The 72,089-nt window shown below is 34.4% G+C and overlaps 2 protein-coding genes and 1 pseudogene across 2 annotated transcripts; 2 read left to right on the top strand and 1 right to left on the bottom strand.

The window, feature by feature from the left end:
• Nucleotides 1–38,980: 38,980 nt before the first annotated feature.
• Nucleotides 38,981–47,382, top strand: LOC113283956 (serine carboxypeptidase 1-like). The gene is made up of 14 exons (XM_026533334.1): nt 38,981–39,134; nt 43,372–43,517; nt 44,254–44,330; nt 44,440–44,562; nt 44,741–44,843; nt 44,926–44,963; nt 45,054–45,155; nt 45,309–45,389; nt 45,561–45,800; nt 46,043–46,105; nt 46,209–46,324; nt 46,473–46,586; nt 46,759–46,804; nt 47,011–47,382. The coding sequence occupies exons 1-14, from the start codon at nt 39,007–39,009 to the stop codon at nt 47,092–47,094; spliced, it is 1,461 nt and encodes a 486-aa protein (XP_026389119.1). The 5' UTR covers nt 38,981–39,006; the 3' UTR covers nt 47,095–47,382.
• Nucleotides 47,383–60,013: 12,631 nt separating this feature from the next.
• Nucleotides 60,014–65,440, top strand: LOC113280326 (annotated as a pseudogene).
• Nucleotides 65,441–68,970: 3,530 nt separating this feature from the next.
• On the bottom strand, nt 68,971–71,730 carry LOC113283954 (tropinone reductase-like 3). Its single transcript, XM_026533331.1, has 6 exons — nt 71,456–71,730; nt 71,233–71,349; nt 70,211–70,345; nt 69,796–69,921; nt 69,441–69,542; nt 68,971–69,294 (listed from the first exon to the last, which is right to left on the bottom strand). Exons 1-6 carry the CDS (start codon nt 71,585–71,587, stop codon nt 69,145–69,147), a joined length of 762 nt encoding a protein of 253 aa, XP_026389116.1. The 5' UTR covers nt 71,588–71,730; the 3' UTR covers nt 68,971–69,144.
• Nucleotides 71,731–72,089: the final 359 nt, after the last annotated feature.

Below are 72,089 nucleotides of genomic sequence, written 5' to 3'. Positions count from 1 at the left end.
GCGCTTCACGGCTTTCTCGCGGGAACTTTGTGTTGTCTCTCTTCCGATTGTCGCTAGCCGCCATTCCTATGCTCGTTTGGATTTTCAATTCATCCAAGCTTTATGTAGTACCTAAAAACACAAAATTAATTAGTACAAGTATTTATTCTTGAAAAAAGAGAAAACACAGAATTTGGGATAATATATGTTTTTAAAGCGCAAAAGATGAGTTAATTGCCAATAAAAAGGTATAGAAATATGCAATATTTGGCACTCATCAATCTGTAAATACCTTGCAATGCTAACACTCATTCTCTTCTTGGTGTTCAAACCAATCATTCATTATTTCTTAATCTATTGCTTTCATGGATCAATTTCATTGTTGACACTTAATAAAAAAAATAAAAATACAATCTTTCATGGATCAACTTTCATTGTTGACACTTAATAAATAAAAACAAAAATAACTTTCATTATTTGTTAATCCATTGCTTTCATGGATCAACTTTCATTCTCTGTTCTAACTGAGTTAAAATAGTACCTGTAGCCACATGATCCAATCTTTCTGGGAGTATAATGGCAAGTGGAGGAGTTGAATAACTAACTTCATCTCCCACGATCTCCGCTTCCTGTAAATACCTTGCAATGCTAACACTCATTCTCTTCTTGGTATTCAAACCAATCATTCGTTATTTGTTAATCTATTGCTTTCATGGATCAATTTTCATTGTTGACACTTAATAAAAAAAATAAAAATGAAATCTTTCATGGATCAACTTTCATTGTTGACACTTAATAAATACAAAAAAAAATAACTTTCATTATTTGTTAATCCATTGCTTTCATGGATCAACTTTCATTGTCTGTTCTAACTGAGTTAAAATAGTACCTGTAGCCACATGATCCGATCTTTCTGGGAGTATAATGGCAAGTGGAGGAGTTGAATAACTAACTTCATCTCCCACGATCTCCGCTTCCTGCATGTTTGTACTTCTTTCTCCTGTTTTCCCTTCATTCTTCTCTTCTAACTGTTCAACTGAGTTACGAATATCTGCAACCATATTAGCATTTTGAAGATTCGCTTCCTCAACTGAGTTACCAGTATCTGCAACCACATTAGAAATATGAAGATTCGCTTCCTCTTTTATTCTTATTTCTTCTTTTCCTACATCGAATCCCATCCTCCAGCTTGCTAATACATTTGGGTCTATGTTTACCTTGAGCTTCAATCCACTTTGATAACCCTTCTTAAAGCTTTTTTCCAAATCACTTTGACCTGCATCTGAAAGTGATAATTTTAATTTACTTGATTTTGTTCTTCTTTTAAATTTAAGTCAACTTCATTCTCCTTTTGAAATGGTTCTTCATTTGTAACATCTTTTAACTCAGCTTCAGTCTCCTTTCTAGATGGTTCTTCACCTGTATTCTCCACTGGAGTTAATTCAGTCTCAAAAAAATCCTTGACTGCTCTATTGAATTCCTGTTGAGTACTCTCTGATATTGCTCTATGGAGATGTTTCTCCTTTTCCTCCCATTCTTTCACTTCTTCAGCAATATCTTTAAGTCTCGCTTCATCTTCAGGCTTCAACTGAATCTTGTCCTTGTTGCTGTCAATAAGTTTCTTCATGAATATTATGTTGCTTATCGATGTCTTTGCTTGACCCCTCCTTTTATATGTTATCTCCTGCTTGTCAAGTTCAAGATAAATGTTTTGCTCTGTCAGATCCTCATTCCTCTGCCTCTCTACTTCCAACTGTCGTGTTGGTGTTGACAGGTCAATCAAATACATCTCTTCATCTGTAGCCGGATCAACAAAATCTTCATGAACCTGCAAATATCAGTGAGCAATACAGTGAGAAAAGTATTTTTTTTTTACAATAATCTTTTTTTTCTCACATTCTACCCATAATATATCTTTCACGAGGGGGCGTAGCCCCTGAGTGAGGTACGACGTATATGAAATTGCAGCAATATATAATTGGAGTACATTTCAGATATGATGTCAACTTTGGTTGTTGATTCCATTCATTGGGCATCAACTTCCATTGTTGATACACAAAATGTGTAATACATTTCATATTTTTGTGCCAACTTTGGTTGTTGATTCCATTCATTGGGGATCAGCTTTCATTGTTGATACACAAAATGTGTAATACATTTCAAATGGCAACTCGGCATCATTTATTTAACTCTATCATCTATAATCACACTTGATTTCCTAATCCTAATATGAACCATCTCTGATTTAAATACACAAATACAAAAAAAGATTTTATAATCATACCTAGCTGCAGTAGATTTCAGTTATTTTTCTGTCAACTTTGGTAGTTGATCCCATTTTGCTGGGATCAACTACCATTGTTGATACACAACAATCAGTATTCTGAACTAGTAAATTTAAATATAGTAAGAAAAAAATACCTTATGATCAAACCAAGTCATGTCTATTTTCGCTCCACCTTTTTTGTCAAATTCGTCGCGCAGTTTTTTGAACAACGTGTGCTGGTTCCATCATAGGTATCTTGGAGTTCTGGTTTCAAAAACCTCCCTGTTGTCGGTGTAGTCCCTAGTTTGCTCACAGAACCAATACTGGATATAAAGAAATGAAAGATGTTTTTATTTATTTACTGTATGGAACATTTTACTATATACAAATATAAACATTTTTTCTTTGAAATAAATGACTTTCACTTACCGGTAGCATTGAAGTGCATCCAATAATGATCTTTTTTTTCCCTTTTTGTTTTGATATGTGCGAAAGAAAATACTCTATAATGTGTCTGGCCATGACGCTGCATCCATTTGTTGAACATAAGGTAACCATTTCTATGCAAAGCTTGTTGTTCCTGAATCTGGGAAGAAAACCACCACACGTAACCACATGACAAAAAGTATGACAAAATACTCTGGGTCTGACTCATCTCTAGCTGCAATCTATAATTTTTTTTTCTACCTCAGTCTTAGTTATTTTATCCTGACAATCTTGCTTTTTCTCTGGTGTGAACTTCTTATTCAAGAATTCCCAGTATTCATCTTGGTGCTTTGACTTAAGTTTCCTCCTGAACTTTTAACTCTCTGAAATTCTTTTTATTTTGAAGATCAGCACAAATTACCTTGCATCGAGAGAGCACTCTGTATAATTCTCTTCATTTTTGGGATCTCCAAATGTCAACTTCTTCCTTTCTTTATCAAATCCAATAAGCAGCAGCCGTATTGCTAGATTGATTCTCTCTAACCATATAGGAGTCACTATATTGTTGTTTTCTGGTGTGTATAATGGGCTGAAGAAGTCCCAGAAAGGATTTGTCTTCAGTGCGTTTGCAAGGATTGGTTTCTTCGGATTCCCTTCTTATTCTTCTTCAAACATCTTTTGTAGAAAAGTCCCCATTTCAACCAATGGAATGAGACCTCCTTTAAATGCAACTTCATTTGCCCTTGGCCTGCCTGCATAAATGCAACTCAACCATTGACATATTTATTTTAATAGTTAAACAACTTATTTCATTAATATTGCAGCATAAAAACAAATCAATATTGTTACCTTTGAGTTCCTTTTTCGGCTTCACATCTGATTCTTCATTTACTTTTTCTTCCTCTGATTCTTCTCCCTCCTCCTCTGATTCGTTCTCTTCTTCGTATGAATCTTCTTCTTCATCTTCTTCTGATTCTTCAATTACCCCATTTTTCTTTCCTTTTCTTACTTGTTCTTCTTCGATCTTCTTCTTCAACAAGAAGAAGAAGAAGTTGATGCGATAACTACTGAATTCTAGCCCCCATAAGTACTGAATTCATCTATTTCAAACAGCATTAATATAATCAGCCTTCTTATTCATTCAATAATCACAACAATAACAGTTGCACAATTAGTAAAAAGGGATCAACAACTGTTTTTGATACCATCAAATGGGATCAACTCCTGTTGTTGATTCCATTTTATGTGATCTCATTTTACTTGTATAAGTATAGATGGTTTTCAGTTTTATGGCATCAACTCCTCTTGTTGATCCCATTAATTGGATCAACTTCTCTTATGGTTTAACATGCAAATATGGTATAATATGGAATGATTTATATATGGCATCAACTAATATTGTTGATCCCTAGAATTTAGTACTTATGGCATCAACTTTTGTTGTTGAACCATGTTGTTAGAGCACTGCTCGGTCGAACCCACTAGCATTGGTATCTCAAGTTAGTTGTCAATTTTAGTTTCCAAAATGAATTCTTGATTTAGCATACTAAAGATATTTTCGGACTAGATTAGGTCTAAGAAGTTGAATCGAAGTTATTCTTAAAGGATGAAGATTGAAGATTGAAGACTACAAGAAGACATCAACAAGTACTTCATCAACAAAGGTATGTGATTGATTTTATTTGGATTCTTGTTCAATTCTACCTTTCTAATCTAGGTTTTTATGACTGACTTCATAGTCGAAATAAAGACTTGAAAGACCAACTTGATTCTAGTGGTACAAGATATTATCTCAACGAAATACGAAAGCTTAAAGAAGAAATCGCTAATGGTCGTGATCGGGAAATTATTCTTCAAGCAAAGCTAGATAACTTGGAAAACATGGAGATGAACTTGTTATTTGATTCAGAACGAGAAGATCTCAAGGTTCAATGTGAATCATCCAAGAATGATATAGTTACTGCGCTTGAGAAGGTCAAAAGTTTGGAAGAAGAAAACTCGAGCTTAAAAGAGAGGTTGTCTAGAAATAGCAACTCAGATAAATTAACCTCGATATTGGGAGCATGTAGAATTCATCATGATACACGAGGATTGGGATGAAGGAATAGACGCTCCTAGTATTTGTAAAGAGGTAAAATTTATCAAAGATTCTTCTCAACCAAAACCTTCTACGGTTGACAACAATAAAGTATCTCTATCAACTATTGATAACGAAAAGAGGAAATCCTGGCAAGCTCCAAAGAAAGCACATAAACATTCAGGTAACACTAAACATAACTTTTTTTATTCTACTAAACATTGTTTTTATTGTGGAAAACCAGGTCACGTGCAAAAGAATTGCAGATTTCTTAAACGAGATAAAACCAGATCTTATTATGTTAAGATGACAAGATCTGATGTTCCAAACTGGAGAAAAACTGAATCTCATAATATTTTTTTTCCAGTATTCCCCCAAGAATTTCCATAATTATATTAGGGAGCAAAAGAAATACGTTGCTCCAAAAGCTGCTCAGAAATGGGTAGCAAATAAGACCAATAAAGCAATGAGTACTATTAAGAAGGATCTCTCATACAAGAGTTCGACAAGGGGATAACATCTTAAAAAGGTATGGAACAATTATTGAAAGTTTCAAGGAAGTTGTTAAATTCCTAGATTACATGTTTGATTTTGTTTCGAATACCTGTTGTGAGCAAGATTTTGCTCACCTCAACACAACCTGATTGTTTTGAAAGTGCATCCTCACCATGAAGCCCTATTAAATGCGGTGAGGATTACAAAATAATTGGGGCGCACATATTGTGTTGGCTAATTTCTGAATATGTGGAACAATTTAACATTTCAAGCTGAGTCTAACTCGCTTACATATTTCTCAAAATATGTGTTGGTAAGCCTTCGCTTCAACCAAATTCATCTTTACCTAGTGACGAAAGTCATGATATGTTTCAATCACTTTGAAAATTGCTTTGACGAGAAATGTTGTAACAACTACATAACGTCCTCTAAAAATGTTTCAATGATTGGAATGAGAGTTTAGATTACATAACCAATGATGGACATAAGCATTATTGTGGAAACACATTTATGTATAAGTCCTATTCCTTGAACCAAAGTTTGCGAACTTTGTTGATTAAGAGAAACGGAAGAATGGTGTTAGCCAAGTCCGCGAACTGCCGAAGTTCTCAAACCCGAGAATTTCTGCTGGAGTTGGCAAACTATTTGCGTGAAGCTAAGTCCGCGAACCCATCCCGTGAACCGGAGAAGTTCTCATACCCGAGAATTTCTGCTGGAGTTTGTAAACTCTACCCGGTAACTTAAGTCCACGAACTAAGTCTGCGAACTTGAGTTGGTTATATCTAAAGATGATTTTTCGTGAACTTATATTTATATAAACCAAGGAGTGAAAGTTTGAAAACCGTGGCTATAAAGTTCATGAATCGATTCGAGTGAATCAAAATCATTTTTGCTTCAATTGTGTCTTGTGTAGTTACATAAAATTTCCTTGCAATTGAACAACTCTCTAACTAGTTCATTTGAGTCATTTGAACTAGTTATGGTTAAGATGAATATGGTTAGATGCCACGTGTATGAGTCTTAATTACCTAACATGATTTGTCATTGGAATTCTTAAATATAATAGGTTAGAAGCAATTATCAAAGACATGGATGTTGGTTTTTATTGTCAAAGAATCTTTTTCATACTCTTATGGTAACCATTCTTGGTGTAAATCCTTATGGAAAAGATTATTCTTCCTTCTAAGCATATCAATTCTTGTTCATACAAGCTTGTATCTTAGAAAACATGATCACAATATTTGATCTTCATGATTACATAGTGTGTATTATTACTATGAGATAGTTCTATTGTTCAGTAACTTGATATCATGAGAGACTTTCAGTGATTGGTTCTTAGTTCGTATGTCCTTGTGGGTTTTCTAAAATCCAATATATAAATCCTTATCTCTGAAGTAAGGTCACTCTCGTTGTTCTTTCAGGAATGACAGCTAATGGGGGAGAGCATTCTTAAATGAACTTGTGCTTAATTTTCATATCGCTGTGGGGAGAAGCGGGTTTGGAACATGTAGGAGTTAACTTGTATCTTAATAAACTCCTTGATGAAGTCACTAAGTTTCGACTCTGTGATATCGTCTAAACAAAGTTGATATGTTTTTTTTCTTTTGGTCATGAAGTGTCTCCGTGAAAATTTCATGAGGATCCCACTAGTCTTCGTGCCTTTGCCAATTTGTATTGACAAAAAAAGGGGTGAATTAATGTGTAGTTCACACTACAAATACATATGGTTTACAAATCATTATGTAAGGGGGAGTGGTTTTCATGTTGAGATGGAATATTGACTAAGGGGGAGTGATACATATCACCGTAGTATTATTGTCAAAGTTGTGATACAATGAAACTTTGATGCTTTGTAATAATACTATAATGGATCTTCAACAAGTACAGGATGAGCACATGAAGATTTGAAGAACCAATGAAATCAAGCTTGTCGATTTTGCTTTTAACAAGTACAAGTCATATGTAAAATGGTTTTGTCACTAAAATTGACAAAGGGGGAGATTGTTAGAGCACTGCTCGGTTGAACCCACTAGCGTTGGTATGTCAAGTTAGTTTTCAATTTTAGTTACCAAAATTCATTCTTGATTATCATTCTAAAGATAGTTTCGGACTAGATTAGGTCTAAGAAGTTGAATCGAAGCTATTCTTAAAGGAGGAAGATTGAAGATTGAAGACTACAAGAAGACATCAACAAGTATTTCATCAACAAAGGTATGTGATTGATTTCATTTGGATTCTTGTTCAATTCTACCTTTTTAATCTATCAAGATAAATGCTCACTCTATGGAACAATTCCAATGACGGTGAATGTACATTTATGTATATATACTTGAGGTTATTTGATTCATGACCTTGGAAACAATAACCTTTATCCTTATAAATAATATCATGTTATAGTGAATGAGCTAATGAATCCAACGAGCCAAGAATCACTCAATTCCGAGTTATAACGATGAAGTTATGAGTGATTTATTAAAGTTCGTTAGTAGGAAACAATTCATGGGCTGTTTGTAATAGTTCATGGACTTGGGCCCAATTACGTGACTAAAAGCTATTTTTGGTCAAGTTGGTGATGTTTCCTTGTCTAAGCAAGATGGCTATTAATCCAAACATATTTGATTACCATATTAAAATGTTTGTGATAACTTTTAATTTCTGCCTAAGTTAGAATGTGATTTATTCACATAAATAAATATTTGCTAATTAATTATTTATGCATAACATTTGTAACTTAGGAAAGACTCCCATATTTAGGAGAGTATTGAAAACTGAAAATATCTTTGCTTAGCTTCCAAGCTATTGTTCATTATAAATAAAGGGTTCGTGAGTTTACACGTTTTTCATCCCTTTTGGAAAATAGGCGTAAGCTTTGCAGGTTGTTTCCATGTCTTATGTTCTTCGTGAACAAGAGTGAGATAAAGTTTTTGTACTGGGGATCACAAATCCAAGTTGAATTAAATCTTCGTGATTGATTATACAACTTGTAATCTAGGTTTTTCACCTCTTGTCTATTCTAAGGTTTTCTCTTCTGGTATAAAACCATTCAAGAGTTGTTGATCATAAACCCTAGGTTTTGATAGATTTCATTTTCCGATCGTATACCAACACTTGTTAGTCGAAATTGGAGACTAGAAAGAAAAACTTCTATTGAGGCATCTCGTAAAAATCCTTGAGAAGTTTTAAACAAGATATCTCTAGATTTATTCTAGTTGTTCTTGTTGTAGAGTTATTAGGTTTCTCTTCCTTTTATTAAAGAGTATAATAATCCCTAATCTACAAGTTTGTTTTGATATTACTTTTACCTAGTAATTGTTTTTATCAAAACAAACACAAGATTTCCAAAACCTTGATTCATATCTAAAGGGAAATCAAACCGGTGTTTTGTGCAAACTAAATATCGAATCGTATGAATCGTGTTGTGGTATCTTCTAAAGAGAGCCTCGGGTTCTGCTAGAAGATTTATGTGAAGAATTTCTAAAGAGAATCAGTATTCTGCGAGGAGTTCTACAAGTTCTGAAGAAGGTATTACATCTAGTCCGAATAGGTAGTAGGAAATTGGTGTAACAGCTTATAATCAGTGTGTGTTTATTCTGGACTAGGTTCCGGGGTTTTTCTGCATTTGCGGTTTCCTCGTTAACAAAATTCTGGTGTCTGTGTTATTTCTTTTCCACATTATATTTTATTTATATAATAGAAATATCACAGGTTGTACGTTAAGATCCATCAGTTCTTGTATCCAGACTTAGGGTTATTGAGTGAATTGATTGACACTTGAACATTGGTCTTTGGTACCATTCAAGTTAATCCTCTTATATTCAATCGGGCTCGCAAATCCCTATTTGCTGATTGCGGATTGAATCAAGAGATAGAGATATAAAACTCTTTGATATACTTTTTATAGATTGAGTCTAACTGTCTAGTTGATTCTCTTGAAAGTATATTGGAGTTTGTCTATTCAGATTTCCAAACGAAATATTGGGTGTGGTTGTTAGACCCCCGCTTTTTCACATGTTATATGGCATCAACTACTGTCTACCAAGCATCAACAACAAGCACTGAGACATCAACTCCTATTCTTATTCCTTTGAAGTTTATGGAACCATTATCAATATTCAACATTCAACAAATAACTGTAACATTATTCAACATTCTATTAGTAGAATGAACATGCTATTAGTTTAGAACTCACACAACACAAATAAAAATAATAACATTAGCATGAAGAACTAAGATAAAAATAATATTAATGGATCAACTTCTGTTTGTTGAACCAGTTTACTGCCATAACATGGCATCAACTTGTGTTGTTGATTTCATAAATTCCATCAATAACTATTGTTAAACCATGTTATTGGTATAATATGGAATCAAATCCCATTGTTGACCCTAATCTATTGTTTAACATCAACATCAATATCAAATGTAACTTCTCTTGTTTTACAGAATCGTCAATTGTAAACAAAAAATGTATAATTATCATGCAAATACTGATGATCACACACACAAAGAGTAGAATAATTTGAAATCAGTTCATTACCTCTATCAACTGTATCTGCAACTTTGAAATCAGGTTAACCTAAAATCAAAATCAAAATCAAACAAAAACAATTAATACAAAACTAATTACATCCCAAACAAAATCATAGTATCTAGTAGCAGTAATCAGCATCAAATCTTACGTGTAATTTTTTTTTCTTCAGAAACTAAAAATCAAAATCAAAAATTTAAAATATTACCATCAAAACTAAAATCTTGAGCAATAACAGTAACTAGAAGATGAAAATCGTGTTTACCTGTATGATTCTTGTGTTTAAATCTTCAAACTCAGAAAACCCTAGTTTTCTATCATTTCTTCTCAGATTTTTTGATTGTTGAAATTAAAAATGATTCTAATGAGATCGGTTACTGAGATTTATATAGATTGATGGTTTATTTTTTCAGTTTTGATTGATGGTTTCGCTTTTGATTTTTCATTCAATTTTTTTTTCTTCTGCAGTTACAAAAAGACAGAAGAGAAGAGGAAGGAGAGAGAGATCCTGCGTGTAATGGCTACTGCACTAAATGAGCTGTAACGTTATAATCTTTAATTATATTGAGGGGCAGAATCGTAATCCAACAATCCGTGTTTTTCAGGGAAGAGTATAATTATTTTGGGGGAGGGTATTTGTGTTGGGCCTCTATTATAGGGGCATTTAATTAATGTGCCCGATGGAATAAGGCACAACCTCAAGGTAGGTATTATAAATCCTCTGCTCTTCTTTTTGTCTTCCCAAAAGCCTAGGTGTATTAGGATTTTAAAACCTATATATTTTCAATCTAGCAATGTTAATAAAATTATCTTGGAGAATTGTGACTGAACCTCAAGTTCAATGGGCTCAAGTATTAAAAGTTAGATACTTCTCAGACATGGATTTACTGACGGATTTTCTTCCGCTGGTACTTGGATCTGGAGAAGCATTCTTAAAGGTTTAAAATTTGTCAAGCAAAATTACATATGGAATGTTGGGGATGGAACTCCTATTTATCCATGGAGACATCATTGGTTATTTATCGAAAACATAAATCCTTCCTCTCATGTAGATTCATCCTAGCAGCTCACTTTATCTTATCATATCTATCAGAATGCTTAAATGGGACATTACAAACTTCAGAAATGTTTCTTTGCTGATCAAATACAACAAATCAATATTATTATATTGTTTCCTAATACTTCTGATTCATTACATTGGTTTTTAAGAAGGTCAGGGCCGGGACTTCATGTAAAGATCCTCAAGCTCGTCAACGCTTTTAGACTAGTCAAGAGACGATTTAGTCGATAATAATTCGATTAGTTTAACACGAGCGTTAATTAAGAAATTAATCTAACAACGATCTAGATATAAAACTAGTATTGTTGAATAGATCTCGAAAAATTCGGCGAAATGGACTACTCGAACGTGTCATTCGGACACCGGGCGAAAAAGATACCACTTGAGATGCATAAAAGGTAAAATAGTAATCTTGGATACTAATCTTTTGGCTGCCATTTATCCAGGTGTTGGGCTCGTTAGTAATTTGGTTGGTCTTACCCCAATCGAGTAGATAAACTCGATTCCTTTTATTTCTTCCCTATTCTTCTTTCGTCTTCTCTGAGTTTTCCTTCTGCTGGCGTTTTGAGATACGAGAGAATGATTTCGAGATCGAGATAAGAAGATATTGATCATGAGTAAAGTGATGGTTGTGCTATTGTTGCAGTTTGAACTTTGGAGGAAGTTGATTTGAGAAATGAAGGTTAGGGTTTCGGTAATTCGTTGGAGATATAATTTCAGATAATTAAGAAGGAACTAAGAGATGGGTGTTGAAGATCATGAGGTGAAGAAGAATTTTTTTGCTGTTAATTTGGAGGTTCGGTTACTTATGAGAAATTTAATTGATGAAATTAGGGTTGTAAGAAGAACTCTGAAAATAATTAGAAGTCGAAATTGAAGTTCTAAGTGGTTGATTCGAGTTGGATAATGGGTGATTAGAATAGAATTAAAGGTGAGTTAAGTTTATGATGATGATTTTGTGAATCAGTGAATTAGGGTTATGTTATGTTCTTCCCAAAAATAGAAGTTAGGGCTTTTGGTAGAAGCTGAGCCGAACTGATGAGTGGTTGCTGTTTTAAGAAGAATTGGTGAATCAAGTCAAGTAAATAAGAAACTGAATCCAATTTCCTGAGTAGCTCAGACTTAAGGTAATTGTTCTTCTCAAATTGAATTTGTGGAATTTGTTCTCTTTTGCTGGTTTTATGATTGTTGATGAAGTTAAGAAATGGCCATGACATAAATATATGGTGGAGATTATGGCATAAGTCAGAATGATGCAGGGAATGGTTGAAGTTCTTTGGATGGATGTTTTTAAGTTGTAGCAAAGAAGTTAGATTGAGGTATGTTGTGCAATAATAATGAATGAGATGTTGCAGGGAGTGTGAATGTCATCTGAGTTAAGATTTAGCTGAGCTGTTGTGGTTGGGTTATGGAAATCACAGGGCTGAGTAAAATGGATAAGTTGTATGTGATTTGCAACTAATGAGTTTGGTGGTGATGGATATATGTATGAGCTGTGTAGGTGAAATGGATGTGTTGAATGTTGAGAATGATGGTGTTGCTTATGAAGATTAAATGAAAGGGTGTATGGTTATGGTGATAGAGATGAAAGTGCAGACAGTGTATGAGCTGATGTTAGAAGTGCCTGAGTTGAAGTTAATGAATTCAGTTAGTGCTAGTGGTTGAATGTTCTGTTTCAGTGAGTTGGTATGTGACAGAAGTGTTGGAATGATGATTAGGTGAAGGTACAGATCTTGTAGTATGGATAGAGTAACGGAACTGAGATGATGTTGGATGTAGCTACTGCTATTGATGTTCCAATTGTAAAAATTTCCAAAGAAGAATCTACTGCAATTGCAGGTAGGCATAGTTTGTAATTGTAATTGTGATTTGAAGTTTATTTGAATGATTGAATTAATGCATTTTTAGAATGAAGTTGAACTTGAGATAGAGTTGTAGAGTTAGAATTACAGCTGTGTGAGAAGAACCTTTAGCCTGTTTGACTGAGCTTATTTAGTCTGACTCAGTTATGCTATTATCTGTGTTAGATCATCTGACTGAATTAACTCAGTCTAAACCAGACTCAACTCACTGTGTTGACTCGTGTGACCAGACCAGTAGAACATTGACTTTGACCTTGACCTGGACTTAGACGTTGACTGTTAAAGACCTGTTGACGGTTAGATTGACCGTTATTGACCTTTAGTTGATCCAGTTGTACGGGACCTTAGTTAATGGGCTTGTTTAGTGGATTTGGATTTAGGTTTAGTTTCCCTATTTTAACGTATTGCACCTTTATGGTCCGAATTAGCCTTTGGTTTTTTCTACAAAGTTGTAGATATTCATAAGACTTAGCTAATAGACTATAAAAACAACCCAATTGAAATATTAACTCTTAGATATGCAAGAGATGGATAATGAAGATGTGTAGATCCATAAATGGGCTTATAACCATTAGATAGTTCACTTAGCTTATAACTCGAACTTGTATGAAATTATGTTATGAGCCTTGTGTGAGTCTTTTGGCTAAACTCTTAGAGTTATTGTGTGATTAACAGTTAGTCTGTATTAACAACGATCGATTCAAAGGATGAATCAGTGGATCGTGGATCTCGAGGTAGGCGTGGCTTGTCATCAAAAGAGGTGGGAATACTTTTAACTCTTTTGAAACCATTGTTGTTTCTTTTACAAAAGTTTATGTTTAACAAACTCATGCATTGTGCATTTCATGCATTGTTTAGTTTGTGTTATGATTGTTCTGTTGATTATTTGAATATTTCCATGAATTGGAAAGGACCTGTAATGTTTTGTTGTCGATATGATTTTTTATGGGAAATGAGAATTTCCACGTGTGGTGTATAGGATACGCTCCTTCATTTATATCTACATGAATTCAGCTTTTATGCTTATTAGGTATGGAACAACCCGTCATCAATATAGCTATGTAGGTGTGGAAAAACCCGGCATCACTAATATAAATTGTTTGAAGAAGGAATTTGTCCATATACATTGTTTGTGCATTTCCAGTGAATTAGTCACTTTGATGCTTGGGAAAGCATGTATTGTTTTCCAAATCTTGCTCATGATTTCTTTAAAGTTAAATGTTATTCCTGTTGGGCACCCCTTTTAGGGATGATGTGCTCACCCATTCCCACTTTAAGTTTCAGAGACAGATCAGAGTTGCGTAGCGAAAGCTCCGAAAAGTTGACTCCGTTAGTTGGTTATATTCTGATATGTTTATTATGTTGTATATTATATTTGTAAACCAAATGACTATTGTATATGTATCTTTTGAGAGGAGTTCTTGTATATATATTTCTGACCGGGTTAGTTTTGGGTTAAGTTTTTGTAGCAGATTTCTTAATCGAAAGTTTAAGTATTTGATTTAGATTCGTAGTGCCTCTTTATTTAGTTAATCTCTTGGATTAGTCAGCTGCTAGCTTAGGGGGCGCTAGTATCAGAGCTCATTATTAGATCTTATATGGTAAACAATAGATATAAACAGTGCCAGTTAGTGAAATAGTTTAGTTTAGAACTGGGTTGGGCTTGTGAGATAAATCTTAATCACTAAAATCTATCAATAATTAAAAAATTGATTGATTTGTTTGTTTGGTTATTTGTATGTGTAATTAAGTAAAAAATTTAGGGTACACCAACAATTCTAGCTAATAAATATTAGAGAATAATTAGTCTAAAAAAATGTGAACACGTAGGCAATTCAACACTGAAAATAGTGAGATTAATATTATTGATAAATCTTGAAAGTCACATAAAAACTTATTGAGTGCGTTGACTTATACGTAGAATCAACAATTTATAATCATATAAATGTTAATAATATTTGTAAGAGTAGTTAGAATGATAGTTCGACCATCAAGGTTAATAATAAAATATTATATTAATAATTATAGATGAAAATAATAGTAAGAATAATTTTAAGAAAGTAATGTTAGCATTTACTTAACAACTTGATATTCGAGACAACACGACAACTTGGCATTCACTTGACAATAGTTACAGTAATAAAACCATTTGACTATAGGATCAAGTCAAGTGATTATGATTAACGCACAATAGTATTATTTACTTAATTATTGTTAGAGCACTGCTCGGTCGAACTCGTAAGTGTTGCTATCTCAAGCTTGTTTGTCAAGGTTAGTTGATCAAAACTACATAATTGATTTCTAGTCTACTTATAGTTATGTCTCAGGTTAGGATATAATGTGTTGTTGAGATTTAGACTTCACGGCAGAAGAAGAAGATCTACTGAGGAGTTTGGAAGAACTTCATCAACAAAAGGTATGTAGAGACTGAAATTTATCTATCACTCAGAAGTCTATTCTATTTTATCTTCTAATGAGACTAAGTCGTATATCTATATAGACTTTTACATTATACACATTTGATATTTCGAGTCGAGTTTATCTCGCTTATCTATTTCTCAAAATACATGTTGGAAGCTTTTTGCTTTAGCTATGTTCATCATATTCTTGACAAGTTTAGTTGGAAACAATTTATTTGATGGAAACTAAATATTAATTCAAAAGATGATCATGTGAAAATTACCTTGAATATTATCTTATATGATTTGTGTGAGACAGTCATTTAATTTTAGCTTGGGAAGTTTCGTATTGATTATTCGATCACTTCAAAATTACTTGAAGCTAATGGTATGTGTAAGATTACCATTGTCCTCTTCTAAGGAGGTTTCAAAGATTGAAATGAGAGTTTGAACAATCACCCATGTATGGATACAACATGGTATGCATACCCAGTATGCGAACTGTATTGTGATGATTCAGGTCCGAACTCTTGTTTGAGTGCCTAGTATGCGAGCGGATTTACCTGAGAAGGTCTAAAACTCTTGTTTCCGTATCTAGTATTCGAATGGGTTTGCCTAAGTTTGGGTACGGAACGGTTTTTCGCGAACTGGTTTTGCGAACAGCTTGACTAGGTCAAGGTCTAGGAGCTGTTGTTCGATCGCGTACCAAGTTTGCGAACACAGTGGTGAAGTTCTAAAATAGGTAATGTATGATTATCATACTCATGAAGTAAAACATTTATAATTTAAGGAATGCAATATTTGCAAACCGTGTCTTAATGTTCATGAATTGATTCTTGTATAAGCACTTTGTATGATTACGAATTAAACCAATTTTATTTCAATTTGTTCATGAATATTTCTATGAGATAGTGAACAATTGAACAACTCTGTCTGAAACACAATTAGATTCATTTGATTATCTTTCATGATTGATTGATCATCATATTTGATCTAGAAGTGTTAGATGAATACGTCTAAGACAAAAGTGTTCATATGGCTAACTTCGGTTAGCTGTTATTGAGCAAACCCAATATAGACGTTTAGGTACGGTTACTCATGTTTAAATATAAGTATATTTCATTTGTGTGTAACAAGCTAAGACCATCTGACGGTGGAGATTAATTGCTTAATTTCTAAGAAAACTTAGCTTGAATCTTAAATCGGGAGTTCATCTAACGGTGAATAATGAATGTTTTTTCACTAAGATATCTTAGCTTTGATTATAACCAACCCTGGTTTGAAAGACTAGATAAGGGAGAATTCTAGCAATTGGAAAACCTAATCTTGACACTTTCCTGTGTCCTAGTTGTAAACTAGAGTCGATTCTCCTTTAACCTAGGTTTTTCAAAAACCATTATTAGGTCAACGACTTGAAGACTTCATTTGGGATTCGTGAAGCCAGATACAACTATTTTCTCTGTAGTTGCATATTCTGATCTTACTTGTTCTATCGTATTGAGCTTTATCCTCTCTAAGATTTACTCGAGAGGTATCTCCGATAGGTAAGATATAAAAAGTAATCACAAAAGTTCTTCGTCTCAGACTCTTATGATTCCGCAATAACTTTCATGATAATCAGTTGGGTTATTGTGAGGTGACTAATATTTCTAGGCTACTCTTCGGGAGTATAAGAGCAGATTATTAGTTGGCTCATGTGATCACCTTAATTTTCGTATCAAAAGACTGAACAAAAACAGAATAAAGAATGGACATATCTGTGGGAGACATATTTTTTTATAAGTCTTCAACTTTGGGTCGTAGAAACTCTTAGTTGTGGGTGAGATTAGCTAAGAGAATCAAGTGCGCAGAATCCGATATGGTTCTAGAGGCGTAAGGAACGCGATTGTACCTTAATCGGTGTGATACTTGGTTAGGGATCAACTACATTCTAGTCCAAAGTTAACTTGTAGTAGGCTAGAGTCTGTAGCAGCTTAATACAGTGTGGTGTTCAAATTTGGACTAGGTTCCGAGGTTTTTCTGCATTTTCGGTTTCCTTGTTAACGAAATTTTTGGTGTCTTTGTTCTTTTCTGCATTATATTTGTTTATATAACTGAAATATCACAGGTTGTGCGTAGTTCAATCAGTTGATAAATCCTACATTGATTGTTGGATAGAACTTGATTGACACTTGAGCATTGTTCTTTGGTACCATCTAAGTTATTTCTCATATCAATCAGGATGCGGATTTCTATCTGTTTGATTTGCTTATTGTATTGAGAAAGAGATAAAAACTCTTTGATATAATTCTTGATTGATTCTCGCTTTTAAGTTGGTTCTATCGGAATTAAATTGGAGTTTAGTCTATACAACAAATTATTGGGTGTGGTTGTTATACCCCCGCCTTTTCAATTATTATAACAATTCTAATGCGGAAGTAAAGTAAATAACACACACAAGATTTTATTAATAAGGAAACCGCAAATTCAGAAAACCCCCGGGACCTAGTCCAGTTTTGTATACTCTCAGAATTAAGCCGATATACATATAAAAAATCCAACTTCGTATAGTTGAGACCAAGTAAACTACCCCTAGTTACTTAGTTCCCTCAGTATCCATGTGTCTTCGACCTTTTGGTCTCGCACGTGAATCTAAAGATTGAAATCACTATCTCAAGTTGTTTTACTCCTTTTGATTGTATTCCAAAAATTAAATAAACTAAATATGTTTGGTAACCACTATATCCAATCTTTGGTAAAATATATGTTGAGTCGTTGACAAAGGCTTTTATGTTTAATATAATAATTACTTTTTTGTCTGGTTAGATCAATCCAATTCTTAATTACCTAAATAATTAATTTCCGGATTTTGCAATCAAACAATATAGAAATCGAAGAGTAATTATAAAATGATGCTGATCTTACAGAACTAGATAATCACAAGTTTATCAAAGATAAACAAGATCTAGTTGGATCCCATCCGATCAAGATGTATGCACAAAATTCACAAGATATGAATACTAATTAGATAAATCTTCTTCATTTGATTATTCTTAAGATCCTTATTTTCTGATATAAGGGTCACTCAAACTAGTTCAAAGTATTGATGGGATCTTTAAAACTATTGTTAGATCTAAAGACATCTTATGATAATCCCATTGTTAGCAGACTCCGTTCCGTGTGTGATTGATCGCAAGAGGATTCAAGTTTGTGTTTTGTAGGTTATTAAGAAGGAAATTGAAGATTTGAAGACGAAAAAGATTTTTATTAGTTTTCATATCTCGTGATTCATGCAAACATCTTGATCGGCTGGGATCCAACTAGATCTTGTTGATCTTTGATAGACTTATGATTATGTAGTTGTGTAAGATCGGCATCACTTTATAGTTACTCTTTGAGTCTATGATGTTTGATTGCAAATACAGAAATTGATTATTTCGGTAATTAAATTTTGGATTGATCTAACCCGAAAAAGGCGTTTATTAGATTAAACAGAAGAACTTTTGTCAAACAACTCAAACATATATTTTTTCCGAAGATTGGTTAGAGTGGTTACCAAACAGTTTCATTTCTTTGCTGTTTGAATACGATCAAAAGGAGTAAAGCAACATGATATAGTGATTTCTATCTTGAGATTCACGTGCGTGACCAAAAGGTTGAAGACACAGGGATACTGAGGGAACTAAGTAACTATGGGTAGTTTACTTGGTATCAACTATATGAAATTGGTTTTTGTTCTATGTATAGCGGCTTAATTCCGAGAGTACTCAAAACTAGACTAGGTCCGAGATTTTTCTGCATTTGCGGTTTCCTCGTTAAAAAAATCTTGTGTGTGTTATTTAATTTACTTCCGCATTATAATAGCTATTATAATTAAGTAAATAATACTATTGTGCATTGAACCTAATCAGTTTACTTGATCTTATAGTCAATCGGTTTTATTGCCGTAAATATTGTCAAGTAAATATCAAGTTGTCGTATTGTCCTGACTATTTTCCATAGACGATCACACTTGGTATCATACTTATTGGTTAATTTTAAAAGATTGTGGTTTTCAATTCGTATCAGAGCAAGCAAACACAAAAATATCTAACGATGTGTGTTTGGTGTGATCCAACCTATGATAATGAATTCGAATTCATATGAATCATGTTCGTTAATGCACCTCCAAGATTTGATGGTACAAACTATCCATGGTGGAAATATGCTATGAAATCTTTTCTTCAATCATGTGATTTTATACTTGGTTATTAGTCGTTGATGGATATAATCGTTTGAAAATAAAAGGATTGGAAACTGAGTTTCAAAGCTAGGTAATTATACAAGTGAAGAAAAGATCCTTGCAAAACAAAATTGTTGTTATCGAAGCTAATGATCTTTCCTCCTTATCAAGAAGTAATCTTATAGGGAAACTAAAGATTTTTGATCAGGAGTGTTTGTTAGAAATAGAAAAAGACAGAAGCACGACTTTTAAAGTCATTGCAAGTCCGACAACTTCTAGTCCGAAAAACTCCAAAGATCATGTATAGCTCTAGATGATGAATAAGAAGCTGAATTAAATCATCATTTGTATCTTATTACTCAGCAATTCAAGAAATTGTTGAGAAATCGAAAGATAAATCACTTTGTATGAATGGAAATCACTCTTCTATTTCTAAGCCAAAAGATACATGGGATGATGATGATAATATTCCTCAATGCTACAAATATCAAGACTTTGATCACATCTCTCCTGACTGTTCTACTAAGGATATTCGATAGAAAAGAAATGCATATGTTGCAACTCTTGACTATTCACCTGATGAGAATGACCAAGACTATAAGACATATAGTATTGCAACAATTCCAGAGATCTAAAATTTCGGTTCACTTCCAACTCTAGATTTACAAGAAGAGTTCACTCCTAAGGTTTTTTCACAAGATTTATTTTGTCAAGATGAAAACATTTAGTCATTGGAATTCGAAATCAAAGGAATAAATGTTAGATAACTTCTCGGTCGAACTCGCATGCGTTGCTATCTCAAGCATGTTTGTCAATGTCAGTGATCAAAACTGTAAATCTTGATTTCTAGCCTATTTCTAGATGTCTCGGACTATGACATAGATAGTGTAGTTGATCTTAGATCTCGACGTTCATCTCTTGAAGATGAAGAACTACTAAGGGGAGCTTGTGGAACTTCTTCGACAAAAGGTATGTGGAGACTTGAGCTCATCTATCACTTGGAAAGTATATTTCTACTATCTCCTATATTGATACATAAGTCGTGTTACGATATAGTTTTCTCTATACACATTTGAAATTTCGAGCTGAGTATATGTCACTTACATATTTATCGAAATATGTGTTGGTAAACTTTTGCTTCGACCAAGTTCATCTTATATCATGAGAAAATTGCCGAGTAACATCTTACATGGTTTGTGTGATACACTCATTTGATGTAGGCTTGGAATGTTTCGATGATGATTATTTCAATATCTTGAAAATTACTTTGATGCTAATAGTGTGTGAAAATGGCTATTGTCATTATAGAAGAATATTTCAATGATTGAAATAAAGAGTTGATGATGTAACCATCTTTGGATATACGCATATATAGTGTTTTTCGCACATTAGTGTATAAATCCATAAACCGGAAGCCAATAGTATGCATATGTGTGGATACAAAATTAGTGAAGGAGACATATTAATTATGCGTACGAGTTTGGTTTTTGACAAACTCTTAACTAGTCACCTTAAGTATGCTTACCCGTACGCATACTGGCGGAAGTTTTCGAACCGAAAATTTCGGCTGAGTTTGGAAATTTTACAAACTAAAAAAACCGGTTGTTTAAGTACGCATACTTAAGCTGGTTACTTTGTTAAATCAAACAGTTCATGGACTTAAACATTTAAATCATAAGGAATGCAATCTTTGCAAACCGTGGCTATAATGTCCATGATTGATTCAAGTGAATCAAACCGATTTGGTTTCAATTGTGTTTTCTAAACAATTGAACAACTCTTTAGCTAGTTCCATTTGAGTCATTTGAACTAGTTATGGTTAAGATGAATAAGGTTGATATGAGAGTAATCATATGGATAACCTCGGTTAACTATTTGTGAACCAACCTGGTGTACACGTTTAGGTATGGTTACATAAACCTAAATGGGGGTACATTTCATTTGTGTGTAACAAGCTAAGTTCGATCAAACGGTTGAAATATATTAGCTTGGTTGAATCAGGTTTTTCATCTAACGGTGATTATTGAATGCTTTGTTACCAAGGTAACTTGGATTGCAAACCCTGATTTGAAAACTATATAAAAGAGAACTCTAGCAACTGGAAACCTAATCCCTACACCTCATGTGTGTTACTAGTTGCATAACTAGAGTCGATTCTCCTTTAACCTTAGGTTTCTTCTCGAGACCCTGTAGGTTAATGACTTGAAGACTTCATTGGGATTGTGAAGCCAGAACGACACTACTTCTCTGGTAGTTGTGTGATTTGATCTTACTGTTTCTATCGTACGAGTAAAATTGTAAAATTGGCTTGATATTTTATATCTACGATAAGCAATATAGAAAAGTAATCACAAACAAACTTCGTCTCATCGTTTGTGATTCCACAATAACTTGTTTCGCTAGTCGATTAAGTTTAGTGTGAGGTGATTGATAATACTAGGTTGTTCTTCGGATCAATTGGTTCCTGTTCACCTTGATTTATCAAAAGACGGAACAAAAAAACTCTTGGGTATTTCTGTGGGATACATATTTATTCAGTCCTATAGACTTTTCTGTGTGAGACATATTTGTCTATCAAGTCTTCGACTTTGGGTCGTATCAACTCTTAGTTGTGGGTGAGATCAGCTAAGGGAATCAAGTGCGTAGTATCCTGCTGGGATCCGAGACCTAAGGAGCGCAACTACACCTTGAATCAGTGTGAGATTGATTAGGATTCAACTACAGTCTCGTCCTAAGTTAATTGGTAGTAGGCTAGTGTCTGTAGCGGCTTAATACAGTGTGGTGTTAATTCTGGACTAGGTCCCGGGGTTTTTCTGCATTTACGTTTTCCTCGTTAACAAAAATTCTGGTGTCTGTGTTATTTCTTTTCCGCATTATATTTTATATAATTGAAATATCACAGGTTGTGGGTTAAGATCAATCGATTAGAATATCCAACCTTGGGTTATTGATTTACATTGATTGATACTTGAACATTGGTTTTTGGTACCGTTCAAGTACTTCCTCTTATATTCAATCGGGTTCGCAGATTTCTATTTGCTGATTGCGGATTAAATTAAGATTTAGAGATATTAAACTCTTTGATATACTTTATTCTAGATTGAGTCTGACTGTATAGATGATTCTCTAGAAAGTGTATTGGAGTAAGTCCTCTCAGATTGCAAAACGAATTGTTGGGTGTGGTTGTTAGACCCCCGCATTTTCAATTGGTATCAGCACAGGCAAACACGCTAAGACCTCATAAGTCTGTGTTTGTAGCAATCTGATTCAATGGACATAAGTTCTATCTCTATATACGTACAACTAGTCTTCGATGGCACGAACTATTTATGGTGTAAAATTTCCATGCATGCTTTTATACAAGCGTGAGATTTTCAATCATGGGTTCGTATTGTTAATGGATATGATCCTCCATTAGTTACAGTAGACGGTGTAACTGTTGCAAAGGATATTGGTGATTATGATAAACTTGAGATTCTTGCTGCAAAGCAAAATTCTGACGGATTAAATTCTATCATCCATGCCATTACCCCAGATCTTCAGCACCACGTTACTACATATAATAACTCTAAAGATGCTTGGGATATCTTAGAAACCGTTCGAAGGGAATGCCGCAAAGAAAGAAGCAAGACTTCAAAATCTAGCTTCTGAATGGGAAAACCTTAGCATGTCTGATGATGAAACCTTTGATGAGTTTAACCAAATACTTTATCAAATAATTAATTCCTCATATTCATTAGGAAGAACTATTCCGGAGAAAGTTATTGTGTGAAAAATTCTCAGGTCTCTACCATCAAGATATGAGTCTAAGAAACATGTCATTGGAGAATCAAACGATCTTTCTACACTCTCCAGAAATACTCTTGTTGGAAAGTTAAAGATCTTTGATAATGAACACACATCTAGAAAAGAGGTGATTTCTCTTAAAGCTGCAAACAACTCTGAAGTCTCTAAGGATAAATTTGGTTCGCCAGATACTAAGGATGTTACTCCACGACAATTTAGAAAATTCTTGAGAGACAGGAAAAAGAGTTTTTCTAAAGTTAAAACATCTCCTAATGATGATGTACAATGTTATCACTGTCGTGGTTTCGGGCACTTGTCTTCAGTATGTCCTAGCTGAAGCCGTAGATAATCGACATATGTAGCAGCTTTGCCTACTCTTGATGATGGACCCGAATATTTTGATCACCAAGAGTATGAAGGCAAGGTTGCATTAGCTTATGAAAAAATTCTTTCGGATACTGATTCTGATTCTGTCGAAGAAGTGTTTCATAAAGATCCAGTTGCTAATAATCTTCTTAAAGAATGTCATCCAAAACTCTCGGAAGCTGAAAGCACCATACTTAGTGAGAAAGTTAAATATGAAAGACTTCGTTGTCAGAATAAAGACTTGCAAGACCAACTTGATTCTTTTGGTGCAAGAGATTATCTCAACGAAATACGAATGCTTAAAGAAGAAATTGCCGGAAGTCGAGATCGGGAAAATATTCTTCAAGCAAAGCTAGATAACTTGGAGAACATTGATATGAACTTGTTATTTGATTCAGAACGAGAGGATCTCAAAGTTTAATGTGAATCATCCAAGAATGATCTAGTTATTGCGCTCGAAAAGGTAAAAAGGTTGGAAGAAGAAAACTCGAGCTTAAAAGAGAGTTTGTCTAGAAATAGCAGCTCAGAAAAATTAACCTCGATATTGAGAGCATGTAGCATTCATCATGATATACGAGGATTGGTCTATGAAGGAATAGACGCTCCTGGGTTTAGAAAAAAGGTAAAAAAAAATTAGAGATAAAGATTCTTCTAAACCAAAACCTTCCACGGTTGAAAAAAGTGAAGGATCTCTACCAACTGCCGATGACGAAAAGAGGAAATTCTGTCAAACTCCAAAGAAAGCACACATACATTGAGGTAACTCTAAACATAAATTTTTCCATTCGACTAAACATTTTTTTTATTGTGGAAAACTAGGTCACTTGCAAAGCAAAGGAATTGCAGATATCTTAAACGAGATAAAACCAGATCTGATTTTGTTAAGATGACAATATCTGATGTTCCAAACTGGAGAAAAAATGAGACTCATAATTTCAGTTCTTCTAGTATTCCCTCCAAGATGTTTCATAATTATATTGGGGAAAAAAAGAAATACGTTGCTCCAAAAGCTACTCAGAAATGGGTACCAAAGAAGATCAATAAAGTAACGAGTACTATTAAGAAGGATCTCCCAAACAAGAGTTCGACAAGGGATAACATCTTAAAAAGGTATGGAACAGTTATTGAAAGTTTCAAGGAAGTTGTTACATTCCTAGAGTCCATGCATGATTTTGTTTCAAATACCTGTGGTGACCAAGATTTGTTCACCTCAACACAACTTGATTGTATTGGAAGTGCATCCTCACCAAGAATCCCTTATAAATACGGTGAAGATTTCAAAAGAATTGGGCGCACATATTGTGTTGGGTAATTTTTGAATATGGTAATACCACGCGTATGATTCTTAATTACCTAACTTGTTTTGTGATTAAAATTCTTAAGCATAACAGGTTAGAAGCAATAATCAAAACCATTGGATGTTGGATTTTATTGCCAAAGAATTTTTTTCATACACTTATGGTAACCATTATTGGTGTAAATCCTTGTGAAAAAGGTTATTCTTCCTTCTAAGCATATCAATTCTTGTTTATACAAGTTTGTATTTTCAAAAACATGATCACAATACTAGATCTTCAAGATTATATATTGTGTATTTTTACCATGAGACAGTTCTATTTATTCAGTAGCACGATCTCATAAGATATTGGTCCTTAGATCGTATCTCCTTGTGGGATTTCTAAAATCCAATACATAAATCCTTATCCTTGGAGAAAGGTCACTCTTGTTGTTCTTTCGGGAATGACATTTTATGGGGGAGAGGTCATTTTGAACTTGTGCTTAATTACCAAATCTTTGTGGGGAGTGCGACTGCGGAATATTTATGGGTTATCTTGTATCTTTATTAACTCCTTGATGAATGCATTTAGCTTCGGCTTTATGATTGCATCCAAATTTGTTGGTATGTTAATACACCTTTTAGTCATGAAGTATCTCCGTGGAAATTTCATTAGGATCCCACTAATTTTCGTATCTTTGCCAATTTTTTTGACAAAAAGGGAGAGAACTAATGTGTAGTTCACACTACAAAAACATATGGTTTACGGATCATTATGTAAGGGGGAGTGGTTTTCATGTTGAGATATGTATTAACTAAAGGTGAGTGATACATATCACCATTTTTTTTTCTCAATCATAAAATTTTATTACCAAAAATGGAACTGAAAGTTATAAGGTTAGTCTTGACAGACCAAGACTAACTAAAAGAATACAAAAAGAAAACAAAAAATGAAACAGGATTTATCCTTTTACAAAGTTATTCAAGAAAATCTGAAATAATGTTCATCCTCCTGCTCCATTCTTCTCAAAGAATCAGGCCAACCCTCATACAATATTAGTACTCCTCTGCCAAGTTTTGTTCCATCTTTTGCAAGCTGGTCAGCTGAAAAATTTATTTCCCTGTATGCATGTCTGAAAGTGATAGTCCTCAGAATTGCAGTAATTTTCTCCCATCTGTTCCTTACTATCCAAGGAATCTTGCCACTAGTGAATGCCAAAATGACTGCTTTAGAATCTAGACTAAAACATATATCCAATAATTTCTTGGTCACAGCGCATTCACCTGCTGTTATCAGTGCCATTACCTCTGCAATATAGTTTGTTACAGTTCCCAGTCCTCCACTTCCATCTCCCAAGCAACCTCCCTCATTTGTTCTTGCAATAAAACCAATCCATGCAGCTCCAGGGTTACCTTTTGCAGCACCATCACAACATATTAGAGTTTGGTTTACTTGAAAAATCTGAAGAACACTTCCTTCACAGCAGCACATTTGCACTTAATTCCTTTTATACCAAAATTTACTATAATATTCAGATCATACATACTTTTTTTCATGAACCCATTTACTCTGACTCCACACTCCTTAGTAAAGTTCATGATCCTGTTTTTGAAATTCATAGCATTGGGATTGATATTCTCATATACTTTCAAGTTTCGTGTCATCCACAACTCCACCATCACTGAAAATGAACTTATATACCATATCTGTATAATTGCAGAGCTCTGATTCTTGACACATGCTATTAATTCTTCAAATTGTGTAGGAGAATTAAGAGTAAACATACCTCCCATCCAGTTCCAAATTTCTTTACTGAAAAATCATTCCCACAGAATATGTTCATATTGTCTTGACCATTTCCACATAAGTAACATTTGGATACTGTGTCAAACCCTTTCTTTCTGACACTCTCTTCAGTTGCACAATCTCCTCTGAGAATCTTCCAAACATTACATGATGTATAAGGATGTATGCAAGGACTCCAAACATATTTAGCCCATTGCACTTTTTGATACTTCACTCTTATATGTTGCACTGCATTTGCAACAGGAAATTTTCCAGTTAAATCAGCAACCCATATTCTTTTATCACCTCATTTCCCTAAAGTTGGAAATTCCTTCAGATCAAAAAATTTCTTCATTTCTTCAGGAACATTCCATTCACCATCTGTTATTAGATCACTTACTTTTAGGTCTTTGTGTTGCTGTACCAAAGGGTAAGAATTATAATGTTCTATGAGTGCATAATCTTTCACCCACTTATCTTCCCAGACTGAAATATTCTTCCCATCCCCCACCATCCATCTACTCCCTTCTTTGAGCTCATTTATAACCCATTTCAACCCAGGCCAAATTGAATTTTTTTTGTAACTAGTTGTCCATTCACCCTTCTTGTTTTTATACTTTGCTTTCATAAATCTGGTCCACTCTTCATCTTCAGTTTCAATCTTCCAAAGTAATTTCAGTAAAAGATCTTTATTCATCACCTCTAATCTCCTTATGCCAAGCCCTCCTTCCTCAACAGGTGCATTTACTTCTTCTCATTTTACTGTTATTAGCTTCTTCACTGATGGATCACCATTACATAAAAAATTTCTTATTATCCTCTCATAATCCTTTATCACTGCTTTGGGCCATTTGTACACTGACATAGTGTAAAGTGGTATGCTATATAACACAAATTTCACTAATGTCAGTCTAGCTGAGAATGCAAGCAGTTCTCCGATCCAACCTGCCAATTGCTTTTGTAACATTTCAACCATTCCCCAAACATGAGCAGATTTGACTCTTCCAGGTTTCATAATTACTCCCAAGTATTTGTCTGGGAATTCAGAAATCTCCATTTGCAGGTTTTCAGATATAACATGTCTTCTATCTTCAGTAACTCCACCTACAAAACACTTACTTTTTGCTATGTTAATTGTCTGCCCTGAAGCTGCTTGGTATCTCATTGAACCTTGATACCATAGTATTGTTGTCAAAGTTGTGATACATTGAACTTTGATGTTGTGTAATAATACTATGACATTATATAACAATTATTAAGAGCATTTTGTTTTCTCATTGTTATAGCTACAGATCTTCAACAACTGTGATGCTAAACTTACAACCTTTAGGATCATGGAGTACTTGTAAGTGACGAAGATTTCGAGTCACATTGAAGATACCAAGGAGATCAATCATGTGAATGAGAAGCTACATTTTTTTATATTTTTTGTAATCCATATGTATTGATAGTATTGTCACTAAAATTGACAAAGGGGGAGATTGTTAGAGCATTGCTCGGTCGAACTCGCATGCGTTGCTATCTCAAGCATGTTTTTCAATGTTAGTGATAAAAACTATAAGTCTTGATTTCTATCCTATTTATAGATGTCTCGGACGTACTAGGACATAGATAGTGTATTTGAGATTAGATCTCTCGACGTTCATCTCTTGAAGACGAAGAACTACTAAGGGGAGCTTGTGGAACTTGTTCGACAAAAGGTAAGTGGAGACTTGAGCTCATCTATCACTTGGAAAGTATATTTCTACTATCTCCTATATTGATACATAAGTCGTGTTACGATATAGTTTTCTCTATACACATTTGAGATTTCGAGCTGAGTATATCTCGCTTCCATATATCTCGAAATATGTGTCGGTAAGCTTTCGCTTCGACCAATTTCATCTTATATCATGAGAAAATTTCCGAGTAACATATTACATGGTTTGTGTGATATAATCATTTGATGTAGGCTTTGAATGTTTCGATAATGATTATTTCAATATCATGAAAATTCCTTTGATGCTAATAGTGTGTGAAAACGGCTATTGTCATTATAGAAGAATGTTTCAATGATTGAAATAAAGAGTTGATGATGTAACCATGTTTGGATATAAGCATATATAGTTTTTTCGCACATTAGTGTATAAATCCACAAATCGGAAACCAAGAGTATGCATATGTGTGTATACGAAATTGGTGAAGGAGACAGGTTAAGTATGCGTACGCGTACGCATATTGGCGGATGTTCTCGAACCGAGAATTTCTGCTGAGTTTGGTTTTTGACAAACTCTTAACTAGTCACCTTAACATACTGGCGGAAGTTTTTGAACCGAAAATTTCTGCTAAGTTTGGAAACTTTACAAACTCGAAAAACCGGTTGTTTAAGTACGCATACTTAAGCAGGTTACTTTGTTAAATCGGTCAGTTCATGGACATAAACATTTAAGTCATAAGGAATGCAATATTTGTAAACTGTGGCTATAATGTCCATGATTGATTCAAGTGAATCAACCGATTTGTTTTCAATTGTGTTTTCTAAGAAATTAAACAACTCTTTAGCTAGTTTTATTTGAGTCATTTGAACTAGTTATGGTTTTGATGAATAAGGTTGATATGAGAGTAATCATATGGATAACCTCGGTTAACTATTTGTGAACCAACCTGGTATACACGTTTAGGTATGGTTACATAAACCTAAATGAGGGTACATTTCATTTGTGTGTAACAAGCGAAGTTCGATCTAACAGTTGAAAGATATTAGCTTGGTTGAATCAGGTTTTTCATCTAACGGTGATTATTGAATGCTTTGTTACCAAGGTAGGATTGTAAACCCTGATTTGAAAACTATATAAGGAGAACTCTAGCAACTGGAAACCTAATCCCCACACCTCCTGTGTGTTACTAGTTGCATAACTAGAGTCGATTCTCCTTTAACCTTAGGTTTCTTCTCGAGACCCTGTAGGTTAATGACTTGAAGACTTCATTGGGATTGTGAAGCCAGAACGATACTACTTATCTTGTAGTTGTGTGATTTGATCTTTTTGTTTCCACCGTACGAGTACAATTGTAAAATTGGCTTGAGATTTTATATCTCCGATAGGCAAGATAGAAAAGTAGTCACAAAAAAACTTCGTCTCATCGTTTGTGATTCCACAATAACTTGTTTATATAGTCGATTAAGTTTATTGTGAGGTGATTTATAATACTAGGTTGTTCTTCGGATCAATTGGTTCCTGTTCACCTTGATTTATCACAAGACGGAACAAAAAAACTCTTGGGTATTTCTTTGGGAGACAGATTTATTCAATCCTATGACTTTTCTGCGGGAGACAGATTTGTCTATCAAGTCTTCGACTTTGGGTCGTAGCAACTCTTGGTTGTGGGTGAGATCAGCTAAGGTAATCAAGTGCGTAGTATCATGCTGGTATCAGAGACGTAAGGAGCGCAACTGTACCTTGAATCAGTGTGAGATTGATTAGCGTTCAACTACAGTCCATTCCTAAGTTAATTGGTAGTAGGATAATGTCAGTAGCGGGTTAATACAGTGTGGTGTTCATTCTGGACTAGGTCCCGGGGTTTTTCTGCATTTGCGGTTTCCTCGTTAACAAAAATTCTGGCGTCTGTGTTATTTATTTTCCGCATTATATTTTATATAATTGAAATATCACAGGTTGTGCGTTAAGATCAATCAATTAAGAAATCCAACCTTGGGTTGTTGATTTACATTGATTGACACTTGAACATTGGTATTTGGTACCGTTCAAGTACTTCCTCTTATATTCAATCGGGCTCGCAGATTTCTATTCGTTGATTGCGGATTGAATTAAGAGTTCGAGATATTAGACTCCTTGATATACTTTATTCTAGATTGAGTCTGACTATCTAGTTGATTCTCTAGAAAGTGTATTGGAGTAAGTCCTCTAAGATTTCCAAACGAATTGTTGGGTGCGGTTGTTAGACCCCCGCACTATATAAGTGACAAAGAAAAGTTAAACAAACGTCTAGTGAAAAATGAACTCTTGCTGGTTTCTAAAAAAGAGCGAGTATTTAAACTTATGAATGACATCAACTGCTGTCATGATGTGATCAGAAAATTAAAAATAGAAAACTCAAAATTGAGGAATATCTCTGTCTTCCCTTGTAAATCAACTCAAAATCGAAAAGATATCATAAAAGAAGGTTGGATATACACATTAAACCTAAGGGTTGTAATCAGAATACATATGCACCTTGTTTCCGATGAAAAGAATGGTAACATTATGAGAAACCAACAGTGCACAAAGAGACAGACAGTGTCCTTCAAACATGACAAGGTCAAAGTCCAGATAAAAACTAAGATAATACGTCGACAAGGATGTCTGGATAATCTGATTTCAGGATATCAAGATCTTGTATCAAATTTGGAAAGGAACTTGACAGTTCGGGAATAGAAAAATCTCAAATTGATTGAATCTAAAAAAATGTTGGGATTTCTAGAAGGAGAAATTACAACAATCGAAAATTAGAACTAGACGAATCCTTATTATAATAGTAAGGATGTTTGTGTAAATATTTTCGAAAACCATATCTTGTAAAAATATTGTTGAATAAATTTTCAGTTAATGAAATTTCTTTTTCATTAATAAAAACAATATTCTCCTTCAAAGACTGTGAGAAAATTCCTATTATTTATAAAAGAATAGGATTAACATTTCATTTCATAAAGATCTGACAAAATGTGTACTTCTAGTTGCAACTCTCATAAAGTTGAAAAAATATGGACACTCTTGTTTCCAAATAAGAAACTCCATCTCGAATCATCAGATGGTGATTCAGATTCTACTTCGGAGCTTAATCATGATGTTGCTAGTGAAGAACTTTCATCTCTTAATGATAATCTTTTCAAAAATCTGTCACTAAAATTAGATCTAATTTTATGTGCAGTTCAGAACATGGAAAGAGCCATACAAGAGAAGTGAAGGAGGTCAATAACAATCTTATGAGTCTTGAATCAATATTTGTTGTCAATGAAGATGATTAGAATCCCTTAGGATTCACTGATCCCACCTCAAAGCAAATTGAGAAACTCTGAAAGGGTTCAACGAAATATTAAAAATAGACTAATCAAATTGTTGATTTAGTTCAATGTTTTGTGTAAGGTCTATTCGAATAAACTATCTATTATTATTATGAATGAATAAATTTTATTTTGTAATTTTTGTTTCATTATTTGATAATTCCGATTGCATAATTAAGCTTGCTTTGAATGGTTATATTTCTATGCTATTGCTTTCGGTTTATGAGATGTTAGTTTCGGTTTTTTGTTAAAACCGATCTCATAGTTTGTGTGGATTTTTGATTTAGCTGGATTAAGTTCGAGTCTTTTTAGGTAGGCTTTATCAAAGGATCATAAGGAGATATGATTAAAACTCAGGTGTGAAAGCCACAATGATGTTAATATCAATTTATGTTTACATAAGTTGTGTTTAGCATAACATATGAGTATTGGGTTTAAACTTTTTCTATTGGCGGGCAAAGGTTAAAACCTATTCAACCTTTCGGTAAATGCTGCTCTTGTTGTTGTTCTTTTGTTCTTGCGATGGGATGACAACAAACAAGGAAATATTTCTTATTGAACTAGTGCTTAAATGATATATCCTTCTAGGGAGAAGTGGATGCAGAAATCGAGGTAACAATTCTTACTATATTGTTAGTTAATCGTTTTTCATGTTTAAGAAAAGCTTGATTTTATTGCATATGATTTTCTTTTGCTTAACAAATTTTCGGTGCAATTGATATTTTCCATTATGTTGTATGGATTGATTATTATGATTCAATTGTTTCCGATTTAAAAAAACTATGTCAATTCTATTGACTTATTGATTTGGTATCTTACTTATTATTTGGTATCAATTATTTTTTCTTAACGAAATTCGGTGCAATTGTTGTGTTTCCATTGGATTATCTTTGTTTCAATTTCTTCCGGTTGAGAAAAACTATGACAATTCAACGATTTGATTTGTATATAATTTTTTTGCTTAACAAAAATACGGGATCATTTGTTTAGTCCATTTTGATTACGGATGAGAAAAACTAAGTTAATTATGATCTTAATTAGTTTAGGCTTATCAAATTTAAGATTCGGTTATTCAAGTCTAATCAAAGTTCTTGACAAGAAAAACTAGTTAACTAACCTACTGTTGTCTTGTCTAAAGGAAGTCTTAATTTATATTATGAATAATTAGAACCTGATAGGATAAATTGAGTTAACTCTGATCTCTATTTATGTCTTATAGAAATATAAGCGATTGTATATACACAATTGGTTCGGTTAAAAACTAAGTTATCTTAGTTGATTTATCGGACTAATTAAGGGAAAATTGCTTCAGGAAATTGTTTCCTTGATAACATACTAAAAGAAGATTACTTTTATAGTTTCGGTTTTAGTATGGTTATCTAAAATGGTATGTGAAACCTTCTTGCTTAACTCTCATAGGTTGTACAAGTCTTATGGATTTGTAAGATCCTTTCGGTTTTCTCTTTTGTTTTTTCATTTCATTGTCATTTTTGTGACAAAAAGGGGAGAAGTATATAGAGTAAACAAGTGATTTATAATCACTAGGAAAGGATATATGTGCGTAAAAAGTTATATATAACGAAAGAGCAAAGCATAGACTTAGGAGGAGAAACATATCATCTTGTTGTGTAGTATCTCATACTACAAAAAGGGAATAATAAAAATGTTCGGATTGAATATTTACCTAGATTTTTTTTAGGGGGGGTAAAGATTTTTTTACTCAAATGTCAACAAGGACATTTATTTTTTGAATATATGCAGGATATTGTGCTATTGAAATTTGGAATCAAACGTATGAAGAATGAGTTATTTTGTTATTTGTAATGAGATAGGTTACACTAGAAACTCTGTAATGAGATATGAAATTAAGTGAAAAACTACTTCTTATTTGGAATAAAATTTGTCACAATCTCTATTGACGTAGTAGTACATGGTAGAGAAAAATCACCATCTACGTTTACATGAGCTTTCCTTAAATCTACTTGACCAAATTCAAAGTCCAGCAGGTGTAGATTGTTTGTTCGTCTTCTATAAATCTAGGATGTTGTTACGATAATGGTGGACCATCCACCATAATCACGCAGGCGTGACTGAAGAGTCAAAATATAATGGCGGAATCCTATTATTGGGGCTTAAGAGTCAACGGGTTTTGTGGGGCTTTTTTGAGTTATAACATTCTAATATGGATAGGAGGAAACCTAGCTGATAGTAAAACTCAAATATATCCTTTTCAATAAACATATTATAAAGAAAAGAAAAAAATCTACTCTTCTTCTCTTCTTCTTCTCATCATGATTTCATCATAACGAAAATGATGATCATAATTTCATCATGATGAAATTATTAAAAACTTTAAATATATAATTCAACTTTCTTTCTTTTATTTCTTCTTCTTCTCGATCACATCGTGATTCTTCATCACATCATGATGAAAATGTTGATCATAAAAAAACCAAAATATATTATTTTCTTCTTATCTTATTCTTCATCTTCTCCATCCCGTAGAGATGATGAAAAGAATCAAAACTAAGAAAATCCACCATTTACTTTTACTTTTGATTGACTTAAAAATTCATTTTGAATATTTTGAGAAAAAAAAAACAGTTTCTGAAACTGTAACGACTGGGAGTTCACACTTTCCCAATCGTGAATCCTATATTATGGTTGGGAAAATACATGTTTCCAAACCGTGAACCCTGAACCTACCTGTACGATTGGGAAAGTAAGAACTCCCAACCGTAAAAGAGTGTCTCCGGCTATGTTTTTCTGGTCGAATATACATGTTTCGGGTTGGTTTTCCCAGCCGAAATCTGTCTTTTGATGTTTTTGGTTTTCAGAACTAGTTATGGCTGGGCAAAACCAGCCGAAGCCGCTGGGAAAACCCAGCCTTAATTGGTACTAAAAACAAAAATAATCAGGAAAATGATTTCGTCTAGGAGTTCTTTATTTCCCCGCCATAAATAAAAAATAAGGCTTGGAACACCATTGTTTCCCAACCGGTTTTTCGTTTTACGGTTGGGTCGACAAATTATCCCAGCCGAAAACCAAGACGAAGTGCAGTTAAGGCTGGGAAAACCTAGCCGTAACTGGTTTTGGAAACCAAAAAAAAAAGTCGAAAAAACTTTCGGTTGGAAAAACCAAGCCGAAACATGGACTCTCGGTTAGGTCGACAAACTATCCCAGCCGTAATCTTGATTCACGGTTGAGAATCTAAGAACTCCCAGCCATAAATACTTTCAGAAACTGTTTTTTTTACCCGAAATTCATCGAATTGGATTTTTTTAACCATTTAAAACAAAAATAAATAGTGGGTTTTCTTAGTTTTTTCTTTCTATGATGATCATCATCTTTATCATGATCTTTGAATGAGAAGGAGAAGGAGAAGAAAATAATTTTGGATTTTCTTGATGATAATCATCCTCATCATGATGAAATTATGCTCATCATATTTTCACAATTTATGAATGAGAAGAGAAGGATGAGGAGAAGATAATAGATTTAGTTTTTATTTTTTTATGATCTTCATCATGATTGTAAATGAGAAGGAGAAGATTATAGATTTAGGATTTTTTTTTTCCTTTATGAATAGTGAAATTTAGGTAAGGGTATAATAGACATTAGGAATATGATGTGATAAGGGATAACCTCATTTGCTATTTCATGATCCTAAAAATCTCCAAAAGACCATTGACTTTCAAATCCCCAATAATAGGATTCAATATAAACCTAGGTAGGCCCACCACAATGTCCGCCACCACGCGACATCAGTACCGGCAAAAATCTATGCACAAAATTGGTCATAAAGACCAAAACAAATAATTCCTGGGTGAAATAGATTTATAGCTTTTGATACTGTTTATATAGACAAAAATCAAAAATATATTGTTCAATTAGTCAATTTGGATATTTCCCCCAGAATATTTTTTATTAATTAACCTGAACAGACAAATATGTCCCTATCTTCTTCAAATGGATAAAGCATCTTTACTAGGTTAGTAAATGTCGGAAAAAGAAAAACAGAGTACTCTGCATCTTTACAGAGTAATCTCCTTCTACGTACGCATCATTACAGCCATTTCAGTTGATTATCGAGTCCAAATGATATCATCACCAGCCCACCCACTTCCACGATAAACACTACTTCATGATTAACAACAACACCAACTTCTACTTGATCTCGATCTCAGCAAAAAAGAAAATATGAAGTAACATAAAACAGAGCAATCTCAGCAAAAATCAGAGTAATTTTAGTAATATAAAACAGAGAAACATAAAACAGGGCAATCTCATAAAACTGAGTAATCTCAGAAAACAGAGTAGTCTCATAAAACATAGTAATCATAGCAAAAAACAGAGTAATCTCATAAAACAAAGTAACATAAAACAGGGTTTATGGATACACCATACAACAATTGGAAAAAAAAAACACAGAGTAATCTGCAATCTCAGCAAAAACAGAGCAATCTCCTTCAAAATCTAACAAGTGAAACAGTTATAGACAGGAAAATCTAGATTTTTCTCATACAAAATCTATAATTATGCACATGTGAAAAGAATGACAACAATACCTGTAAAAGTGCCCTCAAAGACAAACTACACCTATCATTTGTATACTTATATGTGTTTGGTCAAATGTGGCATTTAATGTAGAACACCACAATCATGTACAACCCCTGCTTTATTGAATCTACATTCTTCATCTTTTTATCTTTCTTGCCTGTCATTTGGCATCTAAATTATAAGAATGTGAAGAATATGCAGATAAGTGATTAACACAACAATCAGAAGTACCGTTTTATTGAAAGAAAATCAATTCAGAGTAAAGAGTACACACACAATTAAACTGTAAGCTTTAACTTTTATTAAAATCATCACAAAATACAAACCTAACATGTGGAAGACGTAAATCAACATCAAGGTTTTATCATATCTTAAGTACCGTTATATTACATTCTACAACTAGATGAAATTGGTTTCATTCTGAGTATTTTGACGAAATTAAGTTATATGAATGAGTAAACTATATGAAACTGGTTTCATCTTGAGTATTTTGACGAAAATACAATTATATGTCAATCTATAACTATATGAAACCAGTTTCATCCTAGTATAACATGGATGAAAATAATTTCAGGTCAATCCAAAACAGGATGATATTGGTTTCATCCTAGTATAACATGGATAAAAAAAAATTCAGGTCAATCCAGAACTACAACTAGATGAAATTGGTTTCATCCTGAATATTTTGACGAAATTAAGTTATATCAATGAGTGATCTAAATGAAACTAGTTTCATCCTGAGTATATCACAAACTATAACTAGATGAAACCAGTTTCATCCTAGTATAAGATGGATCAAAATATTTTTTAGGTCAATTTAAAACAGGGTGATACTGGTTTCATCACATACTATAACTAGATGAAACCAGTTTCATCCTAGTATAACATGAATGAAAATAATTTTCAGGTCAATCCAGAACAGATGAAACCAATTCCATGTTACTATCAAACATTGATGAACTCAATTTCAAAACAAACTAATTCGCTAATTTCATCACCACCATCATTTTTGAATGAACTTAATCATGGACATAGCCACCACTATTACTGAATCATGTTTTATTTTACAAGGATGGTATGAAAAGAATACCTAGACTTTCTTCACTGTGGATCAAAAAGGTGACAAGGGAACTAACCAGGATGCTATGATTGTTAGGAAGAATTTCTCTAAATTTCTGTAACGTTTAAGTGATTTTGTCCTGTCACGTTTTCACCTGCAACAAAATCACAAACAAACAATTGTTAAACTAACAAACACACAGATTCAAAATCAAAAAATGGTGATTGAATTGAGAGAAGATTGGAATTTAAATTGAGAGTTGATTGAAATTAAAAAAACAAACAACCAACTATCTGAAATTGAAGGTGTCTGAGATTGAAATTAAAGAAAAAAAAAGTTAGTGTTTACAACCGAAACTGATGCTTAAAGAAAATTAGGGTTGTAATTGAAATCCGAGTTTCAGATGAAAATCAAACCCGATCTATCCAAACTCAGATTTTCTTTTTTACCTCAATATGACCAGAAATACAAAAACGAGAGCGAATAAATCAAGTATCAAAAGCTTCTTCTTGGTGAAAAACAGATTCAGTTACATCGAACTAAGATCAATTCGAAAACCCTAATTCTAAATCCAAATGGAAATTCGATTTATATATGGTTTTGCTTGGAGTTAATATAAAGATGGAAGAGTGTATGTGTTGAAACCAAGATCTACAGGAAGATGTGGGTTTGTAATCGAAACCAAATCAGGGACTCAATTGAAGTTAAAAAAAGGAGAAGATGAAGAAAGAGTGATTTTGTTCTGTGACTTTCCATAAGAGATCGATATTATCTAGAGAGGGAGAAGAAAAGTGATGGTAATTTACTCTCTCTCCATTAAAAGATTCCTTTGGACATTTAACCCAGGCCTAATTCTTACCCGTCCATATGGCCCAAAAAATTTGTCGTTTTGGCTATATTACCCATTTTCTGAAATCTACGTGGTTTTCTTTTCACACCAACATTTAGGACAGTAGGTGCCGCCAAATTTATCCTGTTCGCCAATCAAAACTAAACAAAATATTAATAATGACATCATCGAATGTTGCAATGCTGCTGATGCTATCATCCACTCAACTGATCGCCAAATACCACTATTAAATATCAATGCCCACTGATCCGCTCTGGTACCTAATCGGCTCCAAGAAAAACAGAGTCCTGCAGGCTCTGTAATTAACATGAGTAAATGTGTAGCATTTGCATGCTTTATCCAAGCAAAACTAATAAACCTAAAAAAAAAATTTAAGAAACATAATGAGTTTGTTAGCAACACACTACTGGTCAGTTTCCTGTTTATTTCCGTTATTGGAAACGACTAGAGGAAGACTAATTTGATTAGCCATACATTTGGCGTATATATAAATTCCTAGGTATAAAAATAAAGAACCATTTTAGAATGGCGAGCTCCACAAGGAAGTAACATGTAAATGCCATTTACTAAAACTGGCTCCATTAGTGATCTCGAATAAATAAAAGACGAAAAAGAAAAAGAATTTTGTCAGTGGTTGCGGCGGCACAGTGTGGACGGTTCGATTATTAGGACACTCAAGTCTCCATAATAGTCAAAAGTCTTTCGCTCAACAAAATCCTTAATACGTTCCTAGTTCCTTCGTAGGTTGTTTACGAAAAGCTAATCAGTTTTTAATTGCACCCCAATAATTCCTTAGTGCCGTTCCTAGTTTCTTCGTAGGTTGTTTATGGAAACGTTAATTAATTTTTAATTGCACCAAATCTTCTTTTTTGGAGTAAAGCGCATACTTGATCACTTACCAGTGTATATAAATAAGTATATCAAATTAGGGACCTTGGCAGTTAAGAGAGTCTTATACGGCAGTGTCTTCTTAACATTACAGTGGTTAGCAATGGAGAGAGTCTTGATCTCTATCGTGTTATTGAGTTTGTTGACATTCATTAGTGGAGCTCCTAAACATGCTTCGATTATAAAACTTCCGGGTTTTGATGGAAGTTTTCCATCTAAACACTACTCTGGGTAAGTCATAATTGAATAATCTTTCGATCAAGGGAGATCTATAATTATATTGTTTGATTAATTATTTTGCCAGCAATAGGTTAGTATTATGTGTGACATTTTAGAAGTTTATAAGAGCATATTTTTAGAGGTTTTAAGTCAAGGAAGGATTTAGGTTCGGTAAAGCGCCGACGGACCTATGTGGACTAAATTCGGTTTTTAACGGATTAGCCCCAATGTCCACAAGCTTATTTTTCAACTTACTCCACATAAATGGGTTTGATTTAAAATCTTAGCGCAGATAAGAATTTTGTATTTAGCTCATATAAAGAGCTTTATATTTGGGGTAATTTGCGTTACCTCCCCTGGAGAAGATCATAATTTGAGTTACCTCTCCTACAGAACAAATATAACTAAAATCTCCTCTCGTCATTTTTTCCATCCAAACCCGGTTAGCTGAGTCAGCTGCTTCGTACAGCTGGATGCTCTTAGGGGAGGTAACTCAAATTATGATCTTCTCCAGAAGAGGTAACTCAAATTATGATCTTCTCAGCTAACCGGGTTTGGATGAAAAAAGTGACGAGAGGAGGTTTTACTAATATTTGTTCTGTAGGGGAGGTAACTCAAATTATGATCTTCTCCAGAGGAGGTAACGCAAATTAACCCTTTATATTTTCTTAAAGGTGAATTTTGGATGATATCCCATACGTTTCAAAATAATATGCTAAATGAAACCAACCTATTAATTTAAAACGGGGTAGTAGTATGTATTAATCACTTATATATAGTTATGCTTCAAAAACAAAATCATTTATACATATAGTAGGTGTATTAGTAGGGATTGAACGAGATCTCGATAACTTATGTCTTTAAATTTTAGATTATTTCGTTGAAGATTAATTAATTTCTATTATTTTCTGATGTTCGTGTTTATTTATTTATAATCGATAATAATTAGCACCGAGGAGTTTTAGATTCTGGTTATACTTTATTAATGTACACTGGTCTTTTATATTTTGTTTCTAACCATTAGACAAGTTACTTGTTTAGTTTATGTTCGCTGAATTTTTATTATGAAGGGAGATTTATCGAAAACAATATATGTGTATTTAGTTAATTATTTTAAAATTATACTTCTATCTTTCCTAAAAAGTCGTTCTTTCCGGTGGTTACACAGTTTCTTATGGAAATAAGGAGAGAAATAATTTTTTAAGTATTTTTTCCAAATATATTGTTGTTGATAACAAAATAGTAAAATTTAGAAAACAAACATATCTCCCGTTCTATGACATGTATATTTGTAAACTTTATATTATTGGAAAGCATTTTGAAGCACCTAAACAACGAGTATCAACATACCATCAAACCGTACATATTTCTAGATTAGGATGTAATAACACTAATTAATCAAAAAATTAATTTAGAAACGTATCCTTCTTTGATGTTATGTTTAAAGGAAAACACCCATTTTGGGGGTTAATAGAAAAATGGGCTATTTTGGGTTTCCTCCCTTCCCAAAATCGCTAATTAGCGTTTCCTCCCCAAATAGATTAAAATTAGTGTTTCCTCCAATCATTAGTTTTTCCATCCCGGTTAGCTGAGTCGGCATCAGTGCACCCGTGGCATAGATTGTACACGTTTTTCATGATATTCCAAAAATACCCTCTAAGATGCCACATGTTCTCCTCCTTCTCCGGCCAGTACGCCACTGCCTTTTCCGCCACCTTGTTTAGATATCTCTGTAGACGGCAATGAACTTAAATTAGTTCACACAACCCATGGCTTCTATTATCTTATTCATGACTTCAATTCAACTCACTTCCAGTGCATTAAGTTATCCCCAATTTCTGCTCGTGTTGCTGGGTGTTCTTCTATCACATAAACTTCTATCCACCACCGCCATTTAACACCAGCAGATGCAAATTAACCAAACACACGGACCACCTCGAACCCATCCATTCATCATTCGTTTGAACAACAAATAACGCTGATCTAATTTTCCGGCATACAATCTAACACCAACTTCACCATTAATCAACACCAGAACTTCAATTAACCCCAGAAATAAAATCCACCATTGTTACTGATACTGTAGCTATCTAAGTCATCCGGTAAAACAACCAAACAATCAAACATCTGGTAGCCATCAATTTCTTCTTGGTCTTTTGTTGTAGAATTTGATCTCAAATTCAATTTTATACCTCATCAAAACCCCAAAACAGACCCTTATGAGAACCCCCAAATTTGAGTTGTCAAACCATCATCACTGTATGCACTGCTGGAACCATATCTTCACGAGGCAAACCAATTTCTATGTCCCTTTTCGTTTTCTCATCATTCTCTCGCACCACAATTTCACTATGTTTCCATCGATGTGAAAGAGAATCGAAAGGATATTCAAAACAGCTGCTTCTAAATTTGGGGAGCTTGACCTCCATCCGTGGAATGATAACGACGACGGCATACGATTTAGGTCATTTAGAGATGCTTCAATTGATGACCATTGATAAGAAGGACTTTAGCTGTAGACCGACCATTGATAAGAATAACATCCGGCGGAAATTGGGTTTCACGGTATTTCAGAGATTTTGTTTTTATAAATACAACGAAAATGAGACTTGGGTTTAATTAATCGAACATGAAAAGGGGTATTTTGGATAATCTATAGGACACGTGTATCTTTTTGCCAGGTGTAATTAAGTGTTGACTCAGCTAACCAAGTAATGGATGGAAAAACTAACGATGAGAGGAAACACTAATTTTAATCTATTTGGTAAGGAAACGCTAATTAGCGACCTTGGGAGGAAGGAAACACAAAATAGCCCTAGAAAAATAAATGTTTTTCTAATTTATTTTACGACGTCAATTTAGTACTGTGGTAAAGTCCTCATGTTATACTATCAGTGACTTGAGTTCAAAACTTGTCAGCAACAACTTTTTTACCAATAAAAAAAAGGTATGGATAGCTGTTTAAAGATATTTTACGATAACAATGTAGTACAATGACAAAATTTTTAGGTTATATTACCAGTGAACTGAGTTCAAAATTTATCAGCACCAATATTTTTACCTATCAAAAGAAAAAAAGAATAAGGATAACTGCCTAAAGACATTAGATAATTCAGCTGAATATTAGGATTTTGGCTCTTTTCAGTGCTTAATATGTTAGGTCACCACATATTGACTTTGTCGTAAACTTAAAGTACTAACAATTTTGGGAGGTATAACTTATATGTTTTATATAAAAGCCTCTTTAACAATCATGAAAAATCTAGTTCTTCTTTATGCCATATAAAATTTTAGACCCGTGGAGAAATTTTATCTTTAATAATATGTTCCTATTAGACAATGGGCCTTCGTCACATTTGTCATTCTTAACAAAGGTCTAAATAAGACCGCTACATAGGATTTGTAGCCCACACTATTGGTGATGTTCTAAATAGCTCCTACGAGACTTATTTTGATTTTATTTATACTGATGTTTAAATACTAATTTTTTAAGTAAACCCTTGTAGTTCTAAGAGCATATCCTATGCGTAGTCCCCAAATGAAGACCAACTCCTTCATATGAAAGAGGACTCCTTAATATGAACGAATGAAGCCACTATGGACAAAAATGAAAAGGAACACAAAACGGGGGACTTTCCCCCGTCAAAAAAAAAACCCTAAGAAACCTACTTAGACGGGGGACTTTCCCCGTCAAAGAAAACAACAACCTAAAATAACTACTTTAACGGAGGACTTTCCCCGATAAAAAGAAAAAAAAAACTAAAAGTCCTACTTAGACGGAAGACTTTCTCCCGTCAAACCTAAAAAAACTACTTTAACGGGTGACTGTCCCCCGTTTGGTTCAAAAAGTTTAAATTTCTTTGATGGGGGACTGTCCCCGTCTAGTGTTTCACTACCGACTAGTCGTTCAATTGAACGAGTGCATGAACGTGTTTGGGAGAAAAGTGGGATAAACACTATCCATAGGAGCCTCTAATCTGCCCAAATTGGTAGTGCACTCCTTCATTTGAAAGAGTGACACTACCCGTAGGATTTCCTCTAAGGAATCATAACATATCCATTTTAGATTTTAGGATATCTCATTAAAGATTAACTAATGTCTATAACCTCATGTTTTTGTTTTTATCAATTACTTGATTGATTAATATTCATTTGTTTTTCTTTACAATTCTTTTAACGCTTTCGCGCTACATCTTGTTTTCTTTATTTTTGAAATTTTGTAACCTTTATCGCAATTCTGGTGTTTCAGATATGTGAATATAGATGAGAAAAGCGGGAAGAATTTATTCTATTACTTTGTAGTTTCAGAACGAAAACCAACCGAAGACCCGGTTGTTCTTTGGCTTAATGGTGGACCTGGTTGTTCTAGTTTTGACGGATTTATTTACGAGCATGGTATTGAGTTTGTTTACATCAACTATTCATTCAATATGGGTTCTGCTGTTAATTTTAATTTGTTAATACTAGTAAGGATATATGTGCTATGCTGGTTGCATCTTGTACTGGTTCACAAAACAAAGTTTGAAAGAAAAAAGAGTTATTTTGCTTAATTGACGATGAAAGTTAAATATTTCAAACTGCGAATATTAAAATTTACGAAAATTCGATTTGTATCGAAAGGTATTAATATCTTAAGTTTTTTGATTTATTTTTAAAACGAAACGATGACGTTTTAATCAATATACAAAGCCTTGGTATCTTTTCACCCTTGTAAGTCTATGATGTTGGTAGGGGCGGAACTAAGTGTAGTTCAGGGGTGGCGCTCATTTCCCCTGTTTCTCTCTAATTCATTATAAATTTTTTTGTAACTTTTATCATTTAGAAGAAAAATTGGTAGTTAACCTCCAATTTTTGTTTTGGTTAATTAGCCTCCGCTGAAAAATATTTCTGGGTCCGTCCCTTGATGTCGGAGGTTGTTAGGTAATTATATTTTGTGACCACCCGCAAATCCCCCTTCTCTTTACCAGAGCCAGATGCACACGCATTAACCTAAGTCCTTGTATCAATTAGCTGTGTTTTCTAAAAACCTTATATATATATATATATATATAGCTTCTATGAGGGAGAATTGGTCATTATTAGACGAATCACATCGCGCCAACGCATCTGAATTTCTACTACATAATTGCAGGTCCATTCAATTATCAAGCGGCAAAGACTCATGGAGGTCTCCCGAAACTACAACTTAATCCATACAGTTGGTCTAAGGTATTATAATCTGTGGAACTTCAATAGTCAACACTACCGAAATTATCAAATTATGTTCGAAAAGTTAGTTTTGTAGTCAGTTCATATTTTGGGACCTTTTGCATGTCAGGTTTCAAATATTCTCTATTTGGATGCTCCATCTGGTGTTGGAATGTCTTACTCCCATAACAAGAGCGACTATAAAACTGGCGACAGAAAGACTGCTATTGATTCACACGCATTTCTGCTCAAGGTATATTTCGTTTATTAATCTGGCAAGAACATCTAAGTAATGCATATCTTGGACATATGGTTCACTTCTTTGGCTTTTTGATTTTTCCCGGTAAAGAACATTAGAAGTTTATGCACCCATATTGTTGAGGAAACATAATTTGATTGTTTTTCATGATTTGTTTTTGTACAAATAAAAGTGGTTCGAGCTATACCCGGAATTCCTCTTGAACCCATTTTACATCAGTGGGGAGTCCTATGCTGGGGTGTATCTCCCTACTCTTGCTTACGAAATTGTCAAAGGTTGTTATTTCTTTCTTTCCTCACTGAGTTTCCGAATACTAAAATAAGATATTATGGCGACTAAAGTTATGAATTTTCACAGGACTTGATGCTGGTACAAAGCCTGTCCTTAACTTCAAGGTTTGAATTTCTTAAAGGGCCGTGGAAAACTCGATTTCTGGAACTTATAATTTTATCTAAATTGAACTTAGAAAATCTCATTTACTGCAGGGTTACATGGTGGGAAATGGTGTTACTGACGAAGTATTTGATGGAAATGCTCTTGTGCCTTTTGCCCATGGAATGGCTCTTATCTCGGATAATCTATTTGAGGTAAGACGGAGCAAGTAACTGACATTTATCCTGTGACAATTTACAAAATAGTCATAATATTAGCTGCATTTCAGAGCCAAGTCTCTTTTCTTACATGAGTTTGACGTTTTAGTGAGGCGTTCATATATAAAATTACTGCTTCACATATTGCAGGATGTTACTACTGCCTGTAATGGAAGTTTCTGGAATTCAACAAACAACAAATGTTCAGAATTGCTTGGTAAAGTTTATCAAGTAAGTTAATTTTCTAATCAAGTTTCTCCGCTTGGAATTTTATTTCCTGTTTCCACTTCAGGATAGTTGCCAGAAATTTCTGATAAAAGTAACCACTAACCAGTACCCAATGTTGCTCAATTTTGTTACTCTAAGGTTACTAATTTTTATGGTTTGGTGGTTTACATTCAGGATGTTGCTGATCTAAACATATACGACATTCTTGAGCCATGCTTTCACAGTACGGAAGCAAGAGAAACTGATACAAGTCACCCGACGCTACCATCAAGTTTCAAGAATTTAGGTGCAACAGAAAGACCTCTTGCTGTAAGGAAAAGGATGTTCGGTCGTGCTTGGCCTTATAGAGCTCCTGTTAAAGAAGGACTTGTTCCAACTTGGCCACAAATCCTCCACGGAAGTGTTGGATGTTTTGTAAGTTCTCAGGAAGGAATGATTTTGCCTAGCTATTTTTCTTCTTTACAGCTTTCTTTTGATGTTTACTGAAGAAAAAGGTTTCGCTAAACAGAGAAACAGCAAAAACCTCACTCACTTGACAAGAAATGACTTTCATTTTACGAACTACTGGAACTACCATTAAGATAGGCTTAGATTTTTATTTTACGGTTTTGCTTACTATGTCAGACTCTGTTGTTCATATGTTTGAATTTTACTAGGATGATGAAGTCGCACCTTTATGGTTAAACAACAAAGCAGTAAAGAAAGCAATTCATGCCAAGGTGCAACATGATTCATTTATGTCGAACTCTACCAAAGTTGCTTTTCTTTATTTTTGTGAATACGGTATTCATTTTAGTCTAACGTTTCTAATGCTAATACTAGGAAAACCTTAATTGGGAGTTATGCACTGACAATATCGAGTATTATCACGACTTAGGAAGCATGATCCCGTATCACAAATACCTTACTGCCCGTGGATACCGTGCACTTATATTCAGGTACTCTCGCCCAACTGTCAAAAAGGATCATTCTTTAGCTAAAATGATCTTATCTACGTTCATATATGAGTACCAAATTAGAGGGTATACTTCACTTGTGCTCATGGTTTAACTTTTAAAGAATATTTTCATGAATTTCGAAATGCAGCGGTGACCATGATATGTGTGTCCCATTCACCGGGAGTGAAGCATGGACTAGGTCACTTGGATATAAAATCGTCGATGAGTGGAGGCCTTGGTTTTTCGACGATCAAGTTGCCGGGTATGTTAATATCAGTTTCATTTCTAGCTTCTATAACCTAGCAATCGTACTTCTTTAAGTTTAATAGACAATCAATAAATGAATAAATTTTCTGAACTCAAATTGATTACTTGACATGCAAAATAAACTCTTCTTTCTCATAAGGTTGGCCGTTTCCATTTTCCTGTTTCAGGTATACTCAAGGCTACGACCACAATCTCACCTTTCTCACTGTGAAGGTAAGAGAATAAGAAACTCTATTTGCTATTGTTCTTCCTATTGTGAAGACCAAGAACTACATATAGCCGAAGATATTAACAACAGAACACGCATAACTGAAATAATCCCAGGCCTAACCATCCTCATCTTAAAAATAAATATTTTTGTTGATTTTAGGTTCTGTAATCTTGTTTTAAGATTATATTATTTCTCTTCTTGTGTGCAGGGATCTGGACATACTATCCCTGAATACAAACCCAAAGAGGCGTTGGCATTTTTCACAAGATGGTTGGCCGGAGAAAAAATTTGAGAGAAACATTAAGGGGTTGTTTCTGGGTCTACAGGCCATGTAGATGTAGCTAGAGTTTTCTATCTAGCCTATGTAGAAGCTGAAATTAAAATGGAAGTTCCCACAAACAACAACGAACTGTGCGCTTACAGAAGAAAATGTTGAGTTATTTTGTTATTTTAGACAATTGCATTTTAATTCCCTAAGGCAGGTTTGGATGCCAAAACTTATTTTTATTGCTAAGTCTATGCGCCATTCTCCGGTGATGGTGGCATCGATATACCACTGCTTAAATGTAATATGCTAATTGCCAACGATGTTACTCGGTCTTTCACACTGCGTAACTAGTTTCCTTTAATTAAAACTTTGTTTCAAGAAAAAGACATCAATATCTCTAACAGAGGCGGACCCCGCCCATTGCAAGGGTGTGCATTTGCACTCCTATCAGTCGGCTCCAAAGCCTATTTTAGGCCTAATAGGAGATTTTTTTCTATATCTAAACCTATTTTTGCATCTTTGTACCCTTAAATTTTTCTTTGCGTATTCTATAGTAAATTTTGCACCCCTCAACAAAATTCTTGGATCCAACCCTGCTCCCTGACCGAATTTATGGGAATTCAGACAATATGCAAAATGATTTTTTCATAAGGTTCTCGTACTTTATCGATAACACACTGTCTTTTCACTTTGCAACTGTTTCATGTAACGAGAAATCATATCCAAAAATCAAGGTTAAATTTTTGAAAGCAATCTCCGAACACATTATGTTCCAGCTCAATAAATGAATCTGTCACTTATACAAACCTGGCTTTTTAATGATTTTCAATTTTTGAGTAAAGTCCTAAAGTCTTGAAGGAATTCCACCTGCCACCGCCCGGATCTCTCATGTGATGTAAGAAGCATTATCCTCTACACGAATTTTAATAAATAGATTTTAGATTATGAGTTTTTTTCGAAACGTATATATATGGGTTAACGCCAATATTTGTCTCCTTTTTTTTTAGAAGTTTAATTCCTAAGGTCACATCAGCCTTTTTTAAGTTTTTCATATATATTAAAGTTAGAATTAAGAAACATCTTTTTTCTTCTGCACGAGATATGTAAGATGCAAAAATAAGCATATCCTCAACATACAAGCAGAGAATTATTGTGATGGACGAAAAATTACGCCTTACGCGTTTGGGAGCGCAAGCTATAACTTCCCCGATGCGCCACTATGATGCTACTGATCGGGCCTTAAAAATTAGGCAAAAGCATATTCATTTTCCCTTGCAAGAATGCTTGTGGAGCATGATGCGACTAACTTAGTTTCCACACCGTCCCATCCTACCCTTGTTCTTCAAATGGTTTAAAGCCATTGAGGGTAGTGCCGATGCATTATTTCATGCATCACTGGCTTTCGAGTCCATTCTAGGAATAGATCATGATTTGAACTTACGCATATGCCATTTTATACCTAATACCACCTCTTTACTTAGCTTAGGCATTGCTGAAAGCATGCACCTGTTTGGCTCGTACCAAGGGTGCATCAATCAGGCTCATTCCATACTTTACTTTGGCTTATGCAAGCTCCGCTAACTTGCATATTGATGTAACCTACTTTGCAGGCCATGCCCAATGCGCCATTAGTACATGCTTACATCGAGCGCCTTGATAGGAAGTATAAGCATCCAAGGAATGGAATGAAATTTTCCTCATAAAGTTTTTCCACAATCATCTCTTGCATCGCAATACCGAGCCAGATGATATGAGAGGCCAATATTTCACAACCATCTCTCAATTAGATGATATGAGCAATAAAGTGCTGGAACGGAAATGCTGCAATTTATTGTGGCTGCCTACGTACCCTTCCCTACTCTAAATGGATCAAGCACAAACCGTAGTTCATCCTCGAAGGGAAAACAACTTAATCCAACTCGTTTGCAAGGTCGTGGCCAGACAATAATAGTAATGGCCTGGTCCGTGAAGGTAGTTCCATCAAAATGCACAAAGGCTGCGCATTACTGAGTCCGCAGCATGGCATAATAATTATCATGCTTAATATGCTCCATTGGCAAGGCTACGCATTTATAAATAAGGCCTAAGCATCATTTATGCTCTTTCGGCTAGGCTATGAATTGAAGCTTACTTGGTGAATGGTTCGCATATGCACCTTCAACCAACTACCCCTCCCTATATATGTTTTATTGGCATTTCTATAAGTCAAAGTTAGGGAGGAAAATGACATTCACTAAGTACCACTTTTGAAGTGCTTGCTTCATTATTCATGATCGTTGCCATGTATTTTTGAATAACCAGCCATGATGGCTATACATTCAGTTCTGGCCATAAGTCAATTACAATGTCCGACCATGATGGCTAAACATTACCTAATTCAGCCTTATCTGGATGATGCAACACAGTGACGCCATATTGGCCCTAGGCCAATGACATGGTAATGTGCTATGTTAGCTCTAATTTTTCTCAAGGCCATATACCTAACTAGCCTAATGCACCATTTGATGCTAGATTGGGCTTTGGCCAATATTTCCTACCATAATGCGCCATGATTGGCTACAAGCCAGCGTAGCTTGTAGATTACACCCTCTTGGTACCATATTGGCCTTGACCAATATGCCCAATAAAATGCGTCATTTTGGTGCGTTATTGGCCTTTAACCAATATGTCAATGCAATGTGCCATTTTGGCACCATATTGGTCTAGGCGAATGTTCCTTTTACTACGCAACACAATCTTTGGATGAAGCTTCATTTCGGGACATGGCGCATCTTTGAGCATGCGCCATGCTAAAAAACACGGGGTGTTACAATTATTGTCATTAGTATACATAGATTTTAGACTAGGTAACAATGGGTTTCCGTGGGTTGTATTTGATAACTATTCTTATTTAATTTCTCAAAAAATTCTACATCTATAGATTTTATAATCTCAAAAGTGTAAAGGATTAAAAATCTGTAAGTGATACTGTCAAGTGATTACCCTACAAAAGCACATTTATAAGCCCTATTTTCTACTTAATTAGGTCTTTTAGCATTAGGCATCCTAACATATGCTAAACAACACTAGACTTCAAGTCTTTTCAAATTTGGTTTTCCGTTAGACCACAATTCATAAGAAGAAATACTATGCATAATCAAAGGAACTCTATTAAAAATATAGCGCGCAAATAACATAGCTTAACCTCACAAATAATTAGGCAAATTAGAAATAATAAACATAGCATTAACCATCTCAATTAAAGTTTAACTTTTCATTCAGCAATACCATTTTATTGAGGTGTATAAGGTGCAGTAAATTGATGAATTAACTATGCTCTTGAAAAAAGAATTTAAATTCATTAGAATTATCTATGCTCTTGAAGAGTTTGATTTTATGCTTAATTAAACACTAGTTTATTTGGAAAATTTAATGGAAAACAAAGCTTAATATTTGATCATATACATGTCTTGGTCATGTTTGTCTGGTTTGAATCTCATCTGATAGCAAAATGGTTGAAGTAAAACTACGTAACGTAGTTGGATTTTCTTGTGGACAGTCATGCTGTTATGTTTTTCTTATATAGATATATGAAATGCAGTTGAATCGGTAAGATTTACTTGTGTATCTGGGTGTACTGCTTAAGTTCCAAATTAATATGGTATTAATTATTTATTAATCATATTACACTTTTCATGTTGATTACAAGTGCAAGTTCATTTGAACTTCCATATATATTGCAGCAATTTTCAATTTAGAATAACCATGTACAAAAACATCTATTGCCCAATGAAACTCTTTGCACACCTTACATATCGCTAAGTTTTGTTGGTTTTTTCACATAACACCTTCTTGATTTGTTTGTAGTTCTTCATACGGTGTTTTTGATTCAGCTTGAAGCTTCTAATACGGTGATCATCTTCTCCGCCAGCATAGCAACAATTTGGGGAAGACAGTTGAGTTTTCATTGCTCTACTTGGATCAATGGCATAATCAAACGACTTTTGGTAGTTGCAGATTGGGTTTATGCGCGTCAAGAGCATTCTCCATGTATTTGGTTCAGATTTAGATCGCAGCAAGGCTCTAACTATATTGCATCGTATGAGTTTGCATCTGGAGGCTGTAGTACAACCATGGACAAGCTTGTGTTTCATGGTCTTCAACTTCACACATGGAACACTTTACCAGCAAAAGAAGAATGGGTTTCTAGGTTAGATGTAATAATTCATAATACAAAATTGATACTTGGGTTACAAAGTTTAATGGTTAAGGGTTTTTATACTGTTTGGATGGAGATGATGATGTAATTGGGAAGATGATGTGTACGGTGCATGTAGGATTGTTTATTTGTCTACTTTTTTTCGTAGTGAGTTTTTTACGGTAACTTGAGGGGTTTACAGTCACTTTGATTCTTTAAAGTTGTGTGGGGTGGCAGTTAACGATTGTTAACGGTGTTTTCAAAAAAATGGGTCAAGCTGAGGACAACTATGATAAGCTGCAAAAAAAAAACGGACAAACAAATAAATAGTGATTAAAAATGAGGACAATTAATAATGACCGTAATATTTACCCAAGAGATCAAAATGTAATTTTTTTTATCCTAATTATGTCTCTATTTTTTCTTTGTATTTTTTAAAAGTATCAAAGACATCATCCTTAGATTTCAAGTAAGTATAAGAATACCAAGTACAATCATCAATAAAAGTTACATGGTATTTATTTACACCCTAAGAGCAACCACAGTCATGAGACGGACCAAATACCAAAAGCCAGACTAAAAACCAAAAAAATTTGGTATTTTGGGTGACCCAAGCGCAGTGGGATAACACCAAATTTGGTGAAGCGTAACTTACACTAACGCCCGATGCCAGACGTAACTTATACTCACGTCTGTTAATGAAGCGGATTTTTATTATGCGTTTGAATGAAACGGAGGTATAATGCCCGCTTGATTGAGGCCGAGGTATAACTAACGCCGGATATGGGACGGCGATGGAAAGTGCGTCTACTGGGACGGAGATGAAAAGTGCGTATCACTCGTGCGGAGATATAAAGTGCGTATGTTTCGGGCGTTAATGGATTATGCGTCTGGGTGAGACGTTTATAGAAGAAGCGTCTGAGTGGAGCGTGCATTTAAGAAGCGTCTGGTTGGGGCGTTTAAAGAAGGAGCGTCTGAGTGGGACGTTTGTAATACCTGTGTCTATGTGGGACGTTTGTAATACGTGCGTGTGAGAGGGACGGTTGTAATACGTGCGTCTGAGTGGGACGTTTGTAATACATGCGTCTGAATCAAGCGTTTGTAATACGTGCGTCTGAGTGAGACGTGAACGGAAAATCCGTCTGGATATAGACGTGATTATCTCTTCTTCTCCTCCTCCTTTTACATAAACAGTTTTTACAGAAGAAAAAAAAAAGACGAAAACAGACGAAAAATCTAGGGCAAATATATGCGCCCATCCCAGACGCTTCTAAAACATGCGCCCACTCCATACGGTCGTAATATATGCGCCTCACTCATACGCCCATAAAACATGCGTCTCACTCATACGCCCATAAAACATGCGTCTCACACAGACGTTAATAATACGTCCGTCTCCCGCATACGGTCATAATACATGCGCCCGGACCAGGCGCTTTTAGTAACTGCGTCCAAACCAGGCGTTTTTAATAACTGCGTCTGCTATGGGGCGTAGGTTTTATCTACGTATGGCCCGGCGGTGTTTATAATAACGCCTAACTCAAACGCTCTATATACATCCGCCCCATTATCATACGTTATTTATACGTACGCCCGATGTGGAGCGTCCATTATACTTCCGTCTGAAATCATACGCTCACTATACTTCCGTCCCACTATTAATCATTTTAGTCTGGGTTGGCGACCACATTTGGTCGCAAACCCTAATTAACTGGACTAAATATGGTTTTAGTCAGTACCACTGCGGCTGAATTTGGGACCAAATTTGGGTATAGTCCCCAAATTTGGTCATGACTGTGGTTGCTCTAAGTCATATGATTTTTAAGATTACCAAGATCATTATGTACTAATTCAAGCAGGACACAATTTCTTAGATTTTTATTTCCACGTACCATGAGTCATATGATTTTTAAGACACCAAAATCATCATGTACTAATTCAAGCAGGGAATAGTTTCTTAGGTATTTTTTTCAACCATGAGGCATATAACTTTTAAGATCACCAACATCATCATCTATCAATCCAAGCAGGGAATAAATTCTTACTATAGATTTGAAAGATATTCTATGCATTTTTTGTTGCACATAGATTTCAGATTTAGAAACATAATCAAAACTGCAATTAGAAATCAACTCTAATGTTTTCATGTTTCTAAGAGAACCATAATTCATATATCCTAATCTTCCATGCCATAAATCAACAGAGTCAATAGTATAAGCAGAACCATTATTTATAAGATTAAGCTTAACTGTCCCCTTACAAGTGTATTTTTCTCAAATAAACAAACCATTTTTGGACAATACAAACTTAACAAACTCATATGTTTTCTTTTATTTAGCCTAATCTTTTATTTTTCTCCAGAAACAAGGTTTTCACAATTTCAGGGACATGTAAAACATTAGTAAGAGTAACAGTTTTTCCCGAAAAAAACGAGAGTTCAAAGGTGCCTTTGCCAGCCACTTTTATGTGCAGTTGTTTGCACGAGTAACTTTGTTTCCTTCTTATGTCTTGTAAAGATTTTTATCCTTACAGATATGAATGGTTGAGCCACTATTATACCACCATCCACTACTATTATCAGCAACAACATTGGCGGCTTGCACTACAATCACAAGTTTTTCATCGACCATATTTTGTCTCGTTTTTCTTTTGTTTCTCTCTTTTACTACAGTCACAAATATAATGGTCGGGTTTCTGACAGAAATAACATTCAAATATGCTTATTCTTCTTGTTTACAGTTTTCTTCTTAAACTAAGTATCATTCTTAGGTTTCACGGAATTTTGTGTCTTAGATTCTTCCACACTGTTAGCCTTTGAATAATCTTCAGTTTGCTGACCATCCTTAATTTATCGTTTACGAGAGTCCTCTTCAATACGAAGACGATGTTGTAAAGCTTTTGCGTCATAGTTAGTTTCTGCATGCTTAACTTTCTTATTGTAATCATTCCAAGAAGTGGGAAGAAGAGAAATAATAACCCTAACAACGAATTGAGATACAAGATCAAATACCAGCATCCTTAAGATGATTAACAATGCTTAAAAGTTCAATGACCGTGGACATAATTGACTTACGGTCCACCGTTTTAAAGTCCATGAAGTTACAAATCAGGAATTTCTTGTTGCTTGCTTCAAAAATCTTGTATTTTTTTTTTCAATTAAGGGTCGTCCATAATTCCTTTGTAGATGAAATACTTTGATGGGAATTGTAAATACTAGTTTGCAAGGCATTCAAAATATGACCACGACGCATAAAATCATCATCCTGGCGGTTCTTTCGTCTGACCTTCAAGTCATCAGTGTCTTTGTCTGTTGCAGCAGGAATTTCCTCCAAACCATCTTCAAGGATATACCACAACTTGATGGTAATCAGGAAAAACTTCCCGGTCTCTTGCCAACGAGTAAATTTCTCACCATCAAAACGTTCCAAGAAATCCAAAGTTTGGTTGACTCGCAAAGATTGAGCAGTTACGTTTGAAGTTTCACCCTCAATTATCGAAAGCTAATTGCTTAAAACTGTTGAAAATTTGGAACTCGAGGATGAAAAAATAGAGAGCAGAAAAGAATGTTGTAACACCGAGTTCAAGCCAATATTGCTTTCTGGATACAATGAACCCCTAACAACGTCGCTGGATTCAAGAGTTGTACTCCCTTGATCCAACCATGACCACTCAGTTATGAGATTCTGAATATGCTTAGATAGACAAATCTGAGATTTTGATGTGAGGTTTATTCAGATTATTTTAACGGAAACAATTACTATTATTTATAGGGTATTTGCATCTGTTCGAGATCCATATTCATCGTTAAAGATACTTCCAATTCGTAATAAAGGTGGTTTTTGAGAAAGAATACCTTTGTTTGAATTCAAACTGTTTTGAACTCAAATCAGGTCCAATCTTTTAATAAATGAAACAACCGGGTAAAAAAGGTCCGGTCATTTTACAAAAAATCTGTCGGATAAAATAAATTCCTACCATTTTATATAAAAAACAATTGGGTAACTTAGTAATATTATTCAAATATCCAACAAATCCTAATTTCCCACGACAAACACATCATAGTACATAGTCGAGTTGGAGCTTGTCTCTTAAATTTAGTCATTTGTAGACCAAAGTCAAGTCTTGCAGGTGAAGACATATCTACCTTTTTCATCCTCTAGAAATCTCAGTTAGCACAATAGTGGAGCATCACCAACATCACATGATTCACATGTGCATAGTAGTCCATTGAAAGTCAAATATGACCCCTGCAAACCTACTACAGTGTTGGCACCTTTTAATTGTCGCCGCATCAATACACAGAATCTATTTGGTTGCGAACCCATATGTAGGTTCCAAAAGAAAAATGCACTGTGATGATGTCATCAGCGAATGGTGGAGTGCTGACACCATTCTCCACTTAATAAGTCTTCGCCCTCCTAAATTCGTTAACCTTTCTTCTTGTTTAGGTTTTCTTTTTTAAAGGGAAACAGGAATGGAGAAGCGACGGAATAGTTCTCCAGAGGAAGTACAGTTTACTTTGTCGACAATAATCGGCTGCCTCTGTACCCGTATGTGGCTTGGACACATCTCAGTCGCGCGACTGTCCTTTGTTTTTTCTTTTTTCGTAAAATGAGTCATTTGTCTAAATGTTTTTAAAACATAATTCTAATGACCGAGAAAAAGGCGAAATGGACACGAAAAAAATAACAAGAATGAAACTGGATTCATCATGTCTTAAACTCAAAAAAGAACGAGGATGAAACTGGATGCATCCTGATGTAAATTAAAAATAAGAAAAAGTATTTGAAAATGGGAAGGATGAAATTGTTTACATCCTAGTTATTTTTACATTTTCGTCCATTTAAACAGTATCAAATTTTACATGTCTTTTTCACCCAGAAATTATCATTATTGGATTAATCGACCAATTTTGTGTTCTTTTTTCATTCGATCCTATACCATCTATAGCACATTTGTATTGATTTGTCTCGCCGCAAAGTAGCCTAGATTTTTTTTCCTTTTCTTCTCTTCTGATGTCCAAAATGTCTCTGCTAATGCCTCATATTTTACCGTCTTAATTTACTTGTCAAAATAGAATTTTTTTAACAAAATCATCTTTTTGAGAAATCTTATATTTCCTATTTAAATCTTCTAGTTATTCTAAAAATTAAAAAGAACAGAATAGGACACAAAAGAAAAAAAAAACAAGAAAAAAAAAGGATGTGAAAATTAGGATATTACAGAAGTAACTTGGAAGACTGATGATATATATAGATGTAATTTGAACTCTTTCACACTCTTGTAAAATCATATTTTGACAAGTAAATTAGGACGAACTCTGTAGTGCAATTAATACAATGAACATGTACGCAATACATCATTTTCTCTGTTTCTGGAAAAAAAAATTATTATCACTTTTTTCATTTTTAGATATTTTTAGCCTAAAAATAAGATAATTTGGAAGAATGATAGTAACTCTTTTCCAAAAACAAAGTTAAAATTTAGGTTTTCTTTTTTACGTGGTTGGACAACTGAAGGGAGTTTCTTAGTTAAATAAATTTTGACAACAAAGAGCAAAATATATTAAAAAAAGTTTTTTATCACTAAATCAGTGACAAAGAGACCAAAAGTTAATTACATGGGTGTATAGATAACAACATCTCAACTACAAATAATTGTGGATAAAGAGAAACCAGCAAAAATATCTATATACAAAAAATGCCTTAGAAAATATCTGAAGGAAGTTTCTTAGTAATAGAAAACTACATTTCTTTGTCGCAACAAATGCCTTAGAAAATTGAATTAATTTCAAAAACATGATTTTAAATGTACATGGCTTCTAGATTGTTTCCGATGAACAAATTATAATGATTATAATTCTAAAAAAATTAATGGAAAAAACATGATCCGTATTAGAAAGATTTTGTGGCTAAAATCTTCTTAAAAATCATGTCAAAATTGCCTGGAATTTTTAGGGACCACTCAAAAGGATTTTAGGGCTAACAATAAAACAAAAAAAGTCACCCAAACATAAAATGTAGCCAACGCTTATCTTGCATAATTCGTAATGGCAAAATTGCCCTTACATAATCGGAAGATAATATGACATTTTTATCCTCCGAATGCATTCAGTAGACAAAATATTACCCAGACTCCCGATTGTAGTCGGTGCAATATTAGAACGATTTTGCACTTGTAGTATTCGGAAGATATATCATTTGCAAAAATCTCCTAATGTGTGTTGGCAAACCTTCTATAACGGCATTTGGAACCACCTAGATCCATGGCATGGTTGGTTTTGAACCTGTTACATTCGGAAGATATGTCATGTACATAAATTCCCGAGTATACGATGGCCCGAAAATCAGAAATTTCGAAAAACCTAAAATTTTCTAGTTTTGCACTTGTAGTATTCGGAAAATATATCATTTGAATTTTTTTCCGAATGTGTGTTGGCTAACCTTCTATAACGGCCTTTGGAACCACCTAGAGCCATGGCATGGTTGGTTTTGAACCTGTCACATTCGGAAGATATGTAATATGCATAAATTCCCGAACATACGATGGCTCAAAAATCAGAAATTTCGAAACCTAAAGTTTTCTAGTTTTGCACTTGTAGCATTCGGAAAATATATCATTTGAAAAAATCTCCGAATGTGTGTTGGCTAACCTTCTATAACGTCCTTTGGAACCACTTAGAATCATGACATGGTTGGTTTTGAACCTGTTACATTCGGAAGATACGTGATATACATCAACTCCCGAATATACGATGGCCCAAAAATCAGAAATTTTGAAAAACATAAAATTTTCTAATTTGCATTGTAGTATTCGGAAGATATATCACTTGCAAAAAATATCCGAATGTGTGTAGGCTAACCTTCTATAACGGCCTTTGGAACCATCTAGAGACATAGTTGCCATTGGTGTTGAACTTGTAATAATCGGAAGATATTGGATTTGCATAAACTTCTAAATGTATGTTGGATAACCGGAAGACGTTAATAATATTTGCTACCGAATGATATATGGCCCCAATGATATTTCGGTTTCAACATTTTACAATCGGAAGAATAGAATATTATATTCTCTTCCGAATATATACTGGCCCCAAAATGGGATTTTTCCTAAATCAATATATTCGTAAGTCAAAAAAGTCTTTAACCTACCGATTATATCTATTTTATTCACAGGAAGATATGAGCAACAATATTCGGAAGTTAATCTATAACTCTATCTCCCGAATACTGTTGATTTTCTTGAGAAATGAAGAACACGACTACATTCGGGAGTTAAAAATCATGCATATCTCCCGAATCTGGGAAAAAACAGAAAATCCTAATAATTTTTTTTTCGATTCGTCGAATTAAATCGACATAAACCCAAAAAATGATAGAATCTTATCTAATTGGGGTCATTTGAAGTTGCCGGATTGTTTGGCTATAAGATTCGCCACCACCAACTACATCAGTGGCTTCGTGTTCGTCGCGTTCTTCGTGTTTTTCGTCATTTTCAGCAACAATCTCTTTATTCCTTGCTAAAGTTCCAACATTTGGATCGATACCGAGAGCAACGTTTTTAGTTTTAGTTCCTTGGGGTTCATTGCCCTTACCCATGATTTAGGAAAAATTTTGACGAAATTATTTGACGAATCGACGATATTTTTATTTGACGATTCATGACGACGACGATGAATTGAAGAAGAAGAGTTGAAATGAAGAAAATTGAAATCAAATTATTTTTATTTTTTTCTTAAAGGGCATTAAAGTAACTTCAAAATCCTATAAGGTGTCCCTTAGCTAGTGTCCTTGTATGGGTATAAATCAATAGCCCCTAAATTCTTTGGGATGGCCCCTAAAAATGCCAGGCAAAATTGGATCAATCATAAGCATGGTTTAAATATAAGCATGGTTTAAACAATAGTTTTAAAGGGACCGCCATTTTAAACCACATAGAAACCAGTCATGCATACAAATGAGTAGCCCGCCCCCAAATAAAACAAGAGGTCCTATTAGTGTAAGTATGCGATTTTTTTGGTTTAAATCAATTGTCTCACAAGAATTTTTCTAGTTTAAAATATTTATGACTCTAATTGTAAACTAAAATCTTCCTCAAAAGCAACAACATTACTAATAGGGAGTACCAAATTAAGTGGGGTGTACCAAAACCATAATAAAACAAAACAAATTTTCATATAAGACAAAATAATTTTTGTCTTGGCTTGGTAGGCCCTCACTAAACCTGGCACCCCATTAACAGCCTTGAAAAACAGGTCAAAATTTGGCCAAACACGGACGCGAAAGAAGGAGAGGAAACCTTATTTGAACAAATTGAACTATTGTAGATACGCAATTTTCAATTGACCACCATGGCAGAAGGTTATGATCTATTTTCAACATTCGTCGGATTCACTGGCCGCTACAAGAACCCAAAATAAAAAATTATAACTTTTTGTATGTCAATGATTCCGGCAGGGTAGTGAGACTGTGTGGACGGTCGGGTTGTTGGGTTTCTCAGATAATAATCAAGTCTTTCGCTTAAACAAATTCCTTGATAGTCAAAGTTCTCCCTTTGTCAAATGATCAAACAATAGTTTAATCCAAAAGTGATTCCGTTCTAATTGCACCATAAAAGTATTAATTCTTTTTGCATCAAAAAATGTATGAACTTCTTTTGCGAGGAGTAGAGCATAATTGCTGACTTTCCACTTACCTATAAGTATTACCCAAGGAACATTGATCGTCAAGAGTATACACTGTTTTCTTAACTCTCTAGGTGTTAGCAATGGAGAAGATCTTGATCCTCATCGTATTTTTGGGTCTGTTCTCAATAGGTGAAGGAGATCCTAAACATGCTTTAATTACAAAACTTCCTGGTTTTAATGGAAGTTTTCCATCTAAACACTACTCTGGGTAAGTGAACAGGATTTTTTTGTAATCTTTATGTTATTTGTTTGCGATAATTTTTAGAAAAGTTTAGTAGTGCATTTTAAGAGGTATAATCGGTTTAGAACGTTACTAAAAGCATCAAATAATTTACTATTCTCCCAGTTCCACTTTAGGTAAGAGTTTAGAGTTTTTTTGGGGTTTTTTTATTTCTAAAACACTTGAGGCTTTTTATATTTATAGAAATTACCAATAACATCTTGAATTTTGTCTTGGAACCACATGTTTTGTAAATACTCTAAAATAATTAATGTTTGAAGTCTTTCTCTATGGATAGTGATGAAAAAATTATTCTTTTTCCTTTTTCTCTGTCAGCTGAAAACTCCAAAATTCTCATCCAAAGTAGAACTGGGAGTATAAAATTCAACTCTTCATTTTCTCACCCCTTAATCTTTTAGGTCGCTAGATTCACCGCATGTTGAGTTTGCCACAGACTTGGACCAAATAAGCCCCAGTTTTGAAAAGTTGATGAAGGTTTTAGGGTTTACTTTCGGAGTTATGCGTATAAAAGTATCCCAACAATTATGTAAGCCTTGTCTATTGCCACACGGAATCTTAGACGCCTAAATCTTACAAACTAGGAATAATCACATTCAGAAGGTTTTAAAATCAAAAAATAGAAAGATTTCATCTTTGGTTCTGCAATATAAAATTAGTGACAGGGCATCATATTTAAACTCTCAATAAAATCTCAATGTCATCAATGGTGAGCCACAAGGATCTGGTCTTATTAATGCTGAATGAATTTTTTAGCACCCACTAAATAGTTCACATGAAACCTTTTTTGATTAATTTTGCTATTTTATTTTCATTAAAGTTTTAGTTTGTTGGGCTTTTTTTTCTATTTGATTGGTTTATACCGAAATTTAGAATATTAATTTTTTATCTATATTCTAGAGTCCTAAGAAAATTAATGTAATTTAGAATATTAATTTTTTATTTATATTCTGGAATCTTTAGGGAATCAACGAGGTCTAGATAACTTCTTCTTTTATTTTAGGGTATCTCCTTAAAAGTCAGTTGCTGATGCATTGTCCTTTGTTTTGTTTTTCCATCAATTTGATCAGTGACTTGTTTGATTTATATTCCGCAGAAACTGTATATTTCTTTCTAACGCCTCCCCCTACGTAATTTTTCCTTTATTTTTGGGAAATCTATTAATTTTACTAGAATTTGGATGTTTTTGTGAAATCCATTTCAGATATGTGACCATAGATGAGAAAAGTGGAAAGAATTTGTTCTATTACTTTGTAATTTCAGAAAGAAAACCATCCAAGGATCCAGTTGTTCTTTGGCTTAATGATGGACCTGGTTGTTCTAGTTTTGATGGGTTCGTCTAAGAGCATAGTATTAATTTTGCTTCTCTAATAATTTATTTATATTTCCTAATATTAATGTAAATTTTACTTTATTTAGTTTATACCAGTAAGAACACATGGTTATGCACGTGCTTACACTATGTATTGTTTCAACACCATAATTGTTATAAAAATAAATAAATAAGTTCTTTTGCTCAATAATAGAAGTTCAATATTTATGTTTCTACTTAACATATGAATATTTCAAAGGGCTTTCTAATAAATAATTCTGCAAAACTCAGTTTATATCTTGAAAGATAGAAAGATTTTAAGTTTTTTCAACGTACTTTGAATTTGTTTTTTCCGTAAATATACAAAGTTGATGATGTTGAAGATTATATTTGTAATGTGAGTGTTACATCAAATTTCTTGACAAACCAAAAATCCCTCTTGTCTTTGCGGTAGTTAGACGTGCACGTATTGATCTAGGGTCTTGTATCAATTATCCATGTTTTCTGAAAACCTTATGCTTAGCTTTTATGAGGGGGAATTGGTCATTGTTAGAGTAAATACTGCAAAATTATCTGATGAGGCATAATTGTAGGTCCATTTAATTATCAAGCGGCAGAGACTCAGGGGAGGACTCACCCGAATACAACTTAATCCATACAGTTGGTCTAAGGTATTAGAATCTGTGGAACTTCAATAGTCAACATTAGTCAGGTAATTAAAAGGAGTAGTTTGTAAGTTAGTCTGTTAAAACTTAAGGACATTTTTTCAGGTATCAAATATTCTCTATCTGGATTCTCCATCTGGTGTTGGAATGTCTTATTCCGGTAACGAAAGCGACTACAAAACTGGTGACGAAAGGACTGCTATTGATTCCCACGTATTCTTATTCAAGGTATAAGTTATTCTTAATTTATAAGACAATTTTGTACGACAAACATTAGAAATAATCCTAGGTATTATACTTGGGTAAAGTCTATGAGCCTTAAAAAAAACATCCTCGTAATTTATCTAGGTTAGTTAGGAATATGAACTTCTAATAAACTTCTAATATGGTGTTAGACATAGACTTGTGAGGATCTTCTCATGAGTTTCACAACCAGTGTTACCCACCTGTGAAGGGCGACTGATTCTCATGACTATGAAACTGTGAACAGGTTTAGAGATAAATCATTCGGAAAATGCTAAAATTGGACAACTATCATGGGTCAAATCTGGGACAATCAGTCCTGACCTTTGATTATTCCCCTCTCCACCCCGCTATCAATTCCAATATTAAAGTCACTCTCCTCTTCACTTCTCAGATTGTGCCACGTCTTGTCCCAAATCAGGACCATCCCCTGACTCCCGGGTGTAACAAGGTCAAAATTATTCTTACAAAAGAAAAAAATAATTGACCCTACACCAAATATTTCAAAGGACGTTATTTTTACAATACTAAAAAGAGACTATTTTTTTCGGGGAATAAGAAATAAAAAGGACCCACACCCAATTCAAACACATAATTTAATTAAAAAAGTTCTCGTGTGAGAAAAGTTTCCTTCAAAATTTTCTTGCAGAAGTTGTGATTTACATGTAGCTTCAACATTTCTGCAAGGGATGCTTGTGAAGAGGCAGATTGAGCCACGAAATATCTTTGTCTAATTTTTTCCATGTAAAGAGCCATAGGACTCAATCAGAGAGCAAGGCTTATGGGTGTGTTGACTCCATATTTATGGACCGGAAACCGCGTGCACGATGCACCCCCTCTTGAATTTGAGGTGGGTGTTAATCCCATGTCGCTTAGATCCTCCTAATTAGCTTATCACCTTTGGGCAACCCGACCCTCCTGATAAAATACGAAAACTGTGTAGTGATAATGCAGACCTCATGATAGTCAATATGGGTCCTCTCACCACCCATCGATGCATGGCGTTCTTAATGTCCATATTGCTCAGAAAATCTTGAAAAAATTTATTTCTGTACAATATTGCTCAAATAATATTTTAAATTTTTATTTCTGTACAAATAAATAAAAAAAAGTGGTTCGAGCTATACCCGGAATTCCCCTTGAACCCATTTTACATCAGCGGGGAGTCCTACGCCGGGGTGTATGTGCCTACTCTTGCTTCGGAAGTTGTGAAAGGTATTTCTTTCTCTCTTTTTCCCCCTTTGATTTGCAAAGATATGATGATGACTGAAGGTATGAATTTTCACAGGACTTGATGCTGGTTCAAAGCCTGTTCTCAACTTTAAAGTTTGGATTTCTTAAAGAATGTATAGAAAACTCAGTTTCTGGAACTTCTAATTCTTATCTGGATTGAACTTAATCACTCATTTGCTTCAGGGTTACATGGTGGGAAATGCTATTACGGACGAAGTATTTGATGGAAATGCTCTTGTGCCATTTGCACATGGAATGGCTCTTATCTCGGACAATCTATATGAGGTGAGAGACCTACTTTTTGTGGGAGGGAGTATATGTTTGACGTTTTAGTAAGGCGTTTATATATAAAATAACTGCTTCACATACTGCAGAATGTTACTACTGCTTGTAATGGAAGTTTCTGGAATTCAACAGACGGCATATGTTCAGAATTGATTGATAAAGTCTATCAAGTAAGTTATATATCATCTAATCAAGTTTTCAACTTCGAATATTAGTGTTAATGTTTTCACTTCAGAATGGTGGCCTTTCTTAGAACCCAATCTTGCTTAATTTGGTTACTTTAAAAGGTTACTAATTTCTACGGTTTGGTGGTTTACATTCAGGATGTTGCTGAGTTAAACATCTATGACATTCTTGAGCCTTGCTTTCACAGTAAAGAATCAAGAGAAACTGATACAAGTCACCCAAGGCTACCGTCTAGTTTCAAGAATTTAGGTGTAACAGAAAGACCTCTTGCTGTGAGGAAAAGGATGTTTGGTCGTGCTTGGCCTTTTAGAGCTCAAGTTAGAGAAGGACTTGTTCCAACTTGGCCACAAATCCTCCATGGTGTTGGATGCTTTCTAAGTTCTTTCTCAGGAATGGATTATTTTGACTAGCTATTTATCATGTCAGACATTGTTGTTTATATATTTGGAAGTTTAGGATGATCAAGTCGCTACTTCATGGTTAAACAACAAATTTGTAAAGAGAGCTATTCATGCCAAGGTGCAACAGAATTCATTCATCTCAAACTCTACTAAAGTTTACATTTCTTTATTTTACAGAAATCCAATTTGTAGCCTAATTCTTCTAATGCTAGGAAAACCTTATTTGGGAGCTGTGCACGGGCAATATGAGTATTATCACGATTTAGGAAGCATGATCCCGTATCACAAGAACCTTACTGCCCGTGGATACCGCAATTATATTCAGGTTCTTTCACCCAACTGTGCTAATATATTCCCTATGTTGCCTATCAAAAGGTTCATTCTGGAGCTAATATGTTCTTGATTTTTGAAATGCAGCGGTGATCATGATATGTGTGTCCCTTACACCGGGAGTGAAGCATGGACTAGGTCTCTTGGATATAAAATTCTCGATGAGTGGAGACCTTGGTATTACAACGATCAAGTTGCTGGGTATGTTAATATCACTTTCTGTTCATCTAGATTTTATTACCTAGCAATCGTACTTCTTCAAGTTTAATAAACAAGCAATAAATGGATAAAGTTTCTGAACTCAAATTGATTATCTGACGTGCAAAATGAACTCTTCCTTCTCATAATATCGACGGTTTCTATTTTCCTGCTTCAGGTACACTCAAGGCTACGCCCACAATCTCACATTTCTCACCGTGAAAGTAAGAGAATTATGAAATTCTGTTTGCCATTGTTCTTCCCATTGTGAAGATCAAGAACTGTAGTTGAAGATATTTTAAGATTACAAGAATTTCTCTTCTTATGTGCAGGGATCTGGACATACTGTTCCTGAATACAAACCCAAAGAGGCGTTGGCATTTTTCACAAGATGGTTGGCCGGAGAACAAATTTGAGAGAAAAATTAAGGGATTGTTGTAGGGGAAACTTAGGCGCATGCCAAAAAAAAAAAAAAAAATCTTACCGCCAGGCCCACAATTAATTTCTGATACAGTCGCACCCATAATTATTTAAAAATATTTAATACGTACTGAAAGACTCTATTACCATTCATCGTTTTTGGGCATAATTTTTTTTCTTCTCCGCCGGTTTCTTTCCCTATTCCTCCATTAATCTCTGTAACGGATCTGCAAAGATTTTTTCTCCATCATTTAAAGAAATAAATCATTTAAAATCGATGATTCAAAGAAGTAAATCATTTTTGACTAAACCCTAGAATACATTTCAACAAAAATGGATGAAACAGACGAAGAAGAAAAAATCAAGTAGAAGAAACAGAAAAAAAGTTATGCAGCTAAATTTTAACTGCATAACAAGTTATGCAGAAGTAATAATATGTTGCATAACTTGTTATACAGTTAAAAACTAGTTTATAACATGTTATGCAGAAATAATAATATGCATAATGTCTTATGCATCTAAACAAAAATGATGCATAACCAGAAAAGTGAAAACAATAATGCATAAGACATTATGCAGCTAAAACAAAATAATGCATAATGTCTTATGCATCTAAACAAAATGATGCATAAGACACTATGCACGTGCATAAAAAAATAATCCATAAATCATAAAAGCGAAAACAATAATGCATAAGACGTTATGCAGCTAAAACAAAATAATGGCATAATGTCTTATGCACTAAACAAAATGATGCAGAAGACATTATGCACGTGCATAAAAATCCATAAATCAGAAAAGTGAAAAAAGTAATGCATAAGACAATATGCAGCTAAAACAAAATAATGCATAATGTCTTATGCATCTAAAAAAACTGATGCATAACCAGAAAAAGTGAGAAAAGTAATGCATAAGACATTATGCAGCTAAAACAATATAATGCATAATGTCTTATGTATCTAAAAAAAACTGATGCATAACCAGAAAAGTGAAAAAAAGTAATGCATAAGACATTATACAGCTAAAACGAAATAATGCATAATGTCTTATGCATTTAAACAAAACTGATGCATAACCAGAAAAATGGAAAAAGTAATGCATAAGACATTATGCAGCTAAAACAAAAATAATGCATAATGTTTTATGCAGAAATAATAATGGCATAATGTCTTATGCACTAAACAAAATGATGCAGAAGACATTATGCACGTGCATAAAAATCCATAAATCAGAAAAGTGAAAAAAGTAATGCATAAGACAATATGCAGCTAAAAAAAAATAATGCATAATGTCTTATGCATCAAGTGAGAAAAGTAATGCATAAGATATTATGCAGCTAAAACAAAATAATGCATAATGTCTTATGCATCTAAAAAAAACTGATGCATAACCAGAAAAGTGAAAAAAAGTAATGCATAAGACATTATGCAGCTAAAACAAAAATAATGCATAATGTATTATGCATCTAAAAAAAAACTGATGCATAACCAGAAAAGTGAAAAAAAAGTAATGCATAAGACATTATGCAGCTAAAACAAAATAATGCATAATGTCTTATGCATCTAAACAAAACTGATGCATAACCAGAAAAGTGAAAAAGTAATGCATAAGACATTATGCAGCTAAAACAAAATAATGCATAACGTTTTATGCATCTGATGTTATGCATAAGACATTATGCATAACATCTTTAATTCAAATCTAATCATAAATTTCCGATTGAGATCAAAAACATGGAGACAAATAAGGTATGAAAATTTCCAATTCAGTTGATATCGAAATACTGCAACACACTTCTTACCCTTTTCAACTTCAATTTTAATTTCTTTTTACTTCTCGAATAATCTAAGACAACAGAAACCCAAAATCCCCAGATTTAAACCGCAGATTTTGAAACAGAAACCCTAGTTTTATTGAGAAGATTATTCAGAAAAGGTTTTGGGAAAAGATTTGACAAAGGGAAAAATCCAAATGTTAAAAACGAAGAATCGGAGTTCACCATTGTTTTCTTCTCGCTTCTCTCTGTTCGTCGCTCGAAGAAAAGGGTAGTTTGGCCTTTTAAAAATTGAGAAGCAGAATTTCATAAATTATGGGTCTGCTACGAATTTTTGACGGGAAAATGGGTGCGCGCCTGAACTTTTCTGTCTGTGGGTGTGACAGTGGTGGAAGTTGAGAAAATGAGTTTGTCTGTAGTTTTCACTTGTTGTAGGGGTTACGGCCCATGCAGATGTAGCTAGAGTTTTCTGTCCAGCCAAGTACTACTACTTCTATCAATAATACTATCTCTTGCTCTTTTCTCCAATCTTCTTTGAAACGGAAAGTTCAAACACACCTTGATATCAACCTCCCTCCTGACTGCGTTCATTGAAATTCAGACAATATGCAAAATGGTTTTTTCGCTAACTTACTTGGTATTCAAAAAGGAACTAGGGAATATGCAAGCTCTATCGCATGATCTGAAGCACTATATGTCTCATCACGACAATAAATATAACTTGCTTTCTAAGACGATTCTAGGGAAGATTCTTCAAATTGCTGACAAGGTTCCCGGCATCCAAAATATGGAAGAATATAATAAGATATCCAGAGACGTTAATATGTCGTATCGTCCGAACTCTGGATTATCTGAAAGAGAGTGATCAAGTGCACTCGGTTTCACCCGACAGTGCTGATGCTAAAAAGAATGCTGAGGAATTACTTAAAGAAGTAGAGGATTGCATAGACAGGGAGTGTGATGAAAGCAATCTGTATAGAGCTTCGTCCGTAGTGCTGTCGAAGGTCGGGAGTTTAATCGCTACTTTAACAAAAGCAGTAACTGTATACAGTGAGCTTCTGAAGAAAGTGAAACTTCCTAGGAAAGCCAAGGAAGGTTGGAGGAAAACCGTGGATGAGGAGGATGACGGATCATAAGAGAATGCATCTTGCAGGGCCAGCAAATGAAGGCCGGAAGAGCGAGGATGTGGGGAGGGATCATAAGAAGTGAACCTTGCATTGCCAGTGAAGGGAGGTCGGAAGAGCATGGAGGAGAATGAGGATGAGGCTAGGAGGACATTGATGAAGGAGAAGTTCCGTTGTATGCAAGGTGTTTAAGGAAGTGCTAGGTGATAGAGTTGAGGATGTTGTTGTCTCTGACCGTTCCATATCGTCCTCTAGTTGTTTTCTGAGGGACTCGGGCATAGTTGGGATAACAATGGAGATCAACCCTGAGGACCAAATTATTGAGGACCTCAGGAAGATGTCTGACGCTGACAAGAATGACTTTCAGGTGAGGAATGCGGCTCTTGTGTTGTTCAACTATGCTGAAATGTGTCAGAAAATATGTACATGTTGAAGACGATGCAGGAGCAATGACACAACTTGCTAGTGACGAGGCAACCTGCATCGAACAGTTTAATCTTATCTTTATCTCGAGCGCCCTGCATAATTTAACAGTATGGTTTTGGTGGCTAAAAAAAAAAAAAATACTGCCACTGTCTATCTAATGCTATAAATCTACAGTTTCAGCAGACTTTATTAGCTGAGTGAATATATAAATGAACTTCACTCAATTACTTTATCTCTGATTTGTGGAATAATTTTGTTGACGCATTATCAAATAGTGGATTCATTTATTTAGCTGGAACTTGATGTACAAACAAGAGAATAAGAGACTTTGCAACTCAGAGCGAGATCCTAATGAAGTTCAAATTTCAATAAACTCCTAAAGTCTTGAAGGCATTCCACCTGCCACTACCAGGGTCTCACCTGTAATGTAAGAAGCATCATCGGATGCCAGAAAAGCGGTTGCAGAAGCCATGTCTTCTGTTGTTCCGAGCCTATTTAGCAGGGTCCTCTGCTCAATTTCTTTCCTCTGCACCCAAACATAACAAGAAATAAAATACAAATTTACAACGACGTAGAAATGCGTTCTTGATTCAAAAATCTGAGAGGAATGAGTACTAAAAACCAAAACAAGCGAAGGAAGAAACAGAGGATATAGTAGAAAAAAAAACTAACCACGTTTTCATCTTTGGTAAGAAAGTCGGCAAAGTGTGTGGGTACAAATCCTGGAGCAACAGTGTTCACTCGGGTATCCGGGGACATCTCGATTGCAAGGGCCTACATGAAAGACTGGCTATTAAAGATGTGATCTTCACGGAAAAAATTTATGGGTAAACCCACCATTTCTTTCATACATTTCATATTTCTTGCGTGTGTTTGTGTCAAGAGTCATCTCAGGAAATAGCAGAACCTTAAAAAGAACAACTCAAGCACTAGAAAAAATGGTACTCCAACAACAGTTGGCTCAAGAATTCACTAGTCGTCGTCCCAGCTTTCTAGTATTGACAGTTTAATAGTATAGTTTTAGTACCTTAGTGAGACCTAGAAGAGCAGTTTTGGTGACCCCATACATTCCCATCGATGCAGATGGCTGATAAGCTGTAATAGAAGAAATAAACACAACCGAAGATCCTTTCTCCAAATGAGGTGCTGCATCCTGAATTAATGGCAATTGGATGAAGATAAAAGTAAGGATGTCAAGTAAAAAATAAGAACAGTTCATGAATTGTATTTTAAAGTTATCTTCTAGTTTACAATTTTGCGTAACCAACTGCATCAGAAATTCTTACCATCGACTAGCTTTACAACTGTTAAAAGTACATGATAGGATGGAGGATTACGATCTCTAATCCCACTTGGGAATTGGTCTAAAAGGAAACTGAATTCTATAAACTTTGAATGTTAGTTTGAGATGTTCACTGAAAAGTTTCTCCAATGTGTTTTACCTGTAAGATAAGTATAGATGCCTTGACATTGATCTCCCAGAGCTTATCAAGAATGCTTTCTTTAGTTTCCAAAATGGGATCTACAGATGGATTGGCAGCAGCGTTGGATACAACAACATTGATTTTACCGTATTTCTGCAAACAAAACCATTAACCGCTTAGATGGAACCAACATGATGAAATTGTATCATTGATTGTTATTTAGCTGGTGTATAACACATGAACTTGAAGTTTTAAGATAGAATAAAACAAATCAAAACCTCCAGTCCAGACAAAAAGGAATTCATCTACAAATCTAAAATTCACCCCACAAAATGACACTAAGGTAAATTGAAGATCTAGGTTATAGTTGCGCACTTCTGAACTTAAGACATACAAATAGACTGAAGAAACTCACTCTGGATTGGCCGTTTTGCATGAAACGTGATATCAGGTAAAACCGAAGTCTTTATATTGTTTTTCACAGACGATCATAATATCATATACATATCGTTGCAGAAGGTGTTTACAATTATTAAATTACTGAAGCAAAATACTCAAACCGTAGGCATATCATACGAAACGTGTTTTGGAAACCAAACACAGAACACAAACGCAAAATTGAACGCTAAGTTTCATATACAAATTAGGCACAAAACTACCTCATGAAGCTACTAAGCAGTTCCAACGGCTCTAGATAAGATAAACCCTACTCCTTAGATAACGAAACTAGACTAAGATTCCCTATAGTTCTATAGAATTAGAACCTTCAGTAGAACATCCCCCACCAGAGGTTTTACACGCCGGTCTTACCGTCGTCACTTTGAGACCAAACCAAGCGATACAAATACAATTATGAGAAAATGCAAATTCGAAAGTCAACCACTATCTACACCAAATAACAAGTGAAATGAACACAATTAACAATCATATGCTATACTACTGGAAACAATACCCAACCCCTAAAACCTCAATTCAATCATTTCATGATCAGAATTTGGAACTTATAGAATGGAAAAAGGCTAAAAATTTGATCTTTATACCTGAATAGTTTGGTCTATGAGATTCTTCCTATGTTGAGCATTTGATACATGACAAACAACCCCAAAAACCTCAATTCCTTTAGATTTTAGCTTCTCTACAGCTTCATCTACGTTTTTCTGCAAAATCAGAGAAAACCCAGATCAAATTTGATCTTTCAATCTCAATTTCACTTATTACTAACAAAAATCGAAAAATCGGAAGAGAACCCAGAAAGAAATTGACCTGTTTGCGAGATGAGATGACAATAGAAGCTCCCTCTAAACCAAGTCGTTCCGCTATGCTGAAACCAATCCCTTGTGTTGAAGCTGTAACTATAGCAACTTTTCCTTCAAATCTCTTCTTCATCATCGCCATTTTTTTACTGTATACTTCTTCTCACCGATGAAAAATATATCAAATCGGGTTGCTGAGTTAGGTTCTAGTGGTAATCAATTATTATTATTAAAGTATTACCAGAAATGAATGCCATTTGACCTAGCTGCACAAATCAAAGCTGATCTGGCGTGGTGACCAATGTGAACAAAATTAGACTAGAAAACAAGACAAGCTTCTAAATATCCAACAAGTCGCCGCATTATAGTAATCTAGTGCAAAGATTATGACCGACCGAAATTCGTACTATTAATAAAATCCACTATTGCAGCCTCAGCTACCGACTGATACGATACGAAGGAAACAGTCGGATATAACTTGGTAGGTATGGCTGATTTTAGTCGACTTACTACAGTCCACGCAAGCTATTCAGCATACAGTCAGTACATGTGCTCTTCCATGTTTATACAGAAGATATATGCATAATTATAATGCTGCATTCCATGACATGCTGGATTTCTCAGCACAAAATTATTTTTTCTCC

Source organism: Papaver somniferum, chromosome 5, assembly GCF_003573695.1.
Source record: "Papaver somniferum cultivar HN1 chromosome 5, ASM357369v1, whole genome shotgun sequence".
Lineage (NCBI taxonomy): Eukaryota > Viridiplantae > Streptophyta > Magnoliopsida > Ranunculales > Papaveraceae > Papaver > Papaver somniferum.
The sequence above is the reverse complement of the archived record's forward strand: the minus strand, read 5'-3'. Positions and strand labels throughout refer to the sequence as shown.

What these genes read in the sequence shown, in the direction of transcription:
- LOC113283956 (XM_026533334.1), top strand. Translation starts at nt 39,007, where the DNA reads ATGGAGAGAGTCTTGATCTCTATCGTGTTATTGAGTTTGTTGACATTC. An exon ending in CGGATTTATTTACGAGCATG is followed by an intron (nt 43,518 to 44,253) that starts GTATTGAGTTTG and finishes ACATAATTGCAG; the next exon opens with GTCCATTCAATTATCAAGCG. An exon ending in TCTCGGATAATCTATTTGAG is followed by an intron (nt 45,156 to 45,308) that starts GTAAGACGGAGC and finishes CACATATTGCAG; the next exon opens with GATGTTACTACTGCCTGTAA.
- LOC113283954 (XM_026533331.1), bottom strand. Translation starts at nt 71,587, where the DNA reads ATGGCGATGATGAAGAAGAGATTTGAAGGAAAAGTTGCTATAGTTACA. An exon ending in CATCTATACTTATCTTACAG is followed by an intron (nt 69,922 to 70,210) that starts GTAAAACACATT and finishes CCATTAATTCAG; the next exon opens with GATGCAGCACCTCATTTGGA. An exon ending in CTCTTCTAGGTCTCACTAAG is followed by an intron (nt 69,543 to 69,795) that starts GTACTAAAACTA and finishes TCTTTCATGTAG; the next exon opens with GCCCTTGCAATCGAGATGTC.